The following is a 72,089-nucleotide window of genomic DNA, read 5'->3' as shown; positions in this document are numbered from 1 at the left end:
CACCAGTAGTACACGACTTCCCCATTCTCTGCATTTTTTTTTTCATGTACTTACTGGCCATACACATGTCTTCTTTTGAAAAATATCTGTTGAGATCTTTTGTCCATTTTTAAAGTGGATTTTTTTAATCATTATTGTTATTATTATTATTTTGAGTTGTTTGTGTTCCTTATGTATTCCACATATTAATAGTTTGTCAGGTGGATAGTTTGTAAATATTTTCTCCCATTCTGTATGTTATGTCTTTGTTGGTTGTTTCCTTTGCTTTAAAGAAACTTCTTAACTTGATATATCCTTTGTCTTAGTTTCTCTTTTGTCATGTATGCTTTTGGAGTTTTATCCCAAAACCTTTGTCTGTATCAGTGTTTGGAAGCATTTCTCCTATATTTTATTCTAATAGTTTTGTAGTTTCAGGTCTTACATGTGTACTAAAGCTTTGAGACTGTCGATTTGATAGAGTTCTTAACAAGTAATTTAAGTCCTTCTGGGTTGCTTCTTTATTAAATGAGATATGAAGGTGACTTAAATGTTTTTTTCTATGAGATAGAAACTTTAGAGAACAGGATGTGAATTAAACATGCTATGTCTATGTATATCAGTGACATAGAGAGAGACACATATACTCAACTGTAGCTGCAGATATTTTCCCCTGTTATTTAGAGGAGGAAATAGGATATCAGAAAAGACTTACTTAACTAGAGGTACTGGTGGAATGTAAATTTGAATTCAAGCCTGTTTCATTCGAAAGCCCATCACCATCTTTTTTACTTATACCCGAATGCCTCTAAAAGTAGAGGCTATGAAGGGGAGAATAAAGGTGGCTGTGCTGGTGACTCAGTGTCACCAGCTTGATAGAAGTAATGCTGAAGGTCTTCTGAAATGAGGTCATAAGAAGACTTGCAGCCTCTGCTCGCATCTCATGGACGTCTGCTCTCAGGGCGCTCCTGCCTCAGAACACTCCCTCCTGGAACCCTGCTGCCACGCTGTGAGAGGCACATCACATGAGCAATCATGCCTTATCCCTTTGGACCACAGTCCCACCTGAGCAGCCAGCTGATAGCCACAGTCACCTGGAAGTCTTGTGGGTGTGCCACCTTGAACACTCAGCCCAGCTCAGTCAAGCCTTAGATAACTTTTGGCTCAGCCACCCTCTAACCTTAAGCACTAGAAAGAACCAGAGCAAGACCTTCCCTGCTGAGCTCAAATAACCCACAGAATCTTGAGAGAGCAAATGAGAGCCTGAGATAACTGAACGGTTCTTGGGGCAAGAGCTACCCTGCTAGGCTACAGCTGGCCAGTGGGGCTTGGAGTTAGGATTTGGAACTTACCAGCTTCTTGATCTGGTGGCAGCCTCTTCATTCTTGTGTATTTCAGTATCCTCATCTGTAAGATGGAATAATCAGTACATTCCCCATAGGAATTTTTTTAAATATGATGATCTGAATAAAGGGCTTAGTATGGAATTTACTAAGCATTGATTAAGCATTAACTGTGATGATAATTATTAAAATTAGTGGTTTGTGGAATCAAGCAAAGTTTCTCCTAAAATACAAACAATTATTCACATTTTTAATTTTTGTTTTAGTTTCTTTCGTACCAATCAAGAAATCAGGTACCCTGGAGCCAGGTCATGCAAAGTTTGTGGCAAATCCGCCTTGTTCTATTCTGCCACAGATTTCAAATCTAGGGCAGATTTTTCTAGGTTGACTTGATTATTTTTTTGAATTGAGGAGATATGGACCTTCTATTTGCCCATTTTTATTTCTTCTTCAAATGTCCTGTCGGTTTTGCTTTGGCTTTGGTCTCCTCCCGGGAATTGCTTTTCCTTACTTGAAGGGCCCAGGGAACAGAACAGGAAATTGATGTCTTAATAATGATGACAAGAATGAGGGTCAGTGGGACGAAAATGAAAATTGACACTTAAATTGTCCTCTGTGGTTTCTTAATGACTTGTTGTGGTGCAGAGTATTATGCTGTTTCTCATAAAAACAAACCAAACGTATACTGGGGTTTGTTGAAATGCCAGGATGAATGGAGCTTTTCAGAAGAGCAAACATTTTCCTATGGCTTTAGACTCCTGTGATTATGTTACTGCTGGGAAGGGGGAGCAGGAGGGGCATGAGCTACACCAGGACCACTATGCATCCCGTCTCCTCCCCTACTCAGAGGTTAGATTCCAAACTCTAATAACTCTAATAAACCTTAGCTTTCTGACTAATGCACACATAACCCATCTCTCTCTCTCCATTTTTTTTTTCCAGTCAGGGCATGTTTTGGGGAAGACAGATGATTTCTGTTTGGAATTATTTTGTATGCTATAAACGTAGGGGCAGCAGGGAGGTAGTTAGGGAGACATTTTCCATCATTTCTTTTTGCTTTTTAAATTTGGAATTGATACAGAAATATTGAGTTTAGGTCTTTGATGTGTACCTGAAGGAAATCTAAACTACAGAAATCTTGAAGTAAATTGTAGTGTCTGAGACATGGTGCGGCCGAGTATGGGGGAGGACATATTCTGAATTACTTTACAGTAGCAAGAATTCCATTTTTATATGGGGGTTCAATTATTAGGAACCAAATTCTAATAATTGGTACCACACTGGTTTCTTTGGGGATGATTGTTTCAAGATGTCTATAACTGCAGTCTGGATGGGCCTGGCATGGGCTAGGCATGCACACTTCCAAAATGCCCGGTAACAGAATGAAAGACTGATGTGTGCTTTCCATTTATGACTCCTTCTATCCATCAAGAGAACTTCTACCAGGAGTTTTGTTTGTTTGTGGTTTTAAATTGGATCAACCTCTGTAGCTGTAGTCTCTTCTTTCTTTTTCCTTTCCACTTCTGGGAAACAAAGCCCATTCTTCTTATCTTGTCAGTTACCTTCCTATCTGTGAGAAAGAGATAGATAAGTTGAATTTCTTGAATTGAGGCCTGGGATGAAAGGGAATCCTGACTCTTGAGTTCATGAAAAATTATCTATGTTTGGTTTTAATAGGATTCTCTTGCATCTTGTCAAAGGTGATCAATACTTTTGAATACTTTTGAATTCTTTGTGATCTGGCTTGGTGGAAAATTATACTTTTTTAAAATATAAAACCCTGAAAATATAGATTTTTAATAATAAGAGTTTTTAATTGATAACTAATTTCATAAAATCTTTGTGTTTGAGTTAGTTGATAACTAGGACCTATAGATTATGAAAAAATTTTGACTCATTGATGAATGACTGTTACTGGAACTAGGAGAAAAGAGCTCGTGGTCTGGGTGCATTTGTAAATCAGACTGATTTCCTTATTGGAACCAAGCACCTTTTGAGTAACGATTTTATTCCAGGAAATTAAAGACTGAAGACAATGAGATTTCCTTCTGCTTCTTCAAATTTAAAAGGAAGGATTCCCATTCAGAGTATAGAGACTAATAGAGACAAACCTAGCTTGGTCTAGCCCTGTGAAATCTAGCCCTGTGATGGACTGTGGAACAGTCCATCTGTGAAATATATGTAAAAAGGCTTGACTTATCTATGACCATCTCAATGGTAGTAATTTGCCTCTGAAGTTTCCATTACTTTTCCTTTATTTTGATTCTATTTTCAAGTGATTAAACCATATATTGACTTCATATCTTCTTAGAATTTCTTCCATCTCTTCTTAGTTTAACACTCCAACACTCCCCGCAATAGCCTCCTGTTCCAAACTCTCTGGAATTTAAAAGATAAATTTGCAGGGGTAAATTGGTTGGTTAAAGAAAGAAAAATAAATCCAAAGTTAGGATGTGTGCTTTCCATTTATGACTCCTTCTATCCATCAAGAGAACTTCTACCAGGAGTTTTGTTTGTTTGCTCCAAAGTTAGGTCAAAAAAAAAAAAAAAAAAGAAAACAAACCCAAAAGAAATTGAGGTTTTCAAAGTAACATATAGTTGCTGTCATTATTTTTAATGGTGTAGACTGCAGATTTTGTTAGATCTTGGAAAAAAAATGCTCTGTTCATGTTGTTGCATTGAATCATCTCAGTACTAAGTGCCACAGGAAGAAAGGTTTATAGATGAGGCAACTGAGGCTCCAACAGTTTATGTAACTTTCCCAGGTAAAGTAAGCTAGCTGAGACAGTATCTGCTAGGTTTGTTGTTTTCCATTAAAACAAAAACAAAAACCATGTCTTCAGCGCTTTCTATGCACCAGGGATTTTTACTTGTAAAAAATAACAATATTATAAATAAAGTGACTGCACACCGGAAAATCATGGTCCTCTTTGAAGACTGTAGTTAAGAACATTATACTCTTTCTAGCACACAAGAGAAGAACGGAATATTTAATTCCAAGCTAGGATCGAGAATAATTTTAGTGGCAAAAATAAGCCAACATGTATGAAATGAGATGATTGCCCTGCGGTAGTGATGCAAATGTTCTGCTCTGATCCAGGGAGGATGTGTGAGGCTGGGGCTGCAGCTCAGCTGTCCAGCTCTTGCCTGGCATATGTGAAGGCCTGAGTTCCATCTCCAGTGTGGAGGGGAAAGGAGAGAGAGAGGGGGAGAGAGAGAGAGAGAGAGAGAGAGAGAGAGAGAGAGAGAGAGAGAGAGAGAGAATGAATATGAATGAATGTGCTGGGGAGGACAGGAGGCTGTGGTCAGCTGCCAGTGGTTGGTTGCACCTTTCGGGTTCTGCCTTGGAGTTCACACTCAGGATAACTTCTCCCAACTGCTCCCAGCCAACGACTGGAAAGGACAGCAGGGGTAGAGTCTGAAGGCTCTTGTCCTTTTTAAGCATTTCCCCCAGTAAATCTATTATATTTCCAATTCTGTTTCAGCACTTTGACCTTGGAGGACCCAAACTGATGTACAACCTCAAACACAATCATCCGTAAAAAAACAAAACAAAAACAAAAAACAACAACAAAAAGAAAAACATCCACAAGCGTTGAACTAAGTATCATTGGTTTATATTTATTTGCAATTTTCTCAGGTGCCAACATTTGCCAACAGGTGATTGTCAATACTAACATTTTAAGAAAAAGTTATGAAAAGAAAAATTGTTTTAAAATAGAGATGATCTATCTATAAACCTAATTTATGGGGAGGCTACCATTATTTTATGTAGCTATCTTATATTTTTGTCAAGTTTAAGGCATCATGATAAGAGAACCACAGATACATTTTTTTTTTTTAAATCTTGTTAGTCCAGACACTTGATTTTCTTCCAACCCTTGGATGAACTGATTAATAGGGATCAATTCATGGTCAACTAAATTCACATTAAATGAATACATAAATCAATTCAGTTAACTGACTTATGAGACATATACCAGGCCCAATCAAATCACAGAAGGATCATTGGCATAGGGTTTTATGTAGTAGCTTATTATGAATATCACTACAATTACTAGAACTGTAACAGTTACTATTAGTAACAAATGGGAATCAGTTGACTATGGTTGGAAATTACTTCCAACTGGGCTGATACCTCTTCCAATATTTTTTGCAACCTAATTTTTTACTATTTTTCTCCTTTGTGGAAAATAATACATGCATTGTAGAAAACTCCCACTTGGTGATTATTCTTGCTAACATCCTGGGGTATTTTCTTTATCCAGTACTGTTTATGAAGCATACATAAAATTATCTTAAATGCAGTATACTGTGCCTGCTCTTTTATATTATGCCTTTTCACTCAGAAATATAACTTGAACATTTCCCCTTCACATTAAATATTCTTCTACTTTGTGATTTCTTAACTTTTTTTTGTTACAGCACATTATAGTAAAGTTATAGTCTTTTTACTAATAAAAATGAACATGCACATGAAATATTTCATACAAATTTTAGAAGTTTCATTGCTGCAAATTGTTCGTATGTTTCCTGTCCCTGCTTGTACCATTACAGATGGCTGTGCAGTATTTTATCCAATGTTTAAATTAATACTATAATTCATTTAATCGATTTCTTGTAAATGTTTTTTCTCTATCATGAGCAATGTGATTGTGATTTTTTAATATTTTTCATTATAATATTCCTTTATATCAAAATTGCCACTACAACTTCAAGGTTACAGCTTGGCCCAAAGAGTTAATTATACATCTAAACGAATGTGGACAGCTTTTTGGAGATTTTACCTTTGGGAATGTTAAGCTAAATCCAGTGATGCTGATAATTGAAGATGTCTTGAAGAATCCCCTTTGTAATGATTTTTAGTGACACATACTTTTCAAGATTTTTCAAAGGTGGTACATTTTCAACTTTGAAAGTGAATTTGTCTTTTAAAAATAGCTCCAATGTCCACCATTAACGTTACTAAAGAAACCAAGTAATAGCATTTTGACTACTTTTAAAGGTTACTCTCAGTGAAGAGATTAGTTTTTTTCCTTCACAACTAGCTCTGTGGATGGTATGAAGAGATTTTCCAAAAGAGCACAAAGAAAGCGTCAATGGAATAAGTATATGACTTTCCAAGGTGACTACTTAAAATTTAGAAAATTCATATAAGTGCACATTTTTTTTTGTGTTAATCAATTTTCTGTTACTGTAATTAAATACCTAAGGCTGGGTAAGTTTTTAAAGAAAAGAGGTTAATTTAGTACACATGTCTAGAGGCTTGAGGGCATGGCAACAGCAGCAGCTCAGCTCTTTTGAGGGTCTTATGGCAATGGCGTCATAATGGCAGGGCTGCATGTGAGAAAAGCCCAGGCAGGAAGCCAGAGAGCTATTCAGGGGTGAGCCCCAGGATCTTACAATAACTTGGCCTCACAGGGAGCAATTCAGGAGTCCTAAGAGAACTACCTCAATCCCTTCTGAGGACAACTGTCCCATGACCTAATGACTTCCCCCTGGACCCTACCTCTTAAAATCTCACCACTTCTTAACTTTACCACATTGGGGATGAAGCCTCTAACACATGAACCCTTAGGGAGCCCACTGAAATCATATCCAAATCATCCTGGTTTGTTTAAAAGGAAAAAAGGATTTAAAAAATATTTTAAATTTATATATTTTTAACATATTTTCTAATACATATAAAATATATATATATTGGGACCAGGGATTGAGCCCAAGGGTGCTTAATCATTGAGGCACCTCCCCAGCCATTTTTATTTTTTTTTATTTTGTGACAGGGTCTCATTGAGTTGTTTAGGGACTCGATAAGTTGCTGAGGCTGGCTTTAAACTTGTGATCCTCCTGCCTCAGCCTCCCAAGACACTGGGTTTGCAGATGTGTGCCACCATGAGTGACTAAAAGGAATTCTTTATCATTACTGTGATGCTTAATTTTATGGGTTAGCTAGACCATGTGTGTTTTTCCTAAATCACATACATATACTCTAGTGCGCCTGCGATTGTCTTCTGAACTCCATGCTTTCCCCAACAACTCACTCTCACAGGAATCCTAAGAAGATTATCTTAGGAAAGAGACTTGAGCTTGTTTTTTTCTATGATCCTGGACAAAACTTGGTCATCATAATTCACCATGGCTCTGCAGTGACTAAGGACGATTGGAAGCCATTTGCTGTCACAGAAACTAGCACAAAGTGTATATGTAGGTCATATTTGTTGGATGATTAAGTGTTCTTTGGCAGCTGCATATATTTTCATGTTTCTTTTAGTTCTGCCGTAGGAAATCCCCCAAACTCTGAGTATATGCGATTTTCATGGCTGAAAAATCAGTCTAACAGGTTGTTGGTCATTTTTATTTGGAAAGGCTTCTGTCAGCTCTCTAAGGCAAGTTGATGTGATAGTGAAAACCTGAGGCCCAGGGAGTTTAAAGGCTAACGAGAGGGCCAGCTGTAGGAGGGAAAATTTTGAATCTTTTCTCATGTCACTGCCCAATGAATGAATGCCCTTTGATTATACAGAGATTGCCAGAGAAAGTCATGACAAATGGACAACTAGATTAAGAGCCCCTTGAAGACAAAAGCCATATATATCACTTGGTATTCCTAGAAAATGGACACACACACACACACACACACACACACACACACACAGTCAATGAGCACATATTTTAAAGAGGATTAAAATTTCATATCAGCTCTTTTATTCAGGGCTCCCATCCTCTGTAACTGAATCCCATAAATATACTCAGATATAGCTAAGTGTGAATGTTTAGGTTTACAAATATTTTGTCAGGTTACTAGTCTGGCAAATCCACAAACATGACTCAGAGACATATGAGAACCCATTTTGATTTAGGATGCATGCTGACCTTTCAGGGGAAAGAAATACAATGTTTTCTAATTATTTCTGGGCCCAAATGAGAAATTACCTGGGTATCTTAAAAATAATTATTGTTTATATCTTTCTCTTTGGAGACCTCAACATGTTCCTCTTTGTCTTTTGATTTCACCACACTGGATTCCCCAGAGGACATTGACGTTGACAGAGAAAGACCAAAGGAACCTTTGTGACTTCATCTGAATGTCATAACAAAAGTAAGGCTTAGCATGCTTCTTAGGGATTGACTTTCAAGCAGGAACTGGGTTGTTTTGGAAACTTAGCTAATGACATTGTGATTATTTCTCATGAGTGATTAGGTTGATAGATCAATCCCACTTGCATTTAGTGTAATCCCTGAAGGCAGGACTTGGGAACCTATCAGAACAGAAGCTGTGTAACCCTGTCGCTGGGCCAAAGCTCTCTTCTCTGTAAGAAGAATGCCATTTCCCTTCCAAATTTATATGCTTAGCTATGAATTCCCTATGTAATGTTTTCTTAATAAGACACCCTAAAGAATTCGAACACCTATTCTCCTGGGACCATTAGTATATTTTGAAAATTTAAAGGATAAATTTGCCAAGAACAACTGACATTTGCAAAAAGTCAGACAAGACCCAAACATTATGGGTATGAGAATTCCTTTGTCTAGTACTTTTTAATGGTGCCCCGCACACAGTATAAGTTCAATGGGTGTTTTCTGAATGTTGAATGGGAGAAGTGTATGTGGAAATAAGCAGAGAGAAGCTGTGGCATGGGGAATCATGGCATAGGTATGATTTTATAGTTATCACTGGGGCACAATCACATCTCCTTGACCCCCTGAGACCTTCATTGGTGTGTTTTGACTGATACTAAGAAGTTGCTAGTTTGAATGAAGATGGCTATAATTTAAAAACATGATTTTTACCATCTCCTAACACTTTACAAAGGTCAAGAGTGTAGATAAACAACTTCCTACAGCTGCTGCTACGTCTGGCACACGCCTGCGGCAGAAAGTGTGCGCTGAAAAGATAAACACGTCAGGTTGTATCTACTTGCACGCCTGTGCTTTTTGTGTCTGAACTTGACCCTTTTGCAATTAATGGTAAAACCAGGCTGATGTTTAATGAATAAAAATTCAAGCAAAGTTGTGCTGAATCACAATGACCAGAATCCCCAAGAGCATAGATCTATCTGAAGGGTGCTGGGATTAATTTTGATTTTGTAATCCTTGCTCAACGTCTTATCTTGGTTGTTTCTTTCTGGAGTCATCTCATGTTGATTCTCGCACAGTTTCAAGCCCTTCTGAGTCCCTGCTTGACTCAGGTGGAACATGAATTGTTCTGTTTAGCTTACTTACTTATATATGGATACTTGCCAGATCCTACTTCATTTCCTGACCTCTTGAGGATGCTGAGACTCTATGACACTCTGAATATATTTGAAATCAGCATGTGATTCTTTTAGAGTCATCAGACAAAATTGTCAATCATCTTTCTTTCTTTCTTTCTTTTTTTTTTTTGGTACTGGGAATTGAATTCAGGGGCAATCAACCACTGACCACATTCCCAGTCCTATTTTGTATTTTATCTAGAGACAGGGTCTCACTGAGTTGCTTAGTATCTTGCTTTTACTGAGACTTCTTTGAACTCACAATCCTCCTGTCTCAGCCTCCTGAGCCTCTGGGATTATAGGCGTGCGCCAACGCGCCCAGCTCTCTATTATCTTTCAAGTGAAATAATTTGTTGATTGATTATCTTTTATAGTTCTTATAAAAACTCTGATAACTCAGAGCCTTAAAAAGAGCTGGATAATGGATTCTTTCACTGAAGACTTTTATTTGGAAGTATGATTTTAAAATCTTTGCTCATGATATTTGTGGTGAAGTCAGGAAGATTCTCAATAAACAGTGAATCAAACAAAGACTTTTAATTCCAAGTGGATTCTTCTATTCACTAAACTACAGCAGCTTTCTAAAAAAGACTGTCCAACATAATATCATTAATGGTCATGTTTACTAAATAGGCACCCAATGCCAGTATGCAAATTGGTGGGAAACTTTCATGTATTTTTACCTTGGAAATTTTTCATAGAACCAGGACTTGTCTTTACATGTTGGTCTTAGGTTTATGAGCTTTATAATTTCAATCTCCTTCTTTGCTTCTGGCCACAAGAAGTCACTGATAGAAATGTAATGGCTTCATTATTATTATTTTAAATATATCCGGAATTTATAGAAGAATTTTTAACTATTCCCTGTCTCTTTGCTGTGGCAGACACAGCCTTGATGGTGGTCATTTCTGTACCGAATCCTGACCCTATGAATGCAGATATCCAGGCGTGACATTTGCACTCTGTTTTTCCCGAATTGCTGGGTGAGCACTTTACAAGATCACAGAGTGTCCTCTGTCTCCTGATTAGCATTTACAGAGCCTTGGCAACGGGGATGGAGCCACAGTAGGGAAGCAGGCTGCTGTTCAAATGGAGGAAAGTCACTCCATGGCTGATAAGCGAGAGGAGTGATAAATCACAAACAGTCCTTCAGCCTTAAGAATTCACAGCGAGGCTCAACCACGGACGCGGTCAACATCTGATGAACTTTTACTTTTCACAGCATCATCTGAGGGCAGCGATAGGGGCAGACAAACGTCTGCACATGGTCAGTGTTGGATACCTGTCAATTGGTTTACAGAAAATCTACAGACCACAGAGTGGTTCACTGATGTTTGTAAGACCAGAAACAGCAATAGGAAATGTTATGTTCAGAAGGCTTCTAGGAACAGGAGTGACCAATCTAAAGTATATTACTTCCACTTCTCAGAAACACCAAAATGTTATTTGGTAAACACTTTAGGTTTGATATCTGTACAAAACCCGGCAAGTGTGTGTTGTTTTAAAACTTAGCAATGTCACATCTGTCAACATGATAATATCCCAATAAAACTCCAAGGATGAACTGTGAAGCCCCTTCATCAGTAAGGGGAGGCGTGGTTTATGAGAAAAAGGGTTGGTGAGCTGGTTCAATTCCTAGTTAGACTCCATTGGTACACAGTTTGTGCGTGTGGATCTTCAAGGGTTGTGACTGTGGCATAGAGTGTCCCTAGCAACCCACGCAGTGCTTAGCACATTATAGCTGTTACATGAATATATGTGAATGAATCAAAGAGTAAAAATATGCTTTAGTGAGTCATATGTCTGGCTGGTGTCATTGATGCCTGTTTGGGGGTAGGTGCTGTGATTGGTCAATATCTTCCCAAAATGATTATCAAACCATATATGGTTGGATATATAAGGTTGTGGAATTTGGCTCTACTTAGCACATTATTCGTGGCTGCTATATATTTAATGCTACACCAAGGATAACGAGGAGGAAGTAAAAGAATGCATGGTCCCTGAACTCAAAGAGTTGTTAATGTAGCTAGGGAAACAAGATGGAGAGGCTTCTAACAATAGTGTATTTATAGGCATCTAAGTGATACAGTATTAAATTGTCCACCCTAGACTGAGGGGGTGATTGTCCTCACTGCCTGGTTTTATTTAACTTCAAACAGTGTAATGCATTAATAGAATCAGAATGGTAGGGTGAATTGGACCTCTCAGAAATCTTTGACACCTTTTAGTTGAACCCCTCATTTTCCCCCCTCCTCCATGAGAACCCTGGAAGGTTACATGCCCAAGATCACAAATTACAAAGTCAGTGATAAAGTTCACTATTTTCCTCAGACGTTGGTCTCAAAGGATGCTGCTGTCCTGGGCTCATGCCAGAGTTTGCTTTGTTTGGTTATTTCTTGGGTTCTAAGACAGATATAGCTTAGATGGTATTCTGCTTCTTAGCCAATATCTTAATAGTTATTTTCTCCTGCGTGTCTATGTTCTTTTATCTTATTTATTTATTTTTAGTTTTTAAAAATTACTATTAATTTTTGAAATTTGTTTTAATTAGTTATACAAAAGTAAAATCACTTTAATTTTTTCCATGTTTCTATTGGTGCATTATAATTATACATAATAGTAGGATTTGTTGTTACATATTCACATATGTACATGATGTAACAATATAATTTGGTCAACATCGTTGACCAAATCTGCAAAGTGTAAGAAATATGGGAACCCACTAATGTCATCTGATATTTGACATTTCTTGAACCCAATGTGATGGGCCTCTGCTCTTCACATGTACCAGTCCACTCAATGGTCATAACCACCTGGAGAGGCGGATGCCAGGCTTGGAGAGTCTAAGTGATTTGCCTGAGATGGCAAGGGCCTGAGCGACACTGTGGACTCTCAAAGTCAGGCTCCAGAGCCTGTGCTCTTATTCCTACTCCATACCAATGTGTATCTTGGTTTGTTCTTTTTCTTTCGTTTAAAAATTTTTTTTTGCTGTGCTGGGATGGTACCCAAGACCTCAAGCCTGCTAGGCAATTTCTTGGCCTCTTGAGATGCATGCCCAGCCCTAATGTGTATATTGTAAATGCCAGATCCCTAGAAGTTGGCATGGTGAGTGCCCAACATATCTTTGAGCAACTGAAACCTGATAACATCTGGGCAGCATCTCGGCTGTGTCCCCAGCTAGACCCTGTGTCCCCACGTTCTCTATTCAAATGTTTGCATCTTCTCAACAAGGGACATGGACCTATCTCACTAGACCTATCTCAGGCCACCATTGAACCAGATGGGAATTTACTTCCACCAGCCACCCTCACGGTGCCAGGGTCGGAACCCAGGGCCTCACACACGCTAGGCAAGCGCCCTACCACTGAGCTTGATCCCCCGCCTTTCAGCTGGAAATTGAAACATAGGGGCTATAGCCCTCTAGCTTTTATATGTGCCATGATTATTTTTCCTTTGTAAAGCAGTCAGGTTTAGTGAAAAATCTGGAAAGATTGGATTAATTTTAAAAATGTTACAAATTGTAGAACATTCAATACCTCCTCGCAGAACTGGTGATTTGATACAAAGGTCATTTTAAATGTCTCTCTTTTTTTCTAGGGCCACTTTCTTTTTAAAAATAAAATAAAAATGGACAAAGGGAAGCAACCTTCAGGATTTCAGTGTAACTCACTTAACTGATTCTTCTAGAGGAGCCGGCCTGTATGCCCTGCGGAGTGCTGAAGTCTGACATGGAATCCAGCGGGGGTGGGGGGGCTTCAGATTTGATAGGCCCTTGGAGTTTGGCTTAGAAAAGGGGCCTTTAAAAGACAAGCAGAAAGAGAGGGAGCCCTGACTCCTAGGGTGGGGTGCTGGCCCCCTGGCAGGAAGTGTTCTGAGGTGCTGACAATGAGGAAACAGGCCGTGTTCTTTGTTGATTTTCTCATAAAGTGCTGATGAACAGACGAGGGAGTCGCATTAAGGGGCTCTGAAGGCAAGCTGTGAAAAGAGATTGGGGTTTATCAGCTTTTTAGCCTGGTTTCCTTTGGAAAGAATGCTTCTGACATGGCCGGGCCCTGCGTGTCCACCCCCTCATCCCCTGACCCCTCCTTGTCCTTGTGCTCTTTGATAACTCAGAATGCCTCAAAACGAAGTCAACCTTTTTGGCAGCTGAGGCGACAGTGGGGGGTCACAGGCTCCTCCATAATAAAAGCAAATGAATGAGAGAGAAAGCGATTTTTCCCACCATAAATACCTCCTCCTTATTTTTAGTGCTTAAGCCTGACAGTTTTCCAAGCTTCCCTTGAAGAGATCCCTAGGAAATTGGTGGGAGTGGGGAGTAGGAAAGGGGTTCTCCTGAAAGTGATATTCCTATCTTGGATCTAAGACCTACCTGCTGGAGAACAGAGGTAGATCAGAAATATGAGAAAAACTTTGCCCATATCCATGCATACATCTGTCACTTGGAAGATAAGAATTCTTAGGCACATATCTTACAAAAGCATGAACATTTAATCCATTTGTTGAGCAAGACACAGAATAAAGAAATACATGACCACATATATTTTTTAAAAATTAAGTGATCCAGAGCTCAGGAATTATACAGCAGCCACTATCACTGATCCTTAGTGCCAGTCACATCAGCTTTGAAGCTTATTCCACTTTTTTTCTGGGGAGAATGGAGTCTGTTTTCCCTGAGCTAGAGTTGACATCAGAGGAGAAAGGTAATATATGGCAATTCACTTAAAAATCAACTTTAACCAGCTTGCTCTGAGTCAAGAGATTTCAGACGTTTCACACGTGATAGCAATTTTAACCAAGGTGACCTAGAATAATTCTAAGAAATAAAATAATAGTTTTTTATAGTTCATAATGGATTTAATTTAGGACTTCTGCAGATATTTCTTATAATACATAAATACACAATGAAAATGGTAGATTTTTGCAAGAGATTGGATAAGAAGTTGGCAGGATATGAAATATTTAATGTGAGAATCAGCTCAGAAATAAAGACTAGCATAAACTCTGCTGCATATATTAATAAGATATAAGGATCAGGTATCTGACAGCTGAAGCATTTATCATTGGGTGCTAAAGATTAATGTGGTCTAAGGATATCTTGAGCATGGTACTCCTTAAGGATGAACAATGTGGGTTGTTGGAGCCAATCACAAATGCTAATAGAGAGCTGTGTGTTTCCTCTTGTAGTGTACAAGCTCATGAAATGTTTCCATGGGGTAGTGATGGCATGGGAATTATTTGCAAACGTTTGAGTAACTGAACTTCTCTGGACTCAGTTTCCCCACATGAGGGTGGTGATCACGGTGGAATCCGGAGTCGAGTCGCAGCTCTGTGGTGACTAGTGCATAGTCTTTGAACTGGGTGACTTCTCTTCCTTGTGCATTAGTTTCCTCTTTGTAAAACTGAGATTTCACAACCTACCTCATAGAGTTGTGAGGCTTAAGTGAATTCCCACTTTTAAGGCACTTAGAATAATACCCAGAGCCGAGCAAACACCAAATAAAGGCTTGCTACAATTACTAGTAAACATTATGCTTAGCCATGGTGGATTTTTCTTGAGATTCTGTCTTGATTCAGTTTTTCTATCTATAAAATACACAGTGTGAGGAAACATCCCTTAAGACTAAAGAGTTTAACACTTCCTGGATGTAAGGGACAATTGAAGCAAAAAGCTGAGTTTATTATTGAATGTCATGAGTTACTTTGAAGAGCTCCCATAATACCAGTGGTCTAGTCATTCTAGTACTTGAACATGACCTACCACAAAATAATAACAGGCATGGCCTATAAAAATATCATACAGGAAGGCCTCAGATCAAAGATACTATTTAAATATGAAGCATTATTATTTTTATTTTCATCATTACTCAAACTTTTCTACATAAAAAGAAAAGAAAACACGATTTTAGTGAAAATGCCCCAATTTTGTATTGATATGAGCTAACTTCATAAATAAGGAGTAGAATGGGTGTTCTGAAAACTAAAATCACAATACTCTATTATAAATATTATGGATTTGTTTGGGACTATCTGGACTCAGCACCTTTAATCTTTTTTTCGCCCCTACATCAAATTGCTTAAAAAGACCAACACGAATGATGCTACATCTTGTAAAATCTTGGCACTTAAATCACTTTTAGAGATCGTTTAGTCCACATCCTTTGAAGGAAACTGAAGACCAGAGGGATGGTGCCTTGCCCCATTGGGTGATGGTGAGACCCAGACTGGAACCCAGGCAGGATCCTGATACTCACTTCTGACCCTTCTGTGTAGACTCTTGGCCATCTGCTTCTAGGGGCTCTGCATTTGTGGATTCAACCCATCAGGGTATGAAAATATTCATAAAAAAAATTTGCATGTGTACTGAAAAGATACAGACTTCCTTTTGGTCATCATCCCCTAGAAAGTACAGTGTAACAATGATTTACATAGCATTTCCATTGCCCTAGGTATCATAAGTAACCTAGATGTGATTTAAAGTTTATGGGAAGATGTGCACAGTTTACATGCAAACTCATGACATCTTACATAAGACACTTGAGAATCTGAGGATTTGGGTATCCATAAGGGATCCTGGAACCAGATGTCCAAGGATGACGAGGGAGCATTGTATCTTATTCTGCCTTTTGGGAAGCTAAACATGTGTCGCAATGTCCCACCTCCTGCATTCCTTTCCCCAACAGTGCATTAATTTATTTATTTAGTCATCCCACAACAGAAACTTTTATTTTTATCTTATTTTTCAGTGGCATTATTTTTCTTCAAGGAATAAATCTTTAAGAAAAAAACGTATTTTCCCCCCTATTTTTATTCATCTGTTATAATTATACATAATGGGATTCATTGTTACATATTCATATATTGTTACATATTCAAAGCCCAACATTGCTTTTATCTCCCACTTTAATTTGGAGTTAGTCCTGAGTCCTCAGAAGTTCTCTGAGCCTCAGCGTGCTCCTCAGTGTTAACAGGACTATTTTAGCTTAGTTTTCAGAGTTGTTGTAAGGTCTAAGTGAAATAACATTTGAGAAGTACCTGGCAGGTGGTGAGCTCTCCATAAATATTAGAACGACTACAATTCTTAAAACCCATTATTTTAGAAAAAATATTGATATCTTGGGACAGGCAAGAAATTGTTCAACAATATATCTTGGGGAGTCTGGACTTACTATGGATAAAGCAAAACTCTTTTGATGCTCAGAATCGGCGAAGATTTAGTTCATTTAGTTTATAGAGTGTCCCTGCTAAGTTCCTGAGCATAGATGAGGGACAGATGTTAAGTGCACATTTGAATAAAACCACTCAAGGGATAGGAAGCAATTCAAAGTGGTGGCATTAGTGCTGGTGCAGCAGTGCTCTGGGGGGCTTACAGTGGGACAGGCACTTGCCAGGCTCTTTTGAGGTTCCCCCAGTTACTACAACTGCCTTAAGATAAGTCCTCATCTTATCCATGAAAAGATGAGACCTAGAGAGGCTTAGTAACTTGCACACTATAAATGACAGAGCTAGGATTCAATGATTCAATGTAGACTTTCTGATTCCAAAGCCCCAACTTTTTTTTTGTTTTGTTTTGTTACCAGGGATTGAACTCAGGGGCACTCAACCACTGAGCCACATCCCCAGCCCTATTTTGTATTTTATTTAGAGACAGGGTCTCACTGAGTTAGTTGCTTAGCACCTTGCTATTCCTGAGGCTGCTTCTGAGCTGAGATTGTAGGCATGTGCCACTGTGCCTGGCCCAAAGCCCCAAATGTTAGCCACTGTATAGTCCAAGTTCCTGTTCCCAAATGGTTGGTAGTCAAATTCATCCAATAACTACTCAGTTTTCTGCTTTGCTAATGTGGGTACTCTTGGTTCCCATCACCTGTACTGTCTCCCTGGGCTGCTCCCTCTCCTCTGGTGCCAGGGCTCAGGTGACCATGGCTGTTCCTACAAATGGTGTCTGTGTGTGTGTGTGTGCATGTGGCATCAAACAACAGCAATTGCCTCTCTCACAACTCCGGAGGACAGAAGTCTGAGGTCAAGGTATTGCCGGGGCCAAGCTCCTTCTGAGTGCTCTGGGGAACAATCCTTGCCTCTTCCTGTCTCCTCACGGCTGCCATTCATCATTGGCATTCCTTGGCTCATAGCTATGTCACTCCATCCCTGCTTCCATCTTCACGTGACTTCTTCCCTGTGTGTGGGTCTGTGTTGAATCTCTCTCCACTTTCTCTTCTACAGATCCCAGTCACTGGATTTAGCAATTTGATTAATGTCTGTTTCCTCACCAGACTGAAAGTGTTCTGAAGGCAGGAACCATTTACCAATGTATTCCTGATCCCAACACAGTGCTTTAATAATAACTTGTAGAATAAATGATTGAAGAAGTTGTGCAGTTAACATCAGAGAAGTCTGTTGGTAGCAGGTATGGAACGGGCCTCAGGTATAGGATTTCCACCCTAATCCAATATGACCTCATTTTAACTACTCACCTCTGCAAAGACCTTATTTCCAAATAAAGTCATATTTTGAGTTTCTGGATGGATGTGAATTTTGGGGTATACTATTCAACTGTTATTCTCAGGAAGAATTTTATTTGGGTAAGCATCCCAAAAGGAGATATGTTAGCCCTTTCCAGGATACTGTGGCTATCTGCAGACAAAACAGGGTATTTTTCACTTTAAATCTCAATGAAGGCTGCTACGATCATGTATTTTCTATGGCAAATTACGATGACATATTGTTGTACTGGAATTCATTTCATGAGCCTTTTAAAATTTTAATGGGCTGCAAGAAAAATCTAATTTTTCAGAATAACGTGGTAGCTCCTTGTGAAGCAGCCCAGGGAGCCCACGGCCATGAACCCTGCAAGGAGCTCATTCCAGACATGTGGCCAGGCTCACGTCTCCTTCCTTCAGAGCTCCAGGCCCTGGAAAGCGGGGGGCCATTTGTCAGGAAGCCATTTATTTGTCTTCATTGCTGGTGGGAGTGAAAAGTGACAAAACAATGTTATCAGAGGCTGAGTTCACACTTGTGATAGGCGTCAGGGAGGTCCCAACTGGTCCTGCATTTATTTACCAGAACTGCCAATAAGATTTGTGCCCATGCAAACACATACAAATATGCATCATATTGATGTCACGGTTCTGGTTCAACAGGAAAGGAAAAATCATGCATTCTTAAGCTGGCTCTTTGAGCACACGTCCGTGTTTCAAGCAAAGTATTTATTTGCTGTTGATGGTTCCAGAACTGCTGGCCCTCTTAGCATCCCTGGAAGATGCCTTGCTCATTTCATGTCTCCCCACGCACTTTCTTTTATTTCTCTCTCTTGTCAAAACTTTCTTTCCCCAAATCTTCTGAAGGTGGGCTCTTAATTTTAGCCATTCCTCTCTTCTCATAGAAGTCCCTGACCACCCCAGAATCAATGTTACCCTGTTTTATTTTCACTATAGCACAATCCTAACCTGATTTGCAGTTATTATTGTTTTGTCCAATCGTTAATATTCCTGTCCCTCTTACCCTCTATCTAGAATATAAGCTCCACAAGATCTGAGATCTTATTTTGATCCCTGTCATATCCCTAGTGTAGAGGCTAGCAGGTAGAAAGTGCTCAGTTAGTAACTGTTGAATGAATGAATGAATGAATACTTGACTAAGGAATAAGAGATCTCTTAATTCTCCTTCAGTTTAGTCTCAGTGTCTCATTTAGGACTTCTCTCCCTAGTTTATATAATCATCTGCTTTCCTCTTGTAATGTTTATCACAGTTATAACTTCACATTTATTTGCATGGCTCTCTGATTCATGTCTGTTTCCTCACCAGATTGAAAGCGTTCTGAAGGCAGGAGCCATTTACCAATGTATTCCTGATCCCAACACAGTGCTTTAATAATAACTTGTAGAATAAATGATTGAAGAAGATGTACAGTTAACATCAGAGAAGTCTTTTGGTAGCAGGTATGGAACGGGCCTCAGGCATAGGATTTCTGTTCTGCAGTGGTAAAGGAGAAGAAGTTGGTAAAAGCAGGGTGAGCTAGGGAGTCAAATAGGGAACATGACTAATATTCAAGCCTACGTGGAGGGGTATGGGTTTAGGGAATAAGATGAAGATCTAGTAATCAGAACGAGTGCCCGCTTAAGATCAGAATTGGTGTAATAGCAAGTGTGATTTGATACTGAGTGAATGAGGCTAAGTCATGCCCTTAATCGCTTCCTTTCCACCTGTGCACTTGGTTAAAGACGCTGCACACAGCTGCAGCTACGATTCTGTGGCTCAGGGACTTCCTCAGGTTCCACCTCCCATTCTTTAATTTGAACCCTATTGTTTGGGTCTGGTTTCCCTGGTTCCTTCCTGTTTCCTTGAATCTGGATTTTCCCTCTTTGCCTATTCCCTTTGGGTTGATAACTGGGTTGCCTGGCTTGCCTCACTCCACGTTAGACCTTTGACAAAATGCTCCGCAAACCTCCTTCTGTACCTGTTCCCTATACCTGGCCCAGTCTCTGGTGATTCCTGCTGGGCTGGAAGCAACCCGTGTGGAGCAGTCTGGCCCTCTGCTTGCCCGGAGGAGCAACTGGACACTGTGTTTTCTTGGATGGAGCTCCTGGAGTCCCTTTAGAGAAGATTGGGATTGAATATCTGATGGGAAGGGGAATACAGGAGAACATATACCACCTCCTTCTGTGCTCATGGCAGGCATTCTTAGCGGGTTGTAGCATTTTTCTCAGACTGCAGCCCTACAGTTCTCAACCTACCGCACCCCTAATCAGAACCAGTTATTGAAGCAGGCCTGTGTTGAGTGTGAGTCTCTATGAGTGTGAGTGAGTGTGTGTGTGCACACATGTGAAGGTGCAGGATTTGGAGACAAAATATCGAAAGGCCCTAGTTATGGAGAGAAGAGGTTATAGAGGGTGCAACTCGGTTCCAATATTCTACTATGAGTGTATTTGGCAACCTTGGCTTCTCAATATTAAATGTGAGCTTTGAAATATTCAAAAACTTATGAAAAATAATTTAGAAGGAAGATCTTCCTTAAAAATGAGCCTTGGGGATAAATGGGAGACATATGTTATTAATTAGCTAGTTAGTGCTACAGATAGTCATTGTTTAATCTTTAGCCAGAGCCAAAATGAGGTGTTTATGAGCTGATCTATTAAGGTTTTAAGCGGGCTTCACTCAGAAGAGTTTGAAGAGTTTATCATATGGGTTGCGGGGGAGAGTCCTCTGGGTGCAGCAAAAATGCTGGGAGTAGAGATTAGTTAGGTCTAGTCCTGGGCTTGCTGCTAAGTAGCAGCAAGACTTTGGATCTACCATGTCTGTTCTTTGGGCCCCTTTCACATCATCTGTCAAAGGAACAGATTCCTCATATAGTTAAATCTCTGGGCTCCTTTAATACATATGAGGTCAGAATTCAAATGAGTATGTGTACATGTACATACACACACACACACACACACACATATACACACATATATATGTATATATACAGATCTGCAATTAGATTGACGTGAATCTAAAAGTAAAATTGCATGGTGACACTCACATCACCTGCTTAGATTAAATATAGTGTGAAAGTGCAGCTTGATTTTGTTTGCATTGTTTCACAGTTGAAGCCAGGGCTCCGGCTTCTTCATCTAGTCTTCCCCGCTTCAGCTCTGGGTTCTTAGTGGACAGCTGTTGTTTTGTAGTCTTGGCATTTGTTTCCTGTTCTTTTGATAACAGCCTAATGATTTTTTTTTAAGAGAGAGAGAGAGAGAGAGAGAGAGAGAGAATTTTAATGTATATATATTTTTTTTAGTTTTCGGCAGACAACATCTTTGTTTGTATGTGGTGCTGAGGATCGAACCCGGGCCGCACGCATGCCGGGCAAGCGCACTACCGCTTGAGCCACATCCCCAGCCCAGCCTAATGATTTTCTTTGGGGAAAATCTCTTTTCTACTCTTGGTTGTGGTCAGGGAGGCCATGTGAGCATGGATTGGCTGCTCAGAGCATCCCATTCCTTAGGGTAAGGATGACAGTTCTGGGCTAGGCTCTTGACCCCAACAGGACCTACTAGGCTTAATCATTATTTTTTTTTTAAATTTATTTATTCTAATTTGTTTTATTCTTTTTTAACTGTTTTTAGCTTTGAATGTTAAAGAAAGTGTCTGTATTTCTGTTGAAGTTGTTGAGGACATTGGCTCTAAGTCTGTTTGTTGACTTGACCTTGACATTGAAAGTGAAGCAGAAATGAAGAAAAGATGAAATTCCTTGAAGATTCCAAATGATCTGGTTGTGTGTGAAGTCAGTTACCATGGACTTCAGTCCATAAACTCCCAAATGTTCTGTTTTGCTGAGGCCAATTTGAATTGGATGTTATCATTCGCAATTGAAGGAACTCTCATGCAAATATGTTTATCTTATCATTTCAACTGAGCAAGAAAAATAGAATCTTCTGAATTAAATCCCATGTAAGTGGGAATTTTGCAGGCTGACCTATCAACTAGATCAGGGCCTGGCCCACAGTAGGCGCTAAATGAATATTTGATGAGGCCCATTGGCCAGCTCTGCTTCTAAAATATCTTTTTTTTTTTTTCTTATTACTATAATAGATGCCTCTTCTCTCTCTCTTTCCTTGTAGTTTTGGGAATCAAACACAGGGCCTTGTGAGTGCTAGGCAAGTGCTCTACCACTGAGCTACATTCCTGTCTCTGGTTCCCAATGTATTTCTATGAACTTTATGAAAAGGGAATAATTATAATTATGTAACAGCAAGACTTTGGATCAAAATCCCTTCAGAGATAAACATGATTAACCTCAGTGTATGGTATAGTTTTAAAAAAAATATTTTTTTTTAGTTTTTGAAGAACATTTACTTATTTATTTATATGCAGTGCTGAGAATCGAACCCAGTGCCTCACACACGCTAGGCAAGTGCACTACCACTGAGCCACTACCCCAGCCCCATGGTATAGTTTTTAATCAAATATCACATATAGTTTAAAAATGATATTATATTCCATATAGTACTTTTTGCTCAATAATTTTTCAGTTAATATGAAATAAAATAATTTTGAAATCACTATATAGTGTTGTTTGCAATGATTTCATAATTGCTTCATTATATATTAACTGAAAACCAGTACTTCTAAATGGCTACATAGTATGGTAATACTATATACTTCATTATGTGGATGAACCAAAAATTATTTAAGAAATCCCCAATTATAAACTGTTTTGGTGACTTCCCAATTCTTAATAATGTAAACAAACTCACTATTTATTTTATTATTAAGAATTATTTCCTCAGCATCACTTCCTAGAAATGAAATTACTGGGCCAAAGAATATGAACGGTTTAAAAACTTTTGATACATATCATCAAGTGACTTTGTATGGTCACAAACCTGAATATTAAAAAGCTAAAAAAAACTTTCTAAAATTAATAGGAAAAAATTTATCTTTTCATTTTGTTGTTGTTTTTGTTAGTGAGATCAAAGATTTTTTTAAAAAAAGCAATACAGGCCATTGTCATTTCTCCTTTTGGTGGATTATAGAAAAGTTCCTTATTTAATTGTCTATTATTGTACTTTGCATTTGATTTGCTGTGTTTCTGACAGGGAGTGGGCACATTGCCCTTTCATCAATAGCTGTGTCCGGCCTTTGAGAAAAGAAGTCACTGGACACTTTGACTTTTAGTTCCCTTAAGTACAAAAAAAAAAAAAAAGAAAGAAAGAAAAAAATTGGGTCCCATTGCCGAACCTATTGGGGATGCTTATCCCAACAAGTCTGCTTTATTGACTTTCAAAAGTCTGCTTTTTCTAGACCACTCTGTAGTTTTGGGAATCAAAGTTTCTATTTTACTAGGTCAACCATCATCCCCTTTCACCAGATTATTGCAAAAATCTCCCCAGTAGTCTTTCTTACTCACTCTCCCTCCTGGCCTGGTCTGTCCCTGCTTCTCACCTAGAAAACAACCAACCAATCAAAGAAATTGCAGCTCGGGCCCCATTACTGCCCATAAATATTCCATGACTCCATATTGCTTTCTGAACACCTTTGGAGCCTGGTGTGTGTGCTTGAGGCCGGTCGTGATTTGGTTGCAGCTCATCCTTCGGTTCCGGTTCTGCATTACTTTCATAATTCATGAATCTTACGGTATCATCAAACAAAACGAACCGCCTCAGGGCCTTTGTTCACATTGCTCTCTCTGGATGCCCTGCGTCCTCATCTCTGCTTGCCAGAACCCTGGAAGACACTGTCCCCATGCCTCCCCCAGCATGAATTGTCTCCACTCCCCCAGCCAGGAGCGTCTCCCCGTGTCCTGTGCATCAGACACATTCGGTATAGAAATCTTAGGGAACGTATCTTCCTCTGTTGTCTCCTAGGGTTATTTTTATACATGACTTTTCACACTTAATGAGAGGAAGAATACTAATCTAAATATATAACGAGAACCGCTAAAAGGTCACGGGGAAAATCAGTCAAAATATTTTAAGAGAGTCCCATGTTTTTCTTGTCCTCATGCTGCGGCTCTTGTCCCTGAAGTTTCCTGTCCTGTATGTCGGCATCCACCTCGACCTGGTAACTTCACTGTTTCCACAGCTCTGATGGTCCCTGATTTTAATCCTGAAATTTGCATGGGGTTTTCTGAAATGCACGTCAGGATTCCACTTTGTTTTCCTTCTTCATTTAGGAGGAAGAGAGGCAGGGAGTCGGTAAACACAACCTGCAGAGCTTCCCCAAACAGGCAGCCAGAGACTTTGATGGGAAGTTATGTTAAGCATCTTCCTTTCGGCTGAGGATCTATTTTCCAGGTTGTTTTGAGGAAAGCAGTAGTGGCTGCCCCCACCCCCCCAAACCAGGGAGCCATTTTACAAGGTTTTTTATACAAAAGACTTTTGTTTCTTGTAAAATTAATTACTTACCCTCAGAATTCTGCCATCTGGAACAGAGTTACCCTTTCTCTTTTGAAAGGGCTGGGCAGAGGGGCTAAGTTTCTAATTCAGGGTGCTATACAGTTGAGGATAACCTGCCATCCAGATGTGAACACCGTCATGACTATACTTGGCATGGTCCATTTGGAAATCATCTGCATCGTGCCAATTTTAAGACTGCTAAAATTAATGCTTTTCAAAACATCACAGTATATCGACACAATAAGGGAGATATAAGCATTTGGTTTCTCCAACCTCCTCCTCAAATCCTTGCCATCCACTGGGATGCTCACAAGCATGGTACGGTGAGTGGTTGAAAACAAACTTACTTTCCCACATGACTTTGAATATGTTTGGCTCTGCAAGAGACAGCTTAGGTGAAGCTGGGATCCAAGCTCTTTGACTTGCCAGGAACACCAGAGGTCATAAGAAGTGGGCTCAGGGCCATGCCCAGAGTCAACCTCCAAGTGGAAGACTCCACAGACTGTCCCAGAGAAATATCTGTTGGTCTTTACTCCTCACTGTCCACCCATCCTGATGTCTTTTTTTTTTTTTTTTTTTTTTTTTTTTTTTTTTTAGAGAGAGAGAGAGAGAGAGAGAGAGAGAGAGAGAGAGAAATTTTTTAATATTTATTTTTTTAGTTCTCGGCGGACACATCTTTGTTTGTATGTGGTGCTGAGGATCGAACCCGGGCCGCACGCATGCCAGGAGAGCGCGATACCGCTTGAGCCACATCCCCAGCCCCCATCCTGATGTCTTGAATGGCCCTTCATTTCTCTCCAGCTCTGGTAGGCACCAGCGCTTCTCCTGGGTATGCTCTGCTGGGACCTGGCCTTGGGACCTGACCTGTTGTGAAAATTCCGTGGGCACAGAATGTTGTGATCTGAAAGTTGCTGCCCACTGGGCTTTGGGCCCAGGCAGGGCGTGGAGAACTGTTTATTAAACACCTCCATGTGCTGGGCGCTGAGCACACTAGGTCAAGGGTGACCACAGTGTAAGGTGGAGGCAACGGAGGGGAAAGCAGCCTTCTTTCATTAACTATTTAAGGATCCTGTCACAAAGGTGAGTCACCATCATCTTCATGGGGCGGCCGGGGTCTCTGCCTAGTTCTGTGCAAAGTGGGCATTGCTAGGCAAGCTCATCTGTTTGCTCTTGTGGTTCTGAAGCGGGGGCCCAAGTGAATGTCTCAGGTCACAAACTTCCAGATGTCTCCCATTCTAATGTTTAAGAAGCTGCTGATGGTTCATTGAATACCTTTCATTATTCATTGTTAATTTATTGATCACTAACTCAGTGTAAGACCCTAAAGCTTATCACTGCAAAGAAAATAAATTTCTGATTCCTATTTTCAAGGTGCTTCTGGATCAGTAGCAAAGACACACAACCAACCATTATAGAAATACATAGAAAATAGGTACTTATTAGCAGTATCAAAGGAGTAACTAATCCTACTTGGGTGTCTCTGAGATGGTGTTTTAGGTGGTGAAACTTAATTTGTGTCTTGGAATACGAGTTATGTTTAGTAGGTGAACAATGGGGAGAAGGAAAATTGAGTTTGAAGAAAAGGAATGAAAAGATACTGAGACTTGAAGATGCCTGGTATCAGCTAACAATTAGCTAAGCTTGGAAAACTAACTACTCTTCTGACAGGGGATTAATATCCAGAATATATAAAGAACTCAAAAACTGTAACACTAAAACCCTCAAATAACCTGATCAGCAAATTGCCTAAAGATCTCAAATGACATTTCTCCAAAGAAGAAATCCCAATGGCAACAAATATATGAATAATTGTTGGACATCCTTAACAATCAAGAAAATGTAAATTAAAACTACACTGAGATTTTATCTCTCTCCATTTAAAATGGCAATCATCAGCGATATAAGTAACAGTGACTGAAGGTGAGGACATGGGAAAAGGTGCACTTGGGTACCGCTGCTGGGATTGCACACTTGGGACAACCACTTCGGAAAGCAGTATAGAGATTTCTCAAAAACTAGGAGTAGAACCACCATATGACACAGCTATCCCACTCCTTGGATCCAAAAGAACTAAAATCAGCATACTATAGGGATATAGGCACATCAGCATTGATAGTAGCGAATTCACAAAAGGCAAGTTATAGAACCAACCTAAGTGCCTGTCAACAGATGACTGAATAAACAAAACGTATTATGTGCAAAATGGAGTTTTATTCAGTCATAAAGAAGAATTATGTAATTTGCAGGTAAATGGATGGAACTGGAGAGCATCATGCTAAGTGAAATGAGCCAGACTCAGAAAGTCAGGGATTAAATGTTTTTTCTTATATATGGAAAAGAGAGAGAGAGGGGGAGAGAGAGAAAATGAATTAAAAAGAAAGGGATCTTATGAAAACACAAGGAAGACCAATATATAGAGAAAGGGTATTAAGAGGAAAGGAGAAGGGTGGGGGGCCTGGGGAAGTACTGGAGAAAGAAATCTTCCCTTCTCTGTTCTTCAAAACAAGTGAACATGCAGCTTTACTGTCTACATGGGCAAAATCAAGCATAATAAACATGCATGTTATGAAGAATAAGGGTGATCATTTAATTATTATTATGTTGTTTTGTTTGGTACTGGGGATTGAACTCAGGAACACTTCACCATTGACTACATCCCCAGTCTTATTTTGAGACAGGTCCTCTTCGAGTTGCTGAGGCTGGCCTCAAACTTGTAATCTTCTTGCTCTTTAGTCTCTTGAGGTGCTGAGATTGCAGGTGTGAGCCACCACACTTGCTGAAAATTTGATTTGCTAAGTTTAATGTTCTAACTTAGCATTTCTGAATGCTAAGTTAGAACATTAGTATCTGAAAGTATTTGTGGAACACCTAGGGTTTGTGAGGGCCACCTGTGGATACAGGGAAGGAAAAGACCTAATAAGCCACAGATAAATGTAAAGAATCAGACATGAGTCTCATAAGAAAACAACCAAGATACCAAGCACTAAGGGCAATAAGGGGTTTAGGTAAAGAAATGTTCTGGCGGATTATTTTCCTCAATCCATTTTTTTTTGTAAGAAGAATTCTATTAGCTTTATTAATCCTGTTGGCATCAATGACTCATGGCAGGAGACCAAAGGCAGGGGAGGAGGTTGGACATTCTCAGAGACGCTGGATTGGAACTGAACACGACCATTCTTTGGCCCTGTGTCACCTACACAACGAATCCAAGTACTTTCAAAAAGGTATTGAATTCAAGTATTTTTGAGGTGCATTTATTGTGTACAAGCCACCGTTCCAGACGAAGATGAACAACAAATGATCTTTGCCTTGGCCTACAGGTGGGAGAGTGGAGGCGTTTACTCCCACATCTGTATTTGATTAGAAACCTTCTCGTGGTCATACTGCGGATGACATCAAGATCGTGAGGGTCAAATGAAATAATGGTGGTGAGCTATTTTATTTGTATTCCTTCTCTTATGTTGTCAGAGACTTGGCTGAGTAATCGTTGGTTCTGATCCTCATCTGGAATATGGGAGTAATAATTGCAAACATGAAAGCAGCCAGCCCGGGGGCCCTGGTATTCAATGCATTCATTTTCCTCTCTGTCCCTGCCGGATTGGATTCTTGCCCATTGGAGCCTTACCTCTTTTTCAGATGAGCTTCGTGTTGCTTCTGAGCCCCACACCTCTGTTTTCTTCTTCCCCTTTTCCCTCTTCTGCTCCTTCTTTCTCCTTCCTTCTGAGGTCTCTCTCCTCTTTTCCTCCCTGGGGGGTGACTTCCCGTTTATCTCTTTGGACTCTGGTAGAGGCTGGAAGCTTCCATTTGAACACTCTGTTGTGTTTTTCCTACCAACTCTTTTATGTTCCTGCTTCTAAACTTAAAACAGGAGAATCTAATGATTCTTATTAACTCCAGGAAATGAGCCTTGTCCCCTTCCATTCTTCCTGGAGAGGTGACCTAGGAGGTAAGGTCCATCCCAGTGTCTGTTAGAGACACGAGATGCCTTAGTAAACTTTCTAAGTGGAATGATCCGTGTTTGATTATTGCTACACATCCTTGGCCAGGCCAGCTTTGACTACGGGTGCCTCACTCTTCTTTCTTCGTTGTGATCACACCAGATTCCCGATCGGCTGTTCTGAGCAAAGCTGAGCTCTGTGGTCAATTTTGGAAGGCAATTCCATTGGAGTTGCTTTGCCTCTGTCTTCCAAGAGCACAGGGTCCTCTGGTTTGCAGAGGTAAGCAGAGCTCGGTGGGATTGAAAGTGGATCTCTAAAAAGCTATGGCTGTCTCTGTTGCTTTACGTGGATGATAGTAGTATTCATTTATTCATTCATGACATCTACTATGGTTTGATTGTGTCCCGCGCCCCAAGTTACTGTGTTGGAAACTTAGTCCCCAATGCAATAGCATTGGGAAGTGGGGCCTGGTGAGAGGGGATCAGGCCACAAGGGCTCTGCCCTTATGAGTGAATTAATAGCATCATCTTGGGAGTGGGTTAGTTATCATAAAAGTGGATTTGTTAGGAAAGTGAGTTAGGACCCCTCTTTCTCTTGCTTTTGGGCCATCTTGCTATTCCTTGGGATGATTTAACAAGAAAGCCCTCATCAAATGTGGCCCCTTGATCCCTGGACTTCATAACCTCCAGAATTGTGAGAAAGAAATTTCCTTTCTAAGTAACCCTGTCTGTTGCATTCTGTTATCGCAACAGTGAATGGACCAAGAAAACATATGTCTACTTTGAGTCTGCTCTGGGCCAGGTACTCTGGGAGGTGCTTTGTTATCTGACAGGATAACTGCTTCACAAGTGAGGAAGCAGCTTCAGAGGGGCTAACGATGTTTTCATGGCTGGTTCTCCTTATGACTGGCAGGCCTCTTCCCAGTTCTGAACAACTGCAACGTGCTACTTTCCAAGCTAGGCATGTTCAAGCTAAATTTGTATAGCAAGAACAAAAACAAAAAAAAGTAAGATTTTAACCCATTTTATACATGAGCACTGTTACAGTTTGAAATGTCCCTCAAAGGCTGGGTCCCCAGCTGGCGGTGTTATTGGAAGGTGCTGGAAATGTTGGGAGGTGGGGGCCTAGTTGGAAGCAGTAGGTCGCTGGAGCTGTGCCTGAAGGTCACCTCTCGTCCCTGGCCCTCTTGTTTGTTTGCTTTCCAGCCATCATGACCTGAGCAGCTTTGCTCTGTCACTCCCTCCCCACCATGGTGTCCTGCCTTCCCACAGGCCCACAGAGATGGGGCCAAATGACTGTGGACTAAAATCTCTGAAACCATGAGCTAAAATAAATCTTTCCTTCTTTACAATGATTTTCTCAGGTGTTTTGCACAGGGGGACAAAAAAAGAAAAAGAAAAAGCTGAATAACATAAGGATCTTGGAATAATGGATTACACTTGAATATCCAAGAGAATGTTTTTGAGGCAGAATGAAAGGTCAGATTAAGGCAGAACGTGGAGACCAGGGGTCAAGGACTTGAGACTGGGTGGAGGGGTGTGGACTCCATCTGGGACAACAGGGAACCTTGAAGTTTTTAGTTTATATTATTCAGTTTTATTTGCATAAAAGAAATCATATTCCCTAAACCTTTAAAGCTTAGAAGTTATAAAAATAAGTATGTGAAAGTGCTTTCAGTTTTTCATAGTAAAGAAACTTTTAAAAGACCTAACTGTATTTAATAATAAAACAGAAAAATATTATTTTGGTCAGATGGACAAATGAAATAGTTGAGAAGCTGGCTGTATGAATTCACAAAAATTAAAGTCACAGGGGAAGAAAAAAACAACCCAAATACTACTAGGGAAAATCAAAAGATACTGACCTGATATAAAAGGAAAATAAATCTAGTCCAAAGAAGGATCTGATTTAGGGAAGCTTCATTAGAATTGAGGTCAAGGATACCTGTAAAGTCATGATTGTAATATGATGAGAAGCCTTATAGTGATTGTGATTTTACTCTACTCTGATTGTGATTTTACTCTACTTGGAAAATATCTTCATTGATTTTGACATCATGTATTCCAAATTCATGGACGTTCACTTTGATGATCTCTTGAAAAAAAAAAAAAAGAAAAAAGACTGTCTGACAAATAATTTAATTTAATAGCCTAAACAACATACCATAAAGATATTTAAAATGCTCGGGAGCACAAATCACAATTGAGTACCTCCCTGTGTTTCAGAACAACATTTTCTGTTTAATTTACCTACTATTTATGAATAATTTTTATTATCTGCTAACATGGTTTCCTAAGGACATCCACTAAGCTTCATTTTATTAGTTTGGTTTTAATGTATACTAAAGGCAAATGTCCATATGTGAAATCTTTAAAAATATTTTTAATTAATACAAAGTAGGTTTTTATTCTTCAAATATATACAAAGATTATTAGTACATTATACCAAATAAATCAGGTAGTTTTCAAAAATGAAAGAAAGATTATATGAGCCAAGCACATTCACTAGAATAAATAAGTAGAATCATTAGTTGATTTTAGACTTTCAATATGCCTAATCTATTTGCAATTAGTATCTGCTAATTAGAACTAACAATCTCCTTTTACTGATGGTGTCCAGAATATTTTGAAAGATAAGGATCAGAATCTTATTTCATTAAAATCATTGAGAACAATTAAGTATTACATATGAAAATAGTTATTTTCAATGTGATATGAGAACAAGGGGATTATGTGACCCTAGCTGAAAATATCATAAGGAAATAGTATAGTTCATACAGCTGCCTTTAATATTCACTTTTTTTTCCTCTGTAAAATTTTATGCCTGTATATTAGGATGGAAAGGGAATCTGAAGTTAGTATCTTAAAAGCTCTCCATTTGCATTACCTGTGTTTTTTTGTGTGTGTGTTTCAGTTAGAAGTAGTTTTTATTTTTTGCCTATAATTTCCAGATACTCATATAATTTCTCAATTCATGTCCCAAGGATACTGGCTAACTTTTTATTTTGAAGCTGTTTTGAGTCTTAATTCCAGTATTCTCAAAGAGTAAAGAGCAAATGTTTGGCATGCCTCAGATCGAGTGCCTGGTACAATATTCTGCACACACTAAAAGCTTTATAAATGTTTTTAAGGGTTTTAGGATTGATGGAGATAGTGATGGTGATAATGGTGGTGATGGTGGGGATGATGCTACCTTGGGCTGCAAAGAGGTTTCAGAATATGTAAAACATAATAAAGAATAATATATATTTTATGCTTATATAATCATATCAAATGGACTCTACAGTCATGTATAACTAAAAAGAACTCATAAAAAATAAAAATAAAAGAAGGAAAACACAATTAAATTCCATTGCAATATAAAGCCAGTCAGTGGATTATTTTTAAATAGTTACAGCTTAAATATATTTACAAAAATTATTGTATTTTTAAAGGGTAACAGAGTGAAAGTGTAAAATCTCTGAGTTAAAAATCTTGAACTTTGCTTATTAGCTCTGTGACCTTGTGCAGATACCTTAATTGCTCTTACCTCAGTGTCCTCATCTAGAAAATAGGGATAGTAATAGTATCCATTTTTTTTTTTTGTGAGAGGGTTGTGAAAAGTAATATATGGTTGAGTATTATATAAAGGACTTAGAAGAGTTATAGCTACATAGTAAACACTCTATAAGTGTAGTTGTTAGTCTTATTGTTAAATAAAGCTTTAAAGTAAAACATTACAGGTTCATCATAAAAAATGTAGGGAGTACAAATATAGAAACAATATCACCCAGGTCCCATCTCCCCAGAGGAACAACCTGTTAATGTTTTGATCTTTTATGTTTTAAGTGAACACATTTATTTGTTATTTTTAATCTAATTTTTTATATATGACAGCAGAATGCATTACAATTCATATTATACATAGAAAGCGCTATTTTTTTATGTCTCTAGTTGTATACAAAGTATATTCACACCAATTCATGTCTTCATACATGTACTTAGGATAATGATGTCCATCTCATTCCACCTTCTTTCCTACCCCCAGACCCCCTGCGTTCCCCTCCCACCCCTCTGCCCTATCTAGAGTTCTTCTAATCCTCCCATGCTCTACCACCCAACCCCACTATGAATCAACCACCTTATATCAGAGAAAATATTTGGTTTTGGGGGGATTGGCAAACTTTACTTAGCATTATATTCTCCAACTCCATCCATTTACCTGCAAATGCCATGATTTTATTCTCTTTTTTGCTGAGTAATGTTCCATTGTGTATATATACCACATTTTCTTTATCCATTCATCTACTGAAGGGCATCTAGGTTGGTTCCACAGTTTAGCTATTGTGAATTGTGCTGCTATAAACATTGATGTGTCTGTGTCTCTGAGGTATATGCTTTTTTAAAGTCCTTTGGGTATAGACCAAGGAGTGGAATAGCTGAGTCAAAGGTTGTTAAAATTCATTTTAATTGTGTTTAATAAGCACACATCACAGAGAACCATGTCAGCATTTACTAACTCAACTATTATTTACTAACTCAGGTTCGTGTTAAATATGCCCAATGCATCTTCATCTACATTGGATGTAATACACCATCCTGTTTCTAACATTGCAGTTCTGATGCTAAGCACCTCACAACCACATCTTAGATCTGCAACCATTTCATTTTCAATGTCATCACATGTGGTGGACTGCATGTAGCATATCGACTTCCACGTGGCTCCTGGATGAACATGTTCTGAAAGTAGCATGGGCTTTTTTTCTTAATCCATCTACTTACTGCAGCTGATGTTAAGTCATAATTTCTTTAAAAATTTTTATGGCTGTAACATAGTTACACATAGTATTGGGATTCACTGTTACATGTTCATACATGCACACAATATAATGATATAATTTGGTCAGTTTTGTTCCCCAGTATCTCCCATTATTATTATTATTTCTAGTATGGGCTTATAGAATAACAGAGCACCTTGGCCAGGGATGAAACTTCATATTTTTGCTGGCTTAATAATTGCATATCTTCAGTTGTTCAATTTAGCAGTATAGTCTTAGAATTGCTAAGATTCAGTTGACCTTAATGACCAAAAAAATTAGGTAAATTTTAGAAAAAAACTTTGGATAGTAATTATACAAATAAAATGTTAAGATTGGAAATATGGCCTGTAATTCCAGCCACTCAGGAGGGAGGCTAAAGCATGAGGATCGTGAATTCAAAGCCAGCCTCAGCAAAAGCAAGGCACTAAGCAACTTAGTGAGACTCTATCTCTAAATAAAATACAAAATAAGGTTGGGGATATGGCTCAGTGGTTGAGTGCTCCTGAGTTCAATCCCTGGTACCAAAACAAACAAACAAACAAAAAAAAAACCCAAAAACAAAAAACCAGACTGGAAATATGGGAAAACGATTAAGGTACTGTTAAATTAAAAAATCTAAATGTAAAATCAATATGCCTAGGCTATTTATATGATAATGTAAAACTAAATATCCAAAATAAATTTGGTGTGAGCAGGATAAGATTGTGTGTAATTTATTATAATTCTCATTATTAAATTTATTAGTGTTGCTATTGTTACTTTAACCTTTCTTTGTCAAATTTATTTTTTAAAACATGGTACCTGATTGAATTATAGTTGTTCTATGGCTGTCCTGGGATGGCCGTGTGAATTCTTTTATTCCTTTCTTTTATTCAAAATCATGGAGCTTGAAGGATGTGAAGAAACAATGGTGGTACTCACTTGATATAGTTTGGTGCTCACAAGTTGGATGTTGAGCTGTGATGGTGTGTAGTCCAAGGTTGTTCAAATCAACATCAATTAGATGTGTTGCTATAGCAACGTGGAAGCAGCATCCCATATGCAAGGAAAAGGGTGAGGGAATGCTAGGCAAAGGAGGAAGAGGAAAAGATAGAAGTTCAAAAGGAAGAAATTTGGAAGCAAAATCCAAGGCAAAAAAGGTTAAGGAGGGAACCCTGAGCTGTACCAAACATTCAGTTATGAATTACATATTATGAGTTATGATTAATGCATCTTTTCCACAAATATCTGTATTTCTTTTACCACCATTTCTTGAACAGTATTTAAATAAAAATGAGTGTTAGTTGGAGATTACACGCCATCTCCATTGGGAATCCTGAATGGTGGGTTGCCTTAGTGACCTGGAAGGGAAGTCATGGAGGACATCGGTAAAATCTGTGAAAATGTCACAGACAAATAACTTTAAATTGCCTGGATTTTCCTAGAGAGGCAGCCAGATTATTACTCTGTGCACCCCACCCTGCCAATGGTAACTTGACCCTGTTACCATTTGCCAGGTTTCAATGAATCCCACTAAAAGTTGTTCCACTTCATTTTGAGATGGGCAAACAGGTGGTGCAGCCTGCTGAAAAGCCCTCAGGTATTCAGAAATACTTAAGGGTTCATTTTAGAAATACCTTGTAAGAAGGAAGAATGAGGTGCTTCTATTGCACTAAATGGTTGCATGTTGTCAGATCTGACCTGTCTCATTGAAAAGGTAGTTATCAGTGAGTAACTCAAACACATGGAGCTTTGCTTTAATTAAGAGAAAAATCTCATTAAAAATCCAAAGGCACTTGAATTACCACTTGAAGTACAAGAAAATAACAGCAATATATATTTTCCATTGTGCACAGTTTTATAGAACTCCACTTCCTGGAGTTTCACTTTACTACCAGCTCAGAGAGGGCTATGGTTTCAGGTTTGCAGAGGGTTTCCCTTGGATGTGGCCACTGAACTGTTGGGAGCCTATGTTTTATTAAAAGGAACATTAAAAAGCAGAACAAAGTCCCTGCAAAAAGGAGCAGAAAGTAGCTCATACCATGACACTGGCAGAAATGTAAAAGTGGTGAAAAATTTAATACTCAGAAACTAAAACAGGAAGGACGAGAAATTCACTTTCAGGGAGAGCTGGAGGACTTTGGAGCACTTCCTCCGTAATCCTATCTTCTCTCCCTGTGTTTGTGTAACTAATCCCCTCCATCTGCGCAAACAGATCAGGGGACGCACATCTTTGGGGTGTTCTCTGGAAGGCGTTTTTTATCTAGGAGTTGAGGTGGATGACTTTGGCACTAATTGATTCCACCTTAGAAGGCAAGATGGGTAGTTAATGAGTACGATTTCCTTAGCACCGTGCAGAGTTCAGAACAAATCTTCACAGATGCAGGAGGGGAAAAAAAATAAACGAGAATTTAGGAAGATTTCTAGTCTATTATATTTTCCAGCAGTTTCATGACTGACCAAATATGTGTCAGCGAGTTTTAAATCCAGTAAGACCAGGCGGAGAGATACAGCTGGACTTTTTGGACTTGGGAGGTAAGAAAACGATTAGAATATTCTGTCTTATTTTGGATGACTGAGGTGTTGGCAGGGTGAGGAGAGGCATGTGTCATCCTGGATCGGTTCAGGAGAGAGGTAATGGATTTTTCTTCGATTAAACATGGCATTCTCAATCCCCCTCCCCACCATGCTCTATGAAAGCATTTAATCTTTTACTTGTGTACAATATAAACATTTAGTTGTCATTATTATTTGCATATTGAGTGCATGGGATAAGACTGTGTAGGGAACTGTGTCCAAGGAGGTCAAATATGGTTGGGGAATGGAAGAACTGGAATAACTCAGAGATTGTGAGCTAACACAAACCATGTATCGCCCTGTGAGCTAGTGAGTGGTTCCACTTCTGAACATGGGCCCAACAGAAATGAGTGCCTGTGTCCACAAAAAAGATACATATGAGATAATAATGGCTCTGAATGGAAAATAACCTAAATGACTATTTGCAGGAGAATAGATAAATAGATCTCAGTCTATTCATAAAGTGGAATATCCCCCCAAAGAGTACATACTGTGTGATTCCATTTATGCTTTTATTCTATTTATGCAAAGTGTTCACTGGAAAGGGGAACAACGGAGTCAGCTGAGATGCTAGACATGTTTGATATCATGATCTGGGGTGGTTATGGGGTACACATAAAAAAATGAATCAAACACTCTTAATACTTGTGCCCTTTACAGGATATAAGTTATATCTCAACAAAGTAATTGCATACAAATGTAAGGAATAAAATAAAGTGAGACGGTAACGCTGATGAAGGAACCACTGATCCTTCCTAGGGGAATGAGATACATGCCCAAGGGACTTGCTGAAGGACTTTGGGTGTCTGGTCAAGGACTCAAGGGGGCGGGCGTGAGATAAGAGGTGTGGTCAGGTTGACAGAACCAAGAGTAAGACAGTGGAAAGTAGGAGGGTGACAAGTAAGGGTGTTTCAGAGGTAGAATATGTAAGGCAGGAGAGAGAGAGAGAGAGAGAGAGAGAGAGAGAGAGAGAGAGAGAGGGAGGGAGGGAGGGAGAGAGAGAGAGAGAGAGAGAGAGAGAGAGAGAGAGAGAGACACTGTGGGGGGATGTGTTAGGGGAGAGGGAAAAGCTGAAGGTAAAGCAAAAAATGGCTCTCAGTGTTCTCCTTTGGGTGACTGTTTGCTGAGGTGGCTGCTTACAAGAGTGAAGCAAATGGATCCAAGGTGACAGAGAAGGTAGAGGAAGAGCGCATTTGGAGTCATCTCAACTCCCAGGATGGGTTGGCAAGACTCCTTGCAATCAGAACCAATCAGAGCAGCACCTCGTATGTGACTTAAAGCCTGGTTCGTTTTGTTCTATGGATGCATCTTACAGCCTCTGCCCCTATACTAGGCCTGCATTATGTAACACGTAGGTAGAACCTTTTCAGCATCCTGAAGAGAAATTTAAAATTTAAAACCATGATGGATTATGTTTATACATTGATATATTTTGGCACATTCTATGCCTGATTCTCTCCTCTTTCAAACTCAGGTTCATGCAGGAGTACTGTTCATCGGGTAAAGGAATGCTAATGCAAATTTGGAAGCGCGGGTATACCTTTCTTTCAAGTTCATGTCACACATACAGTGTATGCATGAGGGGGCAGGTTAGCTGTTCTCATTATTGCTGTATCTGCTAGGGGATGATCTACCTCAACTTACTATTACATTTATTTTGAGTTCTGGTGGTTGAGTGCTGTGGTTTTGGAGATGGGAGGCAGCTTGCCCTCTGCTTGTTTACTGCAGCCTGGCAAAACTGTTATCTCTCCTTTGTTTAAAACCTAATGAATGTGTTTTGAGTGCACATTCATTTTCATTTCCTCAGCATTCAGGGTGAAAGATGGATGGATGGTATCTGGTTGTCAGGGAGAGTGACACTGGGTGGCAGAGGCTGTCTGCACCCTCCCCACGAGCCCTGGTTACAGACTGAATAAGCCATCTTATTTCCTGGGCTGGTCAGAGTAACTGATATGGCTCCTCCTACTGCTTTTCCTGCCCTGGGATCAGGGTAAGGATGGCTGACAGAGAGCTTCCTGTTTCCTGTTTGCCTCTAGGAGAGCACAATTCTAAATGGCCCCATTTCTCTGCCTTTGGAAAGGCAATTGTCCTCTGCCCTAAATCAACCCTCATGGGAAGTCACCTGGGATTCTTTTCTTTGGAGTGCCTAGCCTTCCAGAGATAACACCGTGAAGAATTCCCTACCATACTGCCTGTTAGAGGAAAAAGTGAAATGGTGAAATTGCTAATGCATTACAGCTATTGCTATCGCTGCTTTGAGCTACTTTGCAGAAGGTATTCTGAAATTAAAATATGACTAACTCATCTTTTGAATATTTCTATATTTTATATACTTGAGTATGTTAATCAGGAAATTCTTATAAAATTTTTGATTTACAGATTTAAAAGTAAGACAAATCACTTTTCTAGATCAATCTGTGAAATTTGTGGATTTGAAGGGATTAATTTTATGCCTCATGAAACCAATGAGTATTTTTAGAAAGGACTTCATTTTTGTGAAATGTTCAACAATGTTAACAAATTCACATTGGGGAGCCAGGCATTTGACTGCAGAGTGACCCTTAGCCTAAGATTCAGGCTCTGCATGCTCTTACCTCATCAGAGTGGTCTCAGTGTTTCGTGGCTCTGGGAGTCAGTCCTCTGTCCCTGTGTGTAATGCCTGGACTTAGGGCCCTCTGAGTCTGTTTTGCCTTTTCCAAACTAGGGCAGTAGTTCTCAAACTTTAGTGTGCACCAGAGTCACCCAGAGGGCTGGTTACAGCATAGATTGTGGGGTCTCACCTGAGTTACTGATTCTGGAATGAGCTCAGGGAATTTGCATTTCTAAAAAAAATTGCCAGGTATGGTGATACCTTTGGTGCAGGGACCACACTTTGAGGACCACTGCATGAGACCATTGTTTAAAACTTCCATGATAGACGGGATAGTGGCCTTCCAAGTCTGCCCACATTCCAACTCCCAGACCCTGTGGATGTGTTCATTTACATGGCAAAAGGGACTTTAGTAGATGATTGCATTAAGGATCTTGAGATGGGGAGATTATCCTGGGCTGTTTGAATGGGCCTAGTCTAATCACAGGGGTCTTTACAAGAGTGAAGCAAATGGATCCAAGGCAGGAAAAGAAGTGGTGACAATAGCAGAGGTTGGAGTAGTGAACTTTGAAGATGAAGGAAGGCATCACAAACCAAGAAATTCAGGCAGCTTTAAGAAGGTGGTAAAGGCAAAGAAACAATTCTTCTCTGGAACCTCCAGAAGGAGTATAATTCCAACATATGGATTTTAGTCTTATTAGTTTCAAATTTTGGACTTCCAGAGCTATAAGATAACATGACCTCCTACCCCATATTGCAGTCTGTCTAAATCCCATCTATATTAGTTCAAATTTTAACAGATGTCTCCCTCACGCTGTGTCTGCATGGTGTTTTACTCATGGATCAAAGCTCAAAACTTTCTGTTTTCCTGTGAATTCATTGAGAATTTATTATCTTGACCAGTTCCATAGATTCAAAGGATCTCCTTCATTTAATAATTCATTATATCACAGATCTCCAGCTGAGGCTAATGATGAAAAACGATAATCCCTGCTCTTAAGAAGCTCCTAATCTTAATTAGCTTTTGAATTGCTGTGACCAAAATATGTGACAAGAATAACTTACAGGAGGAAAAGTTTACTTGGGGCTCATGGTTTCAGAGGTCTCAGGCCATAGATGGCTGATCAAATCGCTATGGGCCCAAGTTGAGGCAGTGCTTCAACGGGGAAAGACAGCAGAGGAAAGCTGCTCAGAGCTTACTGGGGTCAGGGAATGAGATGGGAGGGGCCACAGGAAAGATGCACCCTTCCAGAGCACATCTCCACTGGCTCACCACCTCCAGCTGTGCCTGGCCTGCCTACTTCTACCTCCCAGTCTGTCCATTCAAAGTAGGGCGGACTGATTAGGTTATAGCTCTTACACTCCCACCTTCCTGCATTAACAGGAGTTTTAGGAGGACACCTCATATCCATACCATAAGGTAACCTATCAGGGCAAGCAGATAGAGCTGGACATCTTAATCATATATATTACATACATGAACATGTCATTTAACTACAGGTAGATGCCACATGTATGTAATGTAAAATACACTGTACTGCCTTACAGCACGATCATTCATTCATATGTCTTTCTACATAGAAATTGTAAAGTTCTGTGGGGATGGGCAATTTCTAATATCACTAATTTCCTGAAGGCAGTGATGGGCCCCTTTTGAGCCATGTGAACTATCTTAAAAGCCTAATAGCAAAATTATACTTTTATTATGTTAGGATCATGTGATCCGTGATTTCATAGTATATTTTATTTAGTAAAGTCTTTCAAAAGTTTGGGTCTGTAGTTGAGGTGGAGAGAGATAAAGAGGAATCTTTTTCTTGGAACCAGTACTAGCACTTCATCAAGACAAGAATATTGAACAGATATTAAGAGGCCAAAGTCCTTGTTTTGGAGCAAGCAATTCTTCTGTAAAAATGAGTGAATCTAATTAGTTTATCTTGAATATTTTTTTCAGCTCTAAAAATCTGTGTTTCTGTAATTTTTTTTTTTTTTTGTCAAAGAACCATGGCTTACATTCAAGAGGACTCAATGCATGAGTGCTATTTTGGAAATATCGGGCTGTTTTGTATTTAAGGTATTAATAAATTATAGGCATAGGGGTTCTCAGACACAAAATAAAACCCAGTCTCAGGATAACGTTGAAAATAAAGTTAGGTGGGTTAAGGTACTGTAATGACTTCATGTATATGTTCTTTTCCTCTCTAACAGTTTCAATGTCCTAAGCATCTTGCAGCATCAGAAACAGGCCATTTAAGTGGTACCCAATGTGGTGGAGACCTGAAAGTCAGAGCATCAATTTGACAAATGCAGGTCATGAGAGATTGTGATTCACTCTAAGGCAATTCTTCAAAAATCGTCCATCAGGACACTTCTGGTAATGCTGAGTTGCACAACAGTTCTTAAACGGTCAGTGACTAGAAATGATGGATAAATTTTAAAAATGTATATCTTTGCAGGTGTGTGGGATTTACCAAGCAGCAGGAGGTTGGGAGATCAAAATCCTATAAATAAGAGAGGTACAAAAATGAACATAACCTTTGTGTTAGCTTTTCATTGCTGTGACCAAAATACCTGAGAAGAGCGACTTAGAGGAGAAAAAGTTTATTTTGGATCATGGTTTCAGAGATTCAGTCCATGGTGGGTTGGCTCCATTGCTCTGGGCCTGAATTGAGGCAGAACATCATGAAGGAAAGTTATGGCAAGGGGAAGCTGCTCCTGGCAGCGAGGAAGAAGATGAGGGAGTGAGAAAGGGAGAGGCAAGGGGACAAGATAGAATCCCCAAGGACATAACCCCAGTGACCTATCTCCTCTAGCCACACTCCACCAGCCTGCAATTACCACCCAGTGCAGTAGTCCTTTCAAATGATCAGTGGGTTACATGGGTTAACTCACTGATTGGGTTACAGCTCTCATAATCTAACATTTCCCTCTGAAGTTTTCTGCACTGACTATCATATGAGCTTACTGGGGAGACTCTTTGTATTCAAACTATGACAAATTTTGTTGCTAATTTTTCAAGGCATTAGGTGATTCACAAGTGGAGGATGAAATATGAGGAAGCTGATAGAAAAGAGAGGCCAAGAAGCTGAGAACACAAGCCTAACTTCTGCCAATGTTGTGTAGCTGAAGGAACAATATTGGAATTTAGGGCCCACCAAGAGAGACTGGGAAACAAACCAGGCTTTCAATTGGCATCTCTAGAAGACTGCACATTAGGAATAGGATAAAATACAGATGAAAAAGCAAAATGCTTTTTATACTAGCTCAATCCTTTGATGAAAAACTAGATTAAGGTTATCTGTTTGATTTGAATACAGGCCAGAAGCAAAATTAAACAGTTAATTAATTCTAATTAATTCAAAATTAGAAGATCATTCAGTTGTCTCATTTAAAAAATCTTCAATGTCTGACATATAATAAAATTATAGCAGTCAAACCAGTAGATGAAACCAATGATCAACTCCCCGCCCCCCACAAAACAAACAACAAAAATCAACATAAATAAACAAAACACAAAAAGCAAATGCCCCATCTCTCTCTCTCTCTTTCTTCCTCTCTCTCTCTCTCTTATACACACACACACACACACACACACACACACACACACACACAACTCCAGAGAACAAATACATACCAACAAAATATCCTGATATTTTAGATAGCAGACAGGCTTTAGAATAATATATTCAAGAGATTAGATGGCAAGGTGGAGAATTTCAGCAGAGATCTGTAAACTATGAAAGAAGGCTGAACTGTATTTTATAACGGAAAATATCCATAATTAGAATTATAAACTCAATAGACAAGAACACACTTGACAGCGTCAAAGAAAAGATTAAGAAACTGGAAGATACATCAGAAAAAAAACCAGAAAGGTCTATACATTTAAGTTAAAATATTGGTTTTCATAAGTGTTATGTTGTTTGCATTATGCAAGTTTTGTATGTGTTTGTTAAATTTATACCTAAGCATTTCATTTTGGGTGATTGTCAATTGTATTACATTATTAGTTTCAGTGTTCATTGATAAATGTATAGAATTATGATTGAATTTGGTTTGCTTTTCTTGTGTCCTGAGATCTTGCTAAAATTATCTAATAGTTTTAGAATTTTCTTTGTAGATTTTTTTTCTATGTTGATTATTGTGTCCTTTGAAATTAAGATTAGTTTTTTTACTTCATTTATTGTCTGTATGCTTTTATTTCCTTTTCTTGTTTCATTGCCCTGGCTATAATTCCGAACACTATGTTGATTATGAGTGGTGAAAATGGACTCCTTATTTTCTTCCTTTTCATAGGGGAAAAACATTTTTTTTCTCCTTTAAGTATATGTTAGCTCCATGTTCTTAATAAGTGCTCAATATTAAGCTGAGGAAATTCTTCTTTATTCTTATTTATTTTAATAAATGCATTGAATTAATTTTTTTTTTGTTGTAGATGGACATAAACCTTTATTTTATTTATTTATTTTTATATGGTGCTGAGGATCAAACCTAGTGCCTCATGTGCACTAGGCAAGCATTCCACCATTGAGCTACAACCCCAGCCCCAGAATGCATTGAATTTTATTAAATGCTTTTTCTTTATGAATTGATATAATTTTATAATCCTTCTTCCTTAGCCTGTTAATATTGTAGACTTCATTAATGAATTTTAAAGTATTGAACCAGACTTTATTATTGGAATAAATCCCACTTGGATATGATATACAAGTCTTTTTATATATTGATGAATTTTATTAATATCTCATTGAAAATTTTGCATTTATTCCTGAAGCATCTTGGCTTATAGTTTTCCTTTAATTTATTACTTTTTTTTCATTTTGATATCAGAGTAATGTTCACTTTATAAAATGAATTGGGATGTATTCCCTTTTTTTCTTTTATTGGAACAGAGTGTATTAATTCTTACTTAAATGTTTGGTAGAATTTTTCAGTGAAACCATCTGGGCCTGGAGATTTCTTTGTTGAGAGCTTTAAAATTGAGAACTCAATTTCCTTAAATGGTTATATGGCTATTCAAATGATCTTTATCATATTGTATGAATTGTGGTAGTAAAGTGTTTCTCAATGAATTTGTCCATTTTATCTAAGTCATGAAACATGTGTTTGGAGTCTTTATAGTATTCTCTTGTTATTCTTTTGATGTCTGCAGGGTCTGCAGTTATTTCTTTATAATTTCTGATATTTATATTGGGAATTTGTGTTTTCTTTCAATTTTGTCAGTCTTGCTAGATGTTTGTCAATTTTATTGGTCTTTTCAAAGCACCAATTCTTTCTTTATTTTTCTGTTTTCAATTTCATTGATATTCACTCTTTATTATTTACTTTCTTCTTCTTGATGTGGATTTCTCCTCCTCCTCCTCCTCCTCCCCCTCCTCCCCCTTTCTTCTTCTTCTTCTTTTCCTCCTCTTCCTCCCCTTCCTCCTCCTCCTCCCCTTTCTCCTCCTCCTCCTCTCCCTTCTCCTCCTCCTCCTCCTTCTTCTTCAGGTTAAAGCCTAGATTGCTGATATGAGACCTTTCCTTTTTTTTTCTAATATTTGCATTTTGTCCTATTAAGTTTACCTTTCATTGTTGCTTTAGCTTTGTGTTACTAATTTGAAATGTCACATTTTTTTTCACTTAAAGTTTAATTTCCCTTGAGACTTCCTCTTTGACCCCAGAAGAAAACCTTATTGTATTTATCCATCTTTTTCCTTATCATGCTGTTTATTCTTTTCTGATACATCAATCTTTTTCTTCTTTCATTTTTTTCCTGTTTAGATTAACTTTTTGTTAGTTTTTAATTTTACCTAAGGATGTCTTTCTTTCTCCTTCATTCCTTAGGATATTTTTTTTTCTCTGAGAATACAATTATGGGTTAATAGTTCTTTCAGCACAAAAGAAATATTGTGCAAATTCCTTCTGGCTTCCATAATTTCTGAGGAGATATCCACTGTCATTCTTTCCTCACTCTGGCTGTGGTTTTTTAGTTTTATTTTTTGACTGCTTTCTAGATTTCTCTTTGTCTCTAGTTTTCAGATGTTTGATTATGATGTGAGTTAGCATGGAATTGTTAGACATTTTTGTATTGTCTTATGAAACTCTGAATCTTATTTGGACCTTCTGTTTTAGCTGGATTTTTCTGTTGCTCCAGCAGGGGAAGGAGAAGTGCTGCTTTGCTACTGCCAGGTGGAGGTAGAAATATAGGCTCCCTGTTGACCTCTTTGACACTTGAAGTGGGGGTTTCTTGTAGATGCTGAGTGGGAAGACAACTTTTGCCTTCCTACATGGTCTTCACTAACCCTGCAGTGGGATTGCCTTATTGCTCTTTGGTGATGGTTGGAGTCCTGACTTGTCCTAAGCACCCTCTGATATCACCTGGTAGGGAAGAAGAGGGCTCCCCTTTATTGTTGGGTTGGGGTGGAAGTCCAGGCTCCTACAGGGCCTCCACTGACACTGTGGGGGTGGGTCTCGTATCAGTTCCCAGAGATGAAAGTCCTTGCTTCCTACTTGGCTTTCTGTGATCCACCTGCTGGAGGGTGGGTTATGGTTCCATTTGTGTTGCTTTAATAAAATGGTTAATTCATAAGGAACAGATTATTTCCCACAATTTTGGAGAAGCCCAAGATCAAGGCATGGGTAGGTTTGGTGTCTGTTGAGGGCCCAATCTATCCTTTCAAGATGGAGCCTTATTCTTGTGCCTTCTGGAAGAGATGACTGCTGTGTCCTTATGTGATAGAAGGGAAGAAGGGCAAAAGGGGCAGAGTCCCCATGGCCCAATCACCACCTAAAGTCCCCAACTCTTAATTTTGTTGCATTGAGTGTCAAGTTTCAACAGATGTTTTTAGGGGGATGCGAGTATTCAAACCCAGTCAGCCACCTTGTCATGGTCATTTGAGGGTGCAGTTGAGGCTCCTCACTCAGGCTTTGCTGGTGGGGGTGTGGTGAAGCCACAGGTTTGGTTTGGTTTTGATTCATTTTTTGGTGATATTTGGTTAGAGTGGAATGGTATTGTCCAAAAATTTTATGTTTTGCTAGGTTGTCCCTTTTCTTTAGTTATTTTTATGTGGTGCTGAGGATTGAATCCAGGGCCTCACACATTCTAGGTGAGAGCTCTACTGCTGAGCCACAACCCCAGCAAGGTTGCCCCTTTTCTTGTCCCTTAGCTAGTGAGGGCAGCCATTCATTGGAACCTTTCCTCGTTTCATTTTAAAAATCTGTACCTATTAGCATTCCTGGGGTGCTGGATTCTTTAGGTCCAAGACTGGGATATATGAGACAGTGCACTACTTTGTCTTTCTTTGGATCCTGAAATCTCTACCCAGTCTGCCTTCTTCTCTGCCTTTCAGAGACTTTTTATGTTTGTTTATGCATAATGCCTGGGTTTTAAAGCTGTGGTTAGCAGGAGAAACAGAGAAATTTGTGTCTACTCCATCTTCCCAGACTATCCATTTTGCTTCTTTGTGAGACCTTAGATTTTATTTTGAGAGTATAACCTTTGCTGTGTTAAGGGGCAACCTTTGGAAGTATGGGGTGAGTGGGGAGGAAATACTTGAACTGTTTTTGCTGAGAAGCAGCGTTTCGTAGTGATTTTTCATTCTCGTCATGATGGAAATTCAGTAAGCAATGATTGAGAGTGGACAGGTCATAGAACTAAGTTGTGGGTGCCTAACTTAGTGGGTATTTAGCAGATCTAGAACTTTCCCTGCACTTCCATTAGATGTTTGCCACAGTCAGGGCTCCCCTCTTAGGAGTCTTCTTGTTGGGATAGGAGGGAATGGCAAGATCAGAGACGGAGACCCTGCTGTAAATTTCCCCTCTTTCTCTTTTATTCTTCCCCTCTTCCCTTGCTTCAGGCTGATCTTAAATTTGGAAAAAGGAGAAGTGCCATCTTTTTATGCTAGAGATGACAAAAATCATGTTTTGGCTTAATAGAATTTATATGTGTGCTTCAACAAACAACACCATTATGCTTATTTCAGGTTGTGCCTTAACGGTGGGTCAGTTTCAAACTTCAATGTTTCTCACTTTTAGTTGCCTTTTATCATTCGGACACGAAAATCATGTCAAAGGGGAAATTGTGTGTCTAATGAGTATAGCTTGCATCCTGGGGGCCTTGAAATGCAGTTTACTAAACTAAATACAAAAGACAACAGTCTAAACATAGATCTCACCATAGTCAAGCTCTTCCTGTGAAGGCTTAGGAAAAAAAAAAAAAAATCCTAGGGAATTGTCACACTTCCCATTGTTATTCACACGCTTGTTTGGGATCCTATGGTGGCAGCTGCCAGAGGCCTGACATTTCAGGGCAGAGGGGAAGAAAGGAAAAATTTGGAAGTCTCTGGAGCTGGGGAGCACTCCTGGCAACTCTTGGGCTTTCTCAAAAAAAGGGGTGATAGTTGTAGAATTTGGATAGATGATGGCTCTAGTGAACAAATTCATTAAATAACAATATGCATAAATACTACAGAACACAGAATTTACCACCAAATCCTATCTGTTATTTTAAACTTTGCTTCTTAAATGGCTCAATGGCTTTGCCATTCAAGTCAACTTACTAAAACAAACAAACAAACAAAAATGTGTCTTGTCTCTACTAGTGCATGTTGGGTGTTATAAAAATGAACAACTTCAGTCTAGTTTTTAAGGAGTCAACATTCAATAGTAGATGTTAAATAAATATCAAGTAGTGAAAAGTTAATGGGGTGAGTGAATGAATGGATTATAGTGAAGTTGTCCAAAAATTAAAAAAAAAAAAAAAGGAGTCAACATTTAGAAGGAAAACAAAAACGTATGCAAATACTGGCTGTAAAATGTGGTTGAATGAAACTCCGTGAAGGTGTTGCCATTTGAGCCAAATCTTGAAGGATTTTGAAGATTGTTTAGTGGCTGCAAGCAGCTGAGATGGATTCTGGCTAATTTAAGAGATTAAAAAAAAAAAAAAAAAAAAAAGGAAAGGGATTAGAATAAAAACAGAACCCCTAAGGAAACAGACCTCAGGGATTTGTGATGCTTCAGGGACTGGTGGTGATTTTTCTTCGAAGTCTGGTGTCTATGGATGAGTTGGCTCCAACACTTCTGGGTTGGGTTGTTTCTCTAAAGGTGCGAATTTCAGGGTGAGAGGGTGACTTGGGTTACATGCTGTTTTAGTCAGTTTTTTCACTGCTGTGATTAAAAGATCCAACCAGAACAACCGTAGGGGAAGAAAAGTTAATTTTGAGGGCTCATGATTTCAGAGGTCTTAGTCCATGGAAGGCCAGCTCCCTTCCTCAGGGCTGGAGGTGAGGCAGAATACCATGGAGGAAGAGTGTGGCAGAGGGAAGCAGCTCACAAGAGGGAAGGAGAGAGAGAGAGAGAGAGAGAGAGAGAGAGAGAGAGAGAGAGAGAGAGAGAGACTCCGCTGGCTAGATACAAATATATATCACAAAGTCACAGGCCCTACCTGCTCCAGCCACACCTACCACTTCAGTTACCGCTCAGGTAATCCCTATCAGGGGATTAAATCACTGATTGGGTTAAGACCTCACATCATCTCACATGTGAGCTTGTGGGGGACACCACATCTAAACCCTAACACCTGCCCACCTCGAGGCCATGCAATGCAGGGTAGTCATTGTTTAAAGGAAAATCAAAAGTTTCGAGCAAAAGCCAGCGACTCTGATCTTGGGCTGCACAAACCACAGAGAGGAGGCATAGCTGAGCCTCCAGAGATTGAGAAACAGAAAAGTGAGCACAGCGAAGTGCCTGGTCTAGCTCAGCTCGAGGTGAAGGAGGAGGCTAAGCTGGGAGAGGTGAGGAAGAAGAGGCAGATTAGAAATGAACGATGGAAGGTTTTATCTACCATGTTCGGAACTGGCGACAGAGCTAATGGATAGGGCTGTCAAGATCTGTGCTTTAAGAACAGTTCTCTGGAAACAGGATAGGGTTGTAAAGGAAAGACGGGGCAAAAAAATGGAAGAGGAGGTTACTTCGGTGAAAAAGCAGGAGAGAAGGTTTATAATAACATTTATACCTTATAACCAGTAAGTGACCAAGAACAAACACTTTCCCACATTTTATTTTTACCTAGTAGAGAAGACAGGACACGCACTCTCCCCTATTTTAACAGATATGGTATCAGAAGCTCAAGATGCTGAGACATGCTCTGGATCCTGTGATGGATGTGACTTTTAAGGGGCTGGGGAGCCAGGTTTGCCTCAGTCATCTTCCTGGGTGCCCCTGCCACCATGCAGGGCATTGGATCCAGATCCGACTGACTCTGCTTTGCTGTCCCCCAGACTGTGATCCATTTCTCAACCACTAGAATAGTATTCTTTTGAGGTCATGACCTTGAGTAAATAGCTCCAGAATATCTGAATCTTGGCTCGCGTCCGACATGCTTATGTGGCCAGAAGTGAGTTTTTCTTTCTTCCCCTTGAGAGGATTTTCCAAAAGGAATTTCAAAAATCATACGTGGTGGCTGTGGCACACGTGCTCAGCAGCTAAGTGTGACGTCAGTGACAGCGTCTGAGGAGACAGACTGCAGAGGAGCATTAAGAATGGTTGGGCTGTGGAGTCAGGTTACCAGGGTGAAAAATCTCTGTTGTGGCATGTGTGTGACCTTGGTCAACATACTTGACTCTAAATCTCAGCTCTTTTATTTGTGCAGTGGAGAGAATCTTGGACCTACTCTGATAGTCATGAGGGCTGAATGAGGCAGTGCACGTAGAGACCTTAGAAGAAGAGCAGCTAGCCTGTGGTAAGCGCTTACTAATGCTGCTCTTCTAGTTGTGGGCATTATTATCTTATCTAAGACATGGAGGGAGCAGAGTTCCACATAGTTCTGGGACCTTCGAGTTCCGGTGCCATCTAGTGGCCAGGACATTTCAGAAGGTGCCAGAGCCTCCATGTTGCCCTTGCAGGTGACCAAAGGGCTTGGTATTCCTCCAAACCAAATTGCTGCTACCTGATTTCAGTGGTGACTCTTGAGCACACGGTCCAGGACCAGCAACATTGTGTGACCTCATTACTGGCCCAAGTTGTGTCAAGAGGCTTACTTTTTCTCTAGAGGTGGAAAAGGAAGTCAGACCTGTGCAGTGCCTCTGTCCCTTGGACTGGCCACACAAGGGAGCTCTGTGTTTCCAGCAGGTGCGACAGCCCCTTAGGTGGGATATGCCACAGACTGACCCGCCAGACAGTGGTTAGGAATGTGATGATGACAGTCAGGTGGTTTGCGAGTCATCAGCTGAGTGACTTCAATAAGTTACCTAACCTCTCTGGGGAGAGCAAAAATGCCTGCATCACAGGGTTGTCATGAGAATGCACGCATCTACTTTGCAGAGGGTCTGATGTGTAGGTGGAGGTGCTCAGTAAACATTAGTTCAGACTTGCTTGTCACTTTTGCAGTAGATTCTGCCTTTCATTCATCCAGTCATTCAATTGCATACTGTGTGTGAGGGCCGAGCCAGCTGAAGCTGTGTTTCCAACAGTCAGAACACCTCATGCTTGTGGGAGTGAACCCTAAATAAGAGTGTCCAGGAGAAGCTGTGTGTCATTGAGTGGGTTGTAGACAAAACAAAGGGCCTTCTAAGGAGCACTGTTCATAGCATAGACATCATGCATCTGTACAGATTCCCATGGTGATGTTTAAGCAGATGAGAGATAAGTTTCTTGTTCTTAAGAAGTATCACGACGTGACAATGATTTTTGAAAGATGAAAGTAAAGTACCTTGAGGGAGGAGTGTTCTTTTCTAATTTGTGGGCTGGTTGTGGACCTAGAGATTTACATTAGAGTGTATTTGGATTCATTCAGTGTTCTTGCTCTGATGGTTTGGGGAGCACTTCTACTTGCTCAGGGGATGAAGAGCATAATATTTATTTTTTCCTATGGATGTTTTGAGGGGAGTATCAGGGATTGAACTCAGGGACACTCGACCACTAAGCCACAGCCCCAGCCCAATTTTGTATTTTATTTAGAGACAGGGTCTCACTGAGTTAGTTGCTTAGTGCCTTACCATCACTGAGCCTGACTCTGAACCTGCCATTCTCCTGCCTCAGCCTCCTGAGTTGCTGGGATTACAGGTGTTCACCACTGTACCCGGCTATACTGATGGATTTAATTATCCCCCTATCTTGCTTTTCCTACACATTAGCCTATGTTTCTAATATTTTTTAAAAAAACTATTTCACAGAAATTCAGTAAGCTCCCCACATCCTGCTTCCTTTAGCAGATCACTCTTATATCTGGAGAATTCTCCTAGATTGAATACTAAAGCAGTGATTTTTATGAAGAGCTTGGTGAGGGATATCAGAGAGAGAGAGAGGAGTAGCTATGTGTGCATGGGAAATTATCAAGTGTGATAATATATGATGTAACATAAAGCAACGTACTACTATATACATGAGATGTTCTGCATTATACTGAGTAATGGAAAATAGGCATTCTTTTCAAAGTATCAATAACAACAACAACAAAAAAATAAAGCTTCACAAATTCTTGGCTGGTGAACTTATCAAAAGAGAGACACCTTAGGGATTCCCACTGACAGGGACATACTGAAGTCTAATTGAGATAGTGGGTAAGAGTTTTCCACTTATCAAAATGGAACATGAATTAAAAAAAAAAAAGATCAAGACAAAAGGCTGGAGAATGTCTGTTTAAGTGGTCTCAACCATGAACATTGCTTGGGAATTCCCCATAATAGCCATAATGACAATGGGGATGGCATTGGCCCTGAGCCTACCTCTGGTCCCCACAGTCCTTCATTTACTCTCCCCTGCATGGAGGAGGGAGCTGAAAGAAGCTTTGCTGCTGATATGGCTGCTCCAGCAAAGCCCCGGGGCTCCTCTGGGGTCAGTTGACTTCTCTCTGGGTTCTGTCTTCCTGCTTTGCTTCTCTTCCTTGAGTTTCCTGAATAGCAAACACTTTCTGTGATCCTACTTGGCAGCCTCCTTCATGAATTGGTTTTCCTTCACGTAGGTGTGTTCTTCAGACCCTGGAGAATCATTAAGTGGTTTATTTTATAATAGTTAATATTAGCGGAGTTCCTCAGGGTCAGGGTCTTCTACCACAATCATGCTTTTTCTCCCTATTTCCTTTTTAGCCTTCATTGCTGAGTGGTTCTGCAGAAGAGATTTCTGTTTGCACACAGCCGGCACAGAAAGAACAGAGTGTTTCCTACCAAGCTGTTTTTTGACTTGAAAAAAAAAAAAAAAAACAGGGCTCAAAAATGTGTTTTTGTTTTAAAAGTGAGATCATCTTTTTCATTTTGTTCTATAGGTTTTGCTGATTTTTTTTCCCCCTAAAAGTTACTGTTACTGAATACATTTCCAGACTAGCATGGCATAGCTTTTAGAATTTCTTTTTTGACCATTAAGTTAGGGAAGAAATATCTACACAATTAGATATTGGCTCTTAGCTTGTGTAAGCATAGCATTAACAATGGTCTAAAATCCTCACTCTGTCTCTGTTCTAACTAGGCACTTTCATTGCATTGGGGTCATGATTTAATCTAGTTTAAATCTGTAACTCTTCTTTCTTGATTCTCTCTCTCTCTCTTTGTGGGACTGGGGATCCAACCCAGGGCCTCATGCATGCTGGGCAAGCACTCTACTACTATACCCAATTCTGCATCATCTATACCCCAATTCTGCATCATCTCTTAATTTTATAAAGTTTGGAATTTTAAAGGATTGTACTTGAATTTAGCTCTTTGGTGTGGGGGTGTGTGCTAATGTTTCTACTTCCGATGGCTTGCACAGGAAACGTAAGGCGTAATCAGACTGTAAAACTCTAACCAGAGAGGAGATCATCATTTTAGTTACAGACTCAGCAGATAACAGACGGCTATTTACTAGTCAGAAAGATAAGGGAATGAGTTTGATTCCTCATTAAAAGCTTCATGGTCTGAGTCTTTAAAAAAAAAAAAAAGGTCTGGGTCTTTGCTTATTAAGTTACATAAACAGGGTGAAGTGCTATGGGGGAGAATGGAAACTCTTGGTGTGACCTATAATTAGAAAATTTCCACACAGAGAATAAAAACAGAGGCTGTGTGCCACTTCCTGACCCCACTCACCCATGGAGGCTGAGCCATTGAGGGAAGACAGATAAGAAAACACCAAGGAAAGGAAACTGGAGCCAGGCTGCTTGTTTGCTCTGATGGCAACACAGCCTGGATTGAGCATGTCTGATAGTTTAAGAGATCTCCAAGGCACCTTTAGAAGGAATAGCATTACCTTCCTGAGCTGCAATGAACCAAAAAACATGACAGCATTATTCTAAGCTGCCCTTGTAAAAAGAGCTTCTCTGCTGTGGTTGCTCATGAAATCCCCAGAGGTAGCCAACTGATTCTAGTAGGAAAAAAAGAGGACTGGGTGGCCATCCCGGCTCTTACCCACCACACCTGGCATTCTGGGAAAGTTACTTCACCTTGAGCCCCGTGGGCTGGTCTTGCCCACCTATAAGGGTTATTGTATAGATCCGGTGTGATCATGCATGTGAAAGCACTTGGGAAGCTGCCAGGGTCTCCTTGCAAATGCTGCTGGTGGGTGACATATGTTACATGTGTCTTTGTATGGTATGTTATGCATGACTCTATTTCTAATAACATCAGGAATCTGAAGTATGTAGAATTTTGTTTGTTTGTTTTTAGATTGACTCAATTTTTCTCACTAGTAGCCAATCTCTGTGTGAAGGGTGCAGTCACTGGTACCAAGAGTTTTTTAGGGTTGTCATCCCCTCTGCTGTGGCTCATAGACATGGCACATTCATCAAGGTGCAATCTGTTCAGTCCCCCAGGTTTCCCAATGCCAAACTCATGCTAGGGCAGAGCAGGCTGTGTGTAGGGCAGGGGTCAGAATCCTGCTCTAGCACGTATTCATTGCATGACATGGAGAAGATAAGTTCATTGTTCTGAGTCTCCATTTCTTCCTATGTACCTCTCTCCTATGCATCCCTGAACATCCAAAAATGGGATGCAGATATCGACCCCAGTTTTTTTTTTCATTGAAAGATTTATTGATTCCAATGAAACAATAGTTTGGTGGATGGTTTGAGGACAGGATTGCCTCTCAATCATATAACACAGTGATTGGAATGTAATAGGTGTCAATTAATATCAATTTAACAAGTACATGTTTAAAAATCCTGGTAGATGCTAAGTACGGTGGTGCATGGTGTATTCTCAGCTACTTGGGAAGCTGAGGCAGGGGTATCACTTAAACTCAAAAATTTAAGACCACCCTGGACAGCATGGTGAGGTCACTATCTCAAAAAGAAGGGGGTGGGGATCGAGTTTAGATGAAAGCCATGAAGTAGCCCAGTGCTCCAGTTGAAAGTAAAGCACATAATCCCACATATTGCACTGATCTGTGTTCCTGCATAGGTTTATGTTGCATGGCTACAATGACCCAGAGAAGGTACAAAATATTTGGAGGAATCCAGAATCATGTCCTATGAGGACTGTTAGGAATGGGAGATGCTTAGCCTGGAGAAAGCTCAATAGGATCATGTTTGCTGACTTTAGAAGTTTCAGTAACTATTCTGACTCTTCCAAGTGAGAGGCCCACTGATGGGGCAGGTATCAGGTTGATCATGGCCTGTTCATGCAGCACAATCAATCCAAGGGTCAGGATATGGAACTATGTCCACAAAACAATCTTAAATGAAAAAATAAAAGAAATGGTCATCAGAAGTATGTTTTTAACAAAGCATATAAAATCATCCAACATCATTTCTGTAAAATATCTACCTATGTAACTCTGTATACAAATAGAAAATGTCTAAGAACTTAAAATGGAAGTTAAGAACTTAAAATGTGAAGAGGGGTTACCTCTGGGGAGCAGCATTTGGTGCCTTATAGTGAGGAAACTCTAAATCTTCTCTTTACAAACTTTTATAATACTTTACAAACTGCCGTGTTTGATTAATCATGAAAAAATTTTTAAGAATAAATGGAGTGTCAATGTTAAGAAGAGAATTAGAACCATCAGAATTCAAAAGAGTCACTTTTTCCAAGTGAAGAACTTCTTTTCCCTGGAGAGAGCCAAGGGAAGGCTGGAGAACACTGGGTCAAGACAGAGATGGGTGCTGGCTTAGCAATCTATAAGGGTTTGTCGCCACTGTGACTCTATTATGTTTTGAGGTTCTATGAGATAAAACCATTGCATGGCCATACTTGTTACCACTTAAAAATCATAATCCAAAGCAAGAATAGAGTTGATGCTGTGACTATTACTGGTACCTTTTGTTCTCAAACTCCCTGTTTGCCCTTGTTTTTGGCAAACAGTAGGGCAGCAATACTATTATCCTGGGACATTTTCTGAGTGAGTATATACTACAGACCTTGTGGCTTGCATATGTCATTTTATTTATTTTCCCCCGTAGTAGTCCACAATAGGCTTTAGTGCTATTTCCATTTTATAGATGGGATGACTGAGGCAAAGAGAGGCCAAGCACTTGCCTAAATTCACACAGCTAGTAGTGTGGTGGCATTGATTTTGGATGCCAACTCCTTGACATCCAATCCACCCCTCCCTCCCTAATGACTAAAAATGTGACCTTGAGAATCGTCTTCTCCCTAAAGATGGGCTTTGATAAGACCAAGCCAACAATCGTAATGAAAGTTTAAAAAATAAACATGTTTCTTCCTTATTGTAACTGGTGTGGTGATTTGAAAACTGTTCGTGTATTTTCTCTGGTCAGTGTTTCTGATGAAATGACCTTTGCCCTTGTGGGGCCAGGCGTCCATCTGCCTGTGTGGGTAGGGTGGGAAAATGTGAGGGGAGGATGTGGAGATTAGAAATCTCACATATAGACCCTGCCGACAAAGGTGCAAGTAATAACTTTGAAAATAAAATTGCATTCTGACTGAAGACAATGGCTTCACAAGCCAGCTATTGTTTTCAGGAAGGAGTTTCTAAATTCCTTAATTTCCCCCTAAAATATACAAAGGCAGGGACCTTGCTTTCTCAACGAGAGGTGGGAAAGCCTGGTTACCAGGCTCCTTGCTCTGCCCTATAACACTGACTGGAAGTGAATATCATCATGCCTCTTTTCAGCTCTTGGAGTTATGGGAACAAGAGAAATGGGCAGGAGAGGATGAGGAAGGAGGGGGAGAGATGAGAAGAAGGCACCTGGGCCTGTTCCTCTCTGAGCTGAAACTTCTGAACAAGGATAGGCATCAAAACCAGCCAGAGAAGGGTCAGGGAGTCTGAGATCCGGGGCCTTGCCCTGCTCCTTGGACCTGGCTTGAAAGGATTCTGAGTCTCTTCAGGAGGCTTCTATGCCTCTGAGAAACCTTGGAGAAACCTTGGTGCCTACAGACTTAAGTCCAGACCTGGTTGTATCTAGTGGTCTGGTGGGAGAGAGGTGCTGAGCCTTCAAGGACAGGAGGCCTGAGGTGTCCTGTGGGTCTAGGCCATACTGTGAGCCCCGAAGATGGTCAGGTGAGCAAGGCCAGCTCCCCCCCCCTGTCCCCTTCTAGGTCTTCTTGCATGGACGAGAGGACAGTGTCAGTGGGACAAATAGAGGCTGGAGGTTGAGAGAGGACATCTGTGTGGGGACCTGCAGACCCCTGAGAGACCCCCAAGGTTGAGGCAGCTTGGACTCACTGAAGACCAGCCCTTGACCACAGGAATCCTGCCCACCAAACTGAGGGGGAACCATGATGTACACATGTAGACTCACCCAGAATGAGGCAGCTGGAGGCACTGGACGGCTGAGGAATCTCAGAGGCCACATCATCTGGAACAGTGCTGTCTAATGGGACATTCCGGGATGTTCTGGAGCCGGGTGTGGCTATTAAGCACTAGAATCATACTTCAGTTGGTGATACTGAGGAACTGATTTTTTTCAAAATTCATTTATTTCTTAAAATTTCACTTGTGTTACATGATAACCATATGGTGGTACAGTGTGATATTTCAATACATGTACAGAAGCATAATGATCAAATGGAGCTCATTGGCAAATCCGTCACCTCAAACATTTATCATTTCTGTGCTTTGAGAACGTTCAACCTCCTCTCTTCGACTTTGACATATACGGTATGTTATTGTCAACTGTAACCACCACTGTGCTATAGAACACTAGATCTCATTTCCTCTAGCTTTGTACCCTTAACTGACCCAAGTCATTATTTTTATTGTAAAAACATAAAATTAAGAGAATTTAAAGTAGAAAATCATAGCATTCATAATTCTGACACCCTAACAGGATTATTTGTGTCTTCTCTTTGAGTCTGTATTCTCTCGTTTATATTTTTTGAAATCATAGAATGTGTGCAAGATAAAAGTCAACTTTGATTCATTTCATATAGGGATATCTTGGAAGAGAGTGAAACTGTTTTAGGTAAATGCAGTGAAAATAAATGTTTGTTCTGTATTTTTTGAAGAATTATTTTAAGGAGTCAGAAGGGAAGTCAAGTAGGATAGGCACATGGGGAACTGAATTGTAATTGCTCATTATCATTTAAGATTGAATAATCATCGGTGGCTCCAATGCGGGAAGGTGCATATTTGAGGGCCACTGTTCATTGTACTGGGTTGAACTGTGTTGAAAGCAGATAGGACAAGGTACTAGCGTTTTTGCCTCTCACATGTGGAGATTGTGACGAAGACTGGATTAGCAACAGATCAAATAAGAAAACTGGTTCTCTGTGCATTCAATGGTCATGAGATAGATTTGCAATCGCCTCTGTATTTTTGCCAATGACTATGTGCACTTTGTTGAAAAGTCTGGAAAATACAGATGAGCTAAGTGGGAAAGAAAGTTAAAGAATATCAATAGTCCCACCACTACCCTTTTAATTTTAATAAAAATCCATGCAGTCAGATGGGTGTGTAGGTGTGTATGTGTGTGTATGCTTATTTCTCAGTGGGGAATCACACTGTCCTATTATTTTATGATGAGTATTTTCCCCTGATTTATATCACAAATAAGCCCCACAAGAAAATGCTAAGTCTGGCTTCAGAGTTTCCTGGTCCTGAACAATCTTGGCTCCATGTCCTGTTGGCTAATTTCTGCTCATGGCCACAACTCCTGTGTTGACTGCTGCTCTCCTCCAGCCCGTGTCTCCCCACCTTCTGGATGCATCTGACGACCCTTCCCTTCATCCCACTAGACTGTGTGCTTTCTCTCCCTGAGAACCCCACTTGGCCCCACAACAAAGGACTTAGAGAAAGATAATGGACCCCACCTGAGGCCAGGGGTGTAATTGCCAGCGATCAGTTGAATGGGGGAGACCAGTCCTTTCTCCTGGTTGGGAGTGGGTCCTCGTCTTGTCTCCACTGAAGATCTAAAAGGCAAAGAGGACATCAGTTGTTTCCTGTTTGTGGCAGTCTCATCTTTCCTCACCTGTCCTTCCTGTCCCTTTCCTGTCCCCTTCTCTTCTCGCCTCTGTGCCCTCCACAGCTTCCTGCTTCTGTGTCCTGCCCTGGACGCTTCTCTGAGCCCACAGTGGGAATGCTTGAAACGATCCCCACCAGCCAGGATCACTTGATAGTCCGTTTAGTCAGCTACAAAATAGTTGAAAACCCCATTTCTAACTTGACGCATTTCCAGTTTGGGAAGCTTTCCCAGGGGTGACTCCATTTTCTCCATGGCAAATCTTTATGACCCTAAGGACACTTGTCACTGGGGCAATTCCTTGAATTACCAAACAATGAGAAGTGAAAAAAAAAAAGGACTAGGAAGGAGTTGTTCACTAAGGATAATTGGCTTCACACTGAATGAATCATCTCTCCATATTTGTGTGCCAAGGTGATTAAGAACTTACTGAAAAGAATTGCTGTCAAAATTATTTTAAATTATTTTATTCAAAAAGCACAAAATGGTACAGAGAGAAAAATCATTGTCTGTCTCACCCATGGCTTGGAGAGGTTTTTCTCTCCAGAGGCGACTGTTGTTACCTTTCCCTATGGAGATGATGATGATGCCTTTCATGTGCAACCAGGTAGCAGCCAGCTCCGTATGCCTGTGAGGATAGCACACCCGACTCTTGAAATGTGGCTAGTCCAAACCGAGATGGGCTGTAGGTATAAACCACACACCGCATTTCAAAGATTTATAAAACAAAGAATGCAGAACATCACATCAATATTTTCATGTTGATTTCATATTGATAGTATCGTGGTATCACTAAATGCATTTCATGTGACTGCTAGAAAATGTAAAATTACATTCATGGCTCTCATTTGTTGCTTGCATTATACGTCTACTGGACATGCTGACCTATTAAAAATCAGTGTGCACGTACACACAATTGTGTGTTTTTCAGTGGGCACAGGCAAGCAAGGTAGCACAGTATCAACACTGCTTTGTGTCTGAGAAATGATTTCACATCACTACATGAAGAGATGATAAAAACATCTATGGTATTTTATTGCATAGAATTCCACATATATAACCAGTTTTTTTTGATGAGGGGGCCTGGGGATTGAATTGAAGGGTGCTTAACTCCTTAGCTACATCCTCAGCTAAAAATGCTTTTACAAAAATTTTGAGACAGAGTCTCAATAAGTTGCTGAGGCTGCCTTTGAACTCGCAAACCTATTGCCTCAGCCTCCCAAGCCTCTGGGATTACAGGTATGTGCCACCATGCCCAGCCTAACCAAATCTTTTTGATAAACTTTGAGTTACTTTTCCCCCACCCCCCATTTTACAGATAATAATACTATGATAAATAGCCTTGTATAAGTTTACGCTTAGGTAGTTGGAAAAACTGGGTCAAAGAATGTTTATTTACATGTTTGTCTTTGAAGAATGTCAAGTGTATCTCTTTTGAGGACCTGACAATTTGTACAACCATAAGCAATGTGTGAGCATGCTCATTTCCTTTCAATCTCCTAACACAATGTATTATCAACATTTTTATCTTTGCCAATCTGATCATTGGAAAACTTTACGATTAATTTAGAATGCCTAGTCATACGTTTTTGTCTAAAATATGTGAGAATAATAATTAATTTTGTATAGCAAAGTATGGTTTCCAAAGTATTTCCATGTTTTCTCATTCAGTTCTTAAAATTACCCAGTGATAATAAATACTTTACCTAGAAGCAAACCAAAACTGAGATAAAAAGGAGAAATGAATCTCTGTGTGTGGTAAATACACATTTAAATTCATATAATTATTAACCCAAAATGGAAGCAGATTCTATAGGTTTTATTTTTCCCATTTTAACAGATGAATCACACAGCCAGCAAATGAGGGAGGGTGGTTAATGATGCTTCTTTGCTGTTAGACAAGCATGAGTTAACTGTGGCTTAGTGGTTTTTACCAGCTGTGTGAATTTGGACAAGTTCATTAACATATGTACATATTAATGTGTAAAATGTGGTGAATAGAGCTGTGGGGTGTATCTCAGTGGTAGAGCACTTGCTTAGTATGTGCAAGGCCTGGCTTCAATCCCTAATATTACACACAAAAAACATGGAGAATACCTGCCCCATTAGAAGGGGGTCAAACTTAATAGAATAGTGCAGGTAAGTATTAAGACGATGCCAGACACAGAGCAACCCCTTGCATGTGTGTGTTTTGCACATGTATGTATGTGTGCATGTATGCATGTTTATGCCAAGATTTAAAACCTGGTTCTTAGTTTCCTGAGTTCCCAGCCAGTCATTCCCATTCCTAGTGACTCAGTTCCCCTCTGGGCAGAAAGATTCAGTATTTTGACCCAGTTCTTATCTTGATATAAGTTGGGGGAAGGGCAGGAGCAGTGAAGAGACATTTCCAGGTATTCATGTCCCCGCACCTCGCAGCATGGGAAGATGTCCACCCTCCCTGGACTCCAGTGTCTTCCTCATGCAATGGGTCGTTGGTGACAATGTGCATTCTCTTACAAGTTCCTTTGAGGTCTCAGAGCAAAATAAGTCGAAGCTGCATGCCCATGGACATGAAAACATGGTGACACTCACACTGAACACCCAGGTGGAAACTGTCCAAGACCCGGGTCACTATGGATTTAGGTCAGGCAAGTCATGATGTGTTTAACCTGCACCCATGTTAAGGGTATAATGATCATATAATAAACCACAGTTGTGAAATGGAGCAGGGCCCTCTGTGACTTTCTTCTTTCCCTTTATAAAAAAAAAAAAAATGAGAGACAGGAAGTAAGTGATCCGGAAGTGCAGGAACAATAGGCTTTTCCTGGAAGAGTGGCTCTGAAGCGGTGACTAAAGGCCCAGACATGCTGGGCAATGGGGCAGAGCCAAAGAGCACCCGCCTCAGCGGGTGAGGGGCCAGGGGAACCCACAGGACGCTCCAGATGCTTGCAGCCCAGGGTTCAGCGGGAAGGCGTGATTTACTACCCCCTGTCCACTAGCACGAAGGGGAGATTACGGCAAGGTCACCCTGGACCTGGAGACCATCAAGTCACTAATTGGCAAACACTGCTACCTCGAAGAACTTCTTAGTCTCAGGCAGGAACAGCCATGGGGCTGTCTTGGTGCTTTGATAAAGAAAACATCATTTCTCTTGGTACCAGCAAGCGCTTGATTCCTCCTAGGCCTTGTGAAAACTTGAAAAGCCTTTCTGTGGTCCCTCCATCATCTCCCCACACCCTAAATGGGATAAGGAATCTCAGCATCTGCCTTGCAGGGGTCTCTAGGAAAGGAGGAAATTCCTCTGTAATGGAGCATCAGATTCAAGTAAAATTAATGGTTTTGTGTATTTGAAAAAATATTTTAAAATGAGAAAGAAAAATTATTCACAATCTGCCACTTCGACAAATGGAAGAGAGTTGCCTTTGTTCCCTTTCATGCTGTGCTCCACAGGTGACAGCCGTAAAATAATAGGGCATTTTCCTCCCATTTTTTCCCCTTAACTGTGCAATTATATTTATACCCATTTTCATAAAATGAATGCAATTTGCAGTGTTTTACCCAGGGCTTCCATGTGAGTGCTGAAGAATTCTTCTTTTTAAAAAAATGGTTACAATGAGATATACACAAGTGTAAAATGATATCACAACCATGGGAAACACGGACAGTTTACCACAAAGTTAGACTTACACTAGTTGTTTATCCCAGAGAAATGAAAACATGTTTACACAAGGTTTTCTACGTAAAATACATAAATCCACAGCAGTGCAATTCATGGTAGCCAGAAAAAGGGGGGGAAAAAGGAAACAATGTATATTTCTATCAATTGGTGAATGAAAAAAACCTAAAACACATTCCTCACTATGGTATACTACTCAGCAATGAAAAGCAATAATGCATAAATATATACAATGGCAGCTGGGCACAGTGACCCGTGCCTGAAATCTCAGCGACTTGGGAGGCTGAGGCAGGAGAATCACAAGTTTGAGGCCAAAAATTAAAAAGGCTGGGATGTAGCTCAGCGACAGATCACTACTAGGTTCAATCCCTAGTACTGGGGTGGGGAAAGCACACACACATAGATGACTTTGATAGCTCTCAAACATTTTGGGTTAAGTGAAGGAACCCAAACACTAAAGTCCAGGTACTGTGGTTCCATCTATGTAATGTTCTAGAAAAGTGAAAACCACAAGCAGCTCAGTAGTTCCTGGCAAACAGGGATGGGGGTGGGGTGAAGGGGCAGGGAACCTGAATATTTTGCAAGAGGGCTTGAGGAAGCTCTTTGGGAAGGTAGGGAAAGCCTTGATGATGGTTATGTGACTGCTTGCAATTACCCAAATTCCTCCAGCTGTGTTCCTAGAGATGGTGAATATGTCAATTATACCTCAATAAAACTGAAAATGAAAAGTTTTCAAAATATTTGACAGTCACGCCTGACTTCTAAGCACTTCGCAGGCGTTAACTCCCTTTAATCTTCACAGTGACCTACAAAGCAACCACTTTTATCAACTCCATTTTACAGAGGGGAGTCTGAGCCCTGGGAAGTGAAGTGATTTTTCCCAGGAGGATAAGATGCTGATGCAGGCACAGTTTGATTTCAGGTAGCTTGGTTCTATCACTCACACAATTCTACTCCGTTGCCCCACAACTTGGATCCGATTTCGCAGCCTCTGGACCATGGATGGAGCGCAGTTTTGTCAGCCATTCCAATTTTTTCTTCTTTGCTATTTAAAGCTTAATAAATATTCATGCTGTGAATCTTCCTTTACCTGTGTTTTTCTTTCTGAGGGGTTATTTCCTAGCAGTGGGATTGCTGGATCAAAGAGGAGGTCTATTTACAATTTTAATTAAATTTCCTTTTTAAGCATCTACTAGGTGCCAAACATATTTTCTTATTCATAATATATTTAATTTTCATGGAAAAAATGTTTCCCTAAGACCCATGCCTTAAAGGTTTGTTCCCCAGCTTGGAGCTATTGGTTGGTGGTGGAAAATTTAACAGACAGGGTCTGTTGGGAGATTTTAGGTCATTGGGTGTTGGGGGGGTGCCCTAGAAGGAGTTTGTGAGACCCTGGTCTGTTCTTCTTTTGCTGGTTTCTTTTCTGGTCATTATGTGAATTACATCGTTTAACCATGTGCTCCTAACACAGGCCCAAAGCAATGGGCTCAATTTATCATGGAAATTGTGAGCCAAAGAAAACCTTTCCTCCTTATAAGTTGATTATTTCAGATATTTTCTTATAGTAACCGAAAGCTGGCTAAAACACATGGCGATCTCACTAGCAGATGTTTTATGATTGTCCTCATAACCTGAAGTGGTTAAGTGACTTAAGTTCCACAGGAAATCCCAACTCAGGTCTCCTGACTCCATATTCTATGTGAATTCTACCATTTGTTAGCTATTTGTTCTGTAATCATAATGGGAGTTTTCATGATTTATTCTTAGTTGCCAGAATTTAGGCCTAAATCACCATGTCAATCCTGCCATAGGTTTTCATAGTCTTTGGAGCTCAGTGTTATTAAATATTTATCCTGAAAAATTGTTTACATAGTGTTAAGGTCTGTAAACAAGTCAGATTGGCACCTGTTATTTTGCCAGAGAAATGTTAGAGTCTGTAAACAAGTCTGCATGGTGCCTGGCAAAATGCCAGAGGGAGTGGTTTGTGAAGTAACAAAAGCGAGCCATTAAGTGTGGAGATTCCTTATTGGTTGACTGCTGTATCTATTTTATGCTAATTAGATAAGCTGTGTAAAATGTATAAATACCCCTCTTATTCTACAATAAACGGCTCCTATTCCTGCATCAACGAACACAAGTTATTCGTCACCCCCCCCCCCCCCCCCCCCCCCCCCCCCCCGTTACTCTACTGCAGCCGAACTGCGGCAACATAGTTCTAATTATTCCTAACATTTTAATATGCTTTATGTTAAGGGATATAATCTATGCCTTCATATCAAGAATTTGCTTAGTAGATGTTCTAAGCAGAATCACAGCATTATTAAATATATGAATACAGTCTGGTCTTTCAACAATGGACTATAGACAAAGATGTGGGTTTTCTAAGTTCCTTTTTCCTCCTGGTCAAGCCTTTGTTCTGTTACATGTTGATGGGTCAACCTTGGGCAAGTGGCTTTCTCATTTTAAGTACAATTTTTTAACGGGAATAACAAAAGTATCTTATTCTATAGAGTTATATAAGGATGGGAACAAATAATTCACACTGACATCCGACATTCTGCTGGGCATGCAGGGGGTCTGAATAAATGTTAGCCCGTAGCAGTGGCAGCAGATAAATCACGGTCAAGATTGGATGTTATTAGCAATCAAGAGCTGGGTGCAAGGTGTGGTCCACAGGAAGATTTAAAAAAAAAAAAAAAAAAAAAAAAAGAGTATGGAGCCATCTTTGAGTGAATAAAATGAGGTGATTCGGTAGCTGGAGTAAATGGGGTGAGAAGAATCTAGGGTGAAATGAAACTGACCACTAAGCCGGACACCAGTGGCCAGACTCTTTAAGCTGGTTTCTGTTGAAACTCCTCCATGCCCTCTTTGGGCTTCTGACCATTCCTTGGTTTATTTTGTTCTGAAACCATCAAGATTCTTCCTTTAACCATTTCCATTTCTCATCTATGGTCCCTCTCTGGCGATCCGCTTGGGCTTAGGTAAGTGCTGGAACTTCAGAATGATTAAGGACAGAGGAGGAAGAAGATGCTTTATGCTTGGGAAGGAAAGATGGCGGAGGGGCTTGGCCGACTTGGAGATGGGGGCAGGGCAGGAAGGAAGGGAGCTTAAAGTGGCAACTTTGGATTTGATTTCACCATTGGCTTTTTAAGTTCTCGGTTAATTGAATCTTTTTGCCAAAATGATAAAATGCTCCCCTTCTGCAATTTGGGATCAGTTGATAAGAATTAATCAGAGTCTGTGAAGTGTGTTAGGAGTGTAGGACCCACAGCCCTATCTAGGTATGTGTGGGAGCAGTTTCACCAGATGGGAAAGTCAAATTAGTGTTGCTCTCTGCAGCTGGGCTATCTGGGGTTTATCTGGGGAAGAGGCTGAATCTGTTGGCAAACACCAGACTTTAGGTTTGATCCATACCTCATACTCCATGTCCTCCAATAATTAAGAGTTGGCTCGATACCAATAATGCAGGAGCCTCAGAATTAATGTGGGAGTTGGAGTGAATTGCATATGGAGGCTTAGTATTACCTGGTCTTAACTACTGAGTTTCTAAGACCAGCCAGGAAATCTCACATAAAGAGTTCTTTTTTTGGATATATTGGCTCCTGTCTTATTGTATTTGATGCAGTAATCCAATGAAAATAATAATTTTTACTTTTCTGGTTTATTTGTGGGTTGGCTGCAGAAGCTAAGGAACTCAATCCTGAAAGAGGACAAGGAGAAAAATGGATGAATGAAGGCTCCTGCTCCCTCGGCCCCAAGCTGTGTGAAGACTTCTCATGACCTTCTGTGGCTTGGCCTGCCCACTGCCCCTCTGCACACAGAAGCCAGCTCTTTCTTCTGGAGAATCACATCTCTCTGATGCTGATCTTACGGTTTGGATGGAGACTGCACTTTGTGGGGACTCAGGTCCCACCAAGGAGAAGTCCACATCCCTCTGGCCACAATAATTAATTCTGGGGTGGGCCTTTGACCAATGCCAGATCAAACAGAGACAATCCGGAGGATCAAATTCTTGGGAGAGGAATCATCTCTTTCTGCTGGGACTGCTACACTGGGACTACTATACTAAGAGCTGCTGGAGGTCATCTATCCTGCCAGAGATCAAAGCCAATACAAAGGAAAACAGAACCAGGAGATGAATAATGCCTCCTGATGATACCACACACGTGTCTGGATCCAACTGTACCTGAAACCTGGATGCTTGTTAAATGAACAAATTTCTCAGATTTTTTTTTTGTTGTTCTGAGCTTTTATTTTAAATAAATAAAAGTCTGATAAATAATAAATAAAATAAACAGATTTTAATAAATAAAAGCTGAGTCTGAGCTTTTATTTTTAATCCTCCAATAATTTAAAATATAAATATTCTATACACAGAAAAGAAGAATATCACTATAAAGAAGGCTCTTCTTCCCTACCCCAAGTTCTAGAGAAATAAAATGTTATAATATTCTGTTAATTTTCATAGTGTTCAAGGAAGAAAAATATCTCAGTAATGACCCTCTCCCTCTATTGGCTGGTATCCAAAATATGTCAGGATGAGAAATCATATTTTTCTTTTTCCTCCCTTTCGAATGTGTTTCTGACAACTACACAGCGTTCAGACAGCTAGCGTTCATGTACAAATTCCCTGTCTGACCTCATCATGTTCAGTTGTATCTCTGGTTTGCAAAGACGAGGTGTCCTTTCTCCCTTGTTGGTCTTGACTCTAACATCCATTTATCTGTAGCTCTGTGGATGCCATGTTTCTCTTTTCAGAAGAGCGTCACCCCACACAGACACAATTCACACTGACAATGCAGATTGTCCTTCCTCCAGGTCCCAGGGGAAGGAAGAGAGGACTTGGAAAAGGTGTGGCGATAGTCTACAGAGAGAGAAATGAAATTGTTGAGACCAAAAATGCCAAGCGGAGGCTGACCTTAGCCCTGTGTTAGAAGGATCCGTTTTCCAAAAGAGCAGAGTTAGTGCCACTTGTCTGCGACCAGGAGCCAAACATTAGACTCAAGTCGGAAATTGTAAAATAAAATTGGCCTAATGCCAAGAAGACACTGAAATGGGAATTCCCTAACTCCAGAGGTCTAGTTTTACACTACAGGGAAGCCACGCTCAATTGACATGGATTCCCCCCCACACCCCCAGATCCTGCACCAGTTGCCATGGTCAGATGAGATCATTCCTAGATTAGTGATTGAAAACTCCAATGCCCACAAAGACCAGGCAGCTGGCCACAGTTGGGTGGTGTCTGGATCCCTGCATGTTGGAAGGGGGCTGCCACGGCTCCCTTCAAGGCATGTGGGGACACACAGTGGGTCCCCGCGTGTGCTCCCCTCAGAGACGGCAAACTCAAAAGTCTTCAGTTTATAGCCTTTGACTCTTTACTAGTAACATCCATGATGGTGCCAGTGGCTAGAGATCTGAGTTGTGATCAGGTCTCATTTATTTCACTCAAAAGAAGCCTAAGGGTGGTGGCTTAGAGCACAGACTCAGGGGTCAGGGTGACCTGGGTTTGTGGCCTGGCTTTGCCATTTACTAATGCCATGACCTTATCCAAGAAACTTAATATCTCTGAGTTGCAGTTTCCTCATCTATAAAAAAGGGTTGAGGTTTCCACATGAGTCTCAAGAGTGGGGCTAGCAGGGCGGGGGGTGGGGGAAGAGTTTGAGGTTAACAGCATGATGTTCTTAAATCTCTCACCCAGTGGCTACGTAAAAGTGTAAAGCATTAATACATGCTGGTCCTTCTTGGAATAGAACTGACAGAAGTTCAGCTAAGATAAGTTTTTTGTATTCTCCAGAAACATAGTCAATGAGACAGTGTTGTATAGTGGTGAGGACCACACATCTCAGAGTGGAATCCTCTTCCATTTCTAGCCTTGGGTTTTTGGCCTCAATCTTTTCATTTGTGAAATGGAGATCTAGGGGTGCCTATCCCAAAGGATTCTAGGACAGATTAAATGGAGGGAACATGTATAATAAGTTAAGATTCCTACAGCATTTAAATCAGAGCCTGGCACACAGTAAGAAGTCTGGGCGTCAAAGATCATAATACTATTATTGCAATAAAGTTTTAATAGCTCTCACGCCTTTTCACTTGAGTTAGACTGTACACATACCGCAGAGTTTAGCGCTTGCACTACTCTTTCATAACACCAGAGGCAATTACTTTTTCCCTTAGAAAGCTGGAAGAGTCTACCTAGTATTATAAGGGCCACTTTAAAGTAGAGGTGGATGGATCCCTCTACTTCAAGCCAACATATTGAGTTCAAAAGTAATGCCCACTGGGTTGGAGACTCCCAGGGGGGCAGCACAGGGAGGTGCAGGGCTGCCAGCACATCCAGGATGCTCAGGGTTTGTGCTCACTGTGGACCTGGAAGGTGAAAGGTGATCTCACTGGCTTTGTCCTTACTAAACTCCTGAGGCAGTGGATCTGCAGTCAGAAGCATTCGATCTCCATTTCAACAGTGTCTCCAGAGAGGCTGATACCTTCTGCCCTGGATGGAAGCCTTTGTGCACACACAGATTGCAAAGCACCAGGAAAGTGCAGGGAGCAGGGAGTTGTGGAGAGAAGGCGCTGGGCGGGGGGGTGGGGAGCAGGGACCATTCTGGGCTGGAGCTTACATGTTGGCTCAGGATCTTGGAGGAGCTGAGGCTGCAGGCTTGCTGGACTTGCAGGACAGGAGCCAGGCGGGACAGGAGACCTTCTTGCTCTTAGTGGAATGCTGCTCCGGTGGAGGCATCTGTGCCCAGGGCCAGTCCTCCACACCCCCTGCTGAGGCCTCCCTGAGCTCACAGCCTTTAATGGCTTCTGGAAGGAGACTGCTGTCTCAAGGCGAAGAGGGTAGGATGCTCACCTCGCCACCCACGCCAAGCCATAGCTCCCAACTCGGGGCACCCTAGACCGCCTGCTCCAAGGAAGAAGGGACTGGAACTGAAATAAAACTTTTATTCATTGAAATTGTGATGAAACGTTATAGAATCAGGCTGAGATGTGTTTAAAAGAGGCACTTTCCAGCTGGGAGTGGGGAGGAAAGCTGTCCACAGAACAGTTTGGTAGAGTTTATTTGAAAATGTACAAATATTTCATGTATGTGTCCCTCTGCTGAATTGGGATTCTTCACTCAACAGTCGGTTACACAGGCACAAGATATGGAATCCAAAGGCTGCTTTTGCAATTCAGCCAGAGTGGGTGATAGTGGCAGGAGAGGGGGGTTCTAATTGTGGGGTGACTTTAGGTGAGCCTTTGACCTGTGTGATCCTCAATTTCTTCCTCTTTAAACTGAGGATGAATGTAACCCTTGCTACCTCTCAGAATCTTGTTTAGGGGCAGATGAAGTGATTTCTATGAGTTAAGTTCTTTATGAATGATCTAGTATGGTGTAAATATTAGCTATTATTTAATGAAATCCAAATTCATTTCTCTACCCATTGACTGGTTCCTCTCATGATTTAGGATATAATTGTTCAACATGGAGAGTTGAATAATTATTCAGCCCAATTTGATGCATGTTTATGGAATGACTGGTATTGTAAGGAGATGTCTACATGATTTTGTCAGTGTGGACAGCTGGTCTGAATGTGAGCCTCCTTCCTCATTTTATCAATGGTTTTGGGGAAGTTTGGGAATCGATCTCTGGCCCATCTCTAGTTAGTTGCTCACTTCATTTTCTTTGTGACTGCCTGTCAACCTTTTGATTTTTTTTTTTTTTTTGGTCCTTACTATGAAATACACGCCTGTGTTATGATGTGTTGGCTTTTTTCTATGTGATTTCTTACACTTGATTTGTTATTCTTTAGAGCTATAATTAACCATTATTGAATGGTTTGATAGGATGTTTCATAGGTCAAGCTAAGACTAATTTTGTTCACAGGGAAAATACAATTTTTTAATTATTTACTTTATTTGAGGTCAGGTTATTTTCAAACAGTTGAACACAATTAAATATATTAAATATGTACATAAACTTGAGAACTCCAAAGAAAGAAAAGTCCGTCCTTAAAAAAAAAAAAATCAGAAAACTTGGAGGAAGATAAAGTCCAAAGTTGCATTTCAAGAAAAAGAAACACACTTTAACTAGAATAATTTATGGGTTTAAAGAACTGACCCTATAGCTTCAGTTCTGCCTCATAATCTCATTACAAGGAGATCCCAGGAACTATTTTCAATTAGACAAGAAGTCTAATTGAATGCATGGTCTCTGCATAGTTGTAAAATGTGATCATGTGCTTCCTCATATTACTTGAATTTCTTACCTGTATATTATTCTAACTAGAAAATCCTAGAGTGAGTGCTCATTGTTAAGTACCTCCACCCAGGGACTGTCACAGAACTGAGCCTCAAATAGTTCATAATATGTACTTCAGGCTTGATTAAATATTCTGATGCTTTTTGTTATATTGTAATCTATTGCATTTCGGTCAGATACTGTTATCCCTACATTAGCTTGATGATCCACTCTCAGGTTATGATTTTTGTAAATTTAAGCTTTCTTATAAATTACTTTAGTCTGCTGGGCCTCTAAAACAATTTCCAGTGTCTGTGTGGGGGTTATCACTTGTTTTCTGTAATTTAAGATCCAAAGAATAAAGTCTCTTTGAGATAGTTTGGTAGGGCACTCATTGTGAGTGACTTTGAAAGTAAAGCTGGTACGTACCTGGCAAGTGTCCAGCCACCATATCTACTGTTGGGTACAGTTGGAAGTAACTTTGAATGCTCCAGAAGCACAGTAGGATAACTATGGCTTATAGCAATTAATTGGGTATTAAAAATATAGCTAGTAGAGAGGATTTGGAATGTTCCCAGCACAAAGAAAGGATAACTGTCTGAGGTCAGGGATGTGCCACTCACCCTGATCTGATCATTGCAAGTTGTACACATGTACTGCAATGTCACAGTGTGCCCCATAAATATGTACCGTTACTATGTCAATTAAAAATAAAAAGCATATCAATTGTCATTTGCTTTGGGTTTTAGTGTGAGGCTCCTAGCAGCCGCTTCCTCCGTGGGAGCCATCTTTGGGGATATTTAGCCTCCAATTTTCAATCTGTGGAAGCTGGGGGGGAGGGGGGAGTAAAAAAAAAAGATGCTTCTTTCATCACTGATCACTTTGTAACATCAAAGGATTAGGGAAGTGTTTTTTTTTCTGGGTCTCTCACCTACTTCTTTTGTCTCTTCCTCTTCACTCTCCATAAAGCTTATCTTGGAAGCCAGGCACCATTTGCCATGTCATGGTAAGGTGTGTGTAATGCACACTCTGATAGGTTTGTGTTTATAACACAAATACATCGAGTTGTCACTGAGGCAGGAACTGCTTGCTATCAGGAAGCGCATCCTGCAGGGGATTACCAAGGCTGGCCTGTCGTCAGATCATCTTCTTAACATAACTTCCATATCTTCGTTTATGGAATCCTCAGATTTTTGTTGCTGTGGTGGTTCATTTTCTTTTCTAATCTCAACCCATCTGTGCAGAAACTTGTATTTCATTCTGCAAAACATTTCTTCCAATTTCAGGGGGGTAGGAGGTAAAAACAAAATGAAACGGAAAACTGTTCAGATAACCCGGGAGGATTTGAAAACCCCTTTGTTATAACAGTCCTTTTATGTTTGAAATATTTATTGGGCCTCTTCCTGGTCACGATCGGAAGGGAAACCTGAATTGGTGCCCTCTAAGCTGCTTGGGTGCACAGAAGAGTACATGTTTACAAGCCAAGATGGTGCTTGATCTTGGAATGACAGGAAATGATTTTGCAAATCCAGATAAACTATTTTTTTTTCCTAGAAAGCATATGTGCCAAACACAGTTTAAAGTAAACACATGAGAATCCTTATGTTGCACTCCATAGTAGTGTGTTAGGAGAAGTTACACTTCTCCAAATTAAGAACAATCCGGTGAGACAGTGAACTGTAAGTGGCTTGTTTTGTTTCTGTGTCCTCACAGGTGTAAACCTTAAGATTTCTATTATGGAAAAGAGCATAGGAAAATGGTGGAATTTGTTTGAATAGATGAATAAATGAAATGAATGAGTGAATGAATCAATGAAATAACTCCCTCAGCTCCTGAAGTTTGCATCCTCATGCCAAAAGCCCTGTGAGTGGTTTGGAGTGGATCATGATGAATTTGACCTGTAAGTTTGATACCAGTTTGGTATTAGCTCATTTCTGGAGCTGCCATTTTAGTTCCATTTCTTTATCCAAAATTATTAAGGAATTTGATTTTATATAGATAAATATTTTGGGATAAGATTACTTTGAAGCTTATATAGGCGCATACTATGAGAAATTTCCAATTTAAAAAAAAAACATTAAGGAGAGGGAATTGACCCACTAGATTTGAAAATTTGCAATAAATTTAATAAGGCAATATGATACTCATATATGAATCAATGAAAAACAGTCGAGTCTGGAACAGAACAAATTACATATGTTAACTTTATATTGTTAAATAGGGAATTGCTGATTGAAAATATTACTTAATAAATGGATCAGTACTTTTCAACTGAGTTGGTTAAAACCTAGCATTTGGTGAGCACCTACTGTATGCCAGATACTGTTCTAAGAGCTTTTCATGTATTAACTCGATCTTCATAACAACCCTTTGAGATAGATACCATTATCATCCCCATCTGCAGATGAAATCACTGAAACACAAGGAGGTTTAGCAACGGGTCCAACATCAGGCAACCAGGAAGTGGTAGAGCCAGGATATGAACCCAGGCAGTACAACTAGATCATTACCTGCTTTACACTACATAAAAACTTATATTCCAGATGGATTTAAAAAATCTACATGTATAAAATAACATCTGTTTAAA

The 72,089-nt window shown here is 40.1% G+C and overlaps 1 long non-coding RNA gene across 1 annotated transcript; it reads left to right on the top strand.

Annotated features, from left to right (window-relative positions):
* The first annotated feature begins 25,443 nt into the window (after positions 1-25,443).
* On the top strand, positions 25,444-65,595 carry LOC143642094 (uncharacterized). Its single transcript, XR_013155578.1, has 2 exons — positions 25,444-25,521; positions 64,964-65,595. It is a non-coding gene; the product is annotated as an uncharacterized LOC143642094 (long non-coding RNA).
* The last annotated feature ends 6,494 nt before the right edge of the window (positions 65,596-72,089 follow it).

The sequence above is a fragment of the Callospermophilus lateralis genome, chromosome 8 (assembly GCF_048772815.1).
Source record: "Callospermophilus lateralis isolate mCalLat2 chromosome 8, mCalLat2.hap1, whole genome shotgun sequence".
Taxonomy (NCBI): Eukaryota; Metazoa; Chordata; class Mammalia; order Rodentia; family Sciuridae; genus Callospermophilus; species Callospermophilus lateralis.
This window is presented reverse-complemented; position numbering and strand designations above follow the sequence as displayed.